Here is a 72,089-nt window from a genome sequence, read left to right as displayed (position 1 = left end):
GTACGCTATACCTTGACAACACATTCGCCAGCCAGTAGAAATCAAATCCTGCCATGTAAACTAACGATGATCAGGTGTTTGTAAATTATTCCTTTGATGTTTTTTATTAAATTCCTTGAAAGTTTGCATGCTCTCTGTGTGTTTTTGGTTCCATATGAAAATGAATAAATGTTAAAAGAAGGCTTGAATTTACAGCAAGATTATTTTTGTGACCATTTAGGCTGGCTTACTCGAGTTTTACTTGATTGGAGATCAAATCGACAGTGACCGAATATGTGAATATTGTGTTAAAATGCCCAAATTGTGTACAAAGCATAGATTCTCAACGTCTTTTAGATCTATGGAATTGACAGCGCGCTAAGATTTCACAACGACCGTGCATAACTTAACCCTTACGTTACCGTCAAACCAAATAAGATTACTTTTTTTGTTTGTTTGTTTACACTTTAGAATATTTGTAGCACTCAAGGCATCATTTAGTTAAAATGAATGTATCATGGGAGGGCGCTGTGGCGCAGCAGGCTACAGCGTCCGTACCATTTACGGGTCCGAGTGCCCGCGGGGACCCAGGTTTGAATCCAGCCTGTAGTCATATCCTGATCTCACCCCATCTTTCCCTCCCACTTGTTTCCTGTCTACCTCTTCACTGTCCTATACTAATAAAGGCAAAAAGGCCAAAAAATATACTTAAAAAAATAAATAAAATTAATGTATCAGACTCAATTCTCTTTAGTCCAACAGGTGTTTTGGATGTATGGCAGTTTAGCTTACAGGTGGGGAGCCAGTGGAGGGATGCGAGGACTGGAGTGATATGCTCATGCTTTTTTTTTTTTTTTTTTTAAGGAATATTTTTCTTTATTTGTATAAGACAGTGGAGAGAGGCAGGAAGCAAGTGGGAGAGAGAGATAGGGACCCAGATAGCAAAACTGCACTGGGACGGAACTGGGCCACATGTACCACAACATTCGGCACGGATCTTTATAATGGACCTGATCTGGCGTCCAAACGCACATCGGTCCAAAATTGTTTTGGATCTGTTTGACGGATTTGCGGCAGATATGAACTTGCACTCGTCCAGGTCCGTCCCAGATAGCAAAACACACCTACCACGACATCCGGCACGGATCTGAATAGTGGACCTGATCCGCCGTCCAAACGCACATCGGTCCAAAATTGTTTTGGATCCGTTTAACTGATCTGGTGGCAATAAGGGCTGAGACTGCTCCCAACAAACAAGATAACGTCCCGGCGATGATTCAGAGCTTTTTAAAAAACGTATTTTGTCACTGCGACGTAAAAAGAGGAAAAATCGAATTTCACCCAACTACCAGTTCACCGTTTAGCATTTGCGCCATGGAGATCACCCAAGTCAATCTGTCACGAGCGTGTGGCGTTAGGATAGCTTACTATTGATGTGAGTGAAACAGCTGTCAACGTTGGTAAGCAGTAATTGGCATACAGTAATGATTTGCAATTAAGCTTACGTCTAGAATTTCATTTCACACATTTATTTAGCTTACCTGTGGGTGCGGCTTGGAGATTGATGATCACGTCCAGATGATTAAAATCTAGAAGAGTTAGCTGGGTATTTATACCCGGTTAGGTCTAATACTTTCACGACTACGGTGTATTTCCCCCCTAATAAATTACTAAGTCAATGGTCATATCTGGTAATGTTGTTGTTCAAAACATCAGTGGAGTAGGTTAGCCTATAAGCTAAAATATCCCAACCACATTGTTTAAAAATTCAAAACTAATATTTGCAATGCATGCTGGGAAGCAAACAAAGCAAACAAACAAGCAAACAAAGTAGGCCTACACAAAATATAATTAAAGTTATCAGAGAATGTCTAGGTTATATTTTATATCTAAACCATGAGGTTTATAAAGTCATAAAATTGTGATAAGCATCCTTAATTCTTCTGCAAAGTTTTTTATAGTGGTGACCAGTTGGGGATGTGAATGTCTGCTTAAAGTCATATGTGACCCTGTAAAGCGGAACCAGTCGTTTCGGTAAAATTTATTAAATGAAGTTATTGTGCTCACGTGAACGGCCATAACTAAGCTTTCCAACGATATGTATATCGAGGGTATTACACAAACTATCGCTAAGATAACTGCATCCAAAGTTGACATGGTTCTCCTGTCATGAAATGCCAGAAGAGGAGAAATCACCTTTTTAAGCGGCGCGTGCACAATGGGAATGACAGCAAATGTGTTGAATCTTCGCCGGGTTTAACAGTCAAAACGTATGTTTTTCCGTGAAATGCGTTCACGATATGAAACTGTTGACTGTATACAGTCGAATTATGCGAAAACGTGAAATTCAACATTTTAACCCGGAAGTTTGTTATTGTTGATTTTCTCAAAATAACGTTGTGCGCAAAACGACTGATTTCGCTTTGAATGGTCACATATGTGATATGGGACCTGCATTGCAGATCCGTACCACACACAAGAAGCGGACCCGTACCACACATAAGAGGCGGAACCGCATTGCAGATCCGTACCACACACAATAGGGCTCGGGCACACGACTTGCATTCTAGGAATATTGCCGCCATGTTGGTAGCGCACTGAACGTGATGTCCATTCATTCAGATGCAGAAGACAAGAAACAGAAATATAGTATTAGCTGTGCTGTGCCCGCAAAGTTTTCACGTCATGATCCCGAGCCCTATAAGCGGACCCGTACCACACATAAGAGGCGGAACTGTATTGCAGATCCGTACCACACACAGTAAGCGAACCCGTACAGGTCCGCTTCTTGTGTGTCGTACGGATCTGCAATACGGGTCCGCTTATTGTGTGTGGTACGGGTCTGCTTCTTGTGTGTGGCAGAGCCATAGAGAGAGCAGAGAGAGTTGCGACACGCTTTGATGTCGCCGCCACGCGATCAAAAGTTCCAAAAAACCTGCGCTGAATGGCTGAATTCCAGGAGGGTGGGATGTAGCTACTTCTAGATGCTGGAAGGTGTAATAATTTAACTCATTAACTACTGACCAAGAGATTGGCTGTAAATAGTTCCAAAAGTCCCATAACGAGGAAATAGCCTGGAAAAAGCACTGCCATTTTTTCCTACGGAGGTCTATGGGAGTGTCGCCACTCTGTTTTATCTACCGCTCTGGTGTGTGGTATACGGATCTGCAATTCATGGGTTTCATCAGGTCCCTTTCCACAGGTGTATAAAATGAAGCACCTTGATTATCAATGCAGACTGCATGGTGATTGATACACCTGTGCTAAGGGACCTGATGAAACCCATGAATACGGGTCTGCCTCTTGTGTGTGGTACGGGTCTGCTTCTTGTGTGTGGTACGGATCTGCAATACGGGTCCTTTTATTGTGTGTGTGTGGCACGGGTCCTCTTATTCTGTGTTGTACGGATCTGCAATACGGGTCCGCCTCTTGTGTGTGGTACGGGTCCACTTCTTGTGTGTGGTACGGATCTGCAATATGGTTCCGTTTATTGTGTGTGACACGGGTCCGCTTATTCTGTGTTGTACGGATCTGCAATACGGGTCCGCTTATTGTGTGTGGGCCACATCTGGCCCACAGTCAGATACCGTAGGTCCGCTACATACGGATCTAAAGGCTTTCATGCGGATCCGGCCCAAAGGAAATTGCTATCTGGGGAGGGATTGGGAAATGACTGCAGGCCGGATTCGAACCTGGGTCCCCATGGGCACTCGGACCCATACATGGCACGAGCGCTGTAGCCTGTTGCGCCACAGCGCCCCCCATGATCATGCTTTTTTGTACAGCTGAGGAGTTGGGCAGCTGAGTTCTGAGCCAACTGCAGGTGGCGGAGCTGAGATACTGTAGATGGATAGATAGATAGATAGAAAGATAGATAGATAGATAGATAGATAGAAAGATACTTTATTGATCCCCAAGGGGAAATTCAAGTGAGTGAGTGAGTGAGCAATGCCCGTGTATAGAGCATTGCAGTAGTCCAGTTGAGATGTGGTGAAGGCGTGGATGACTCTCTCTGGAGCAGGGTATAGACTTTGGTTTCAGCTAGGGTTCTTAGGTGGAAAAAGCTTTTCCGAACCATTGCACTGACCTGCTGCTCGAACTTGAAGGCCCTGTCAAAAATCACGCCCAGATTTCTGACAGAGTGCCTGATGTCGGAGGTAAGAGGGCATCGGTGGAGAATGCATCTCTTTTTTCTCCCTCATTTACGCACTCTGTCTATCTATCTCTTTGCTAGTGGTGTACCAATTTGCCTCTTATAATAATTAAGAGGACAGACTGCCATGACGCACATTGCGATTACGCCGCTCCGTCCGACATTATCTTGTGCCAACTTTGCCTTAAATTGGGACTTAGGCTACAGAATGTTTTTTGTTAATCTATGTTATTTTATTACAGTTTTTTTCAATCGCTAACAAGCTTTTGTCCATTCAGTTGACACATTTTCAAAACTCTAAACACAGTTAGCACAGCATCGGTCTTTTGTGGCCATACCATTCACACATTTCATGTTGTTTTCACACAGTATGCAGTCAGTGAATACATTTTCACAATGCATACATTTTCTTAACAGACAAACTATACCTCCCAACAAAACAATGGATCGTTTTTGTATTATTTTCGAATGTTAACACACAACATCCCACAATAGTTAAAACAATATTCCAAACCTTAGATACAGTATAAAAACCTCTGCTTCTGCAATGTTATCAATTCAAAAGCAATATATCTCAGCTGATAATAAACAAACAATCGAATAATTGACACACAGATGATTTATGTTGGGTAAATTGGGCCAGCCACAGCTAATTCCAGTCTATCTTAGACTCAGTGGCAGGGGTTATTTCTCTCTATTACATTGAAACTTACACAGTAAAAAGAGGAGGTGATGTTTTTGGAAGCAGAACCAGAAAAAGACTAATACTGTAATGTCTGGACGGGGAAGAGTAAGAGTAAGGGGCCCAGGGAGAAGAGCAGGCCCAGGGAGAGATGCAGTGAGAGGTGCAGGAGCACTGAGAGGAGCAGGTGCAGAGATTAGACACAGTAATATTGTGCTTTTTTTTTCCACCCCCTTTTTATCTGGGCTTTTTGCTGTTGTTTCTTTGCTCAGAATGCTCTTGTGTTTCATGGATATTTTGTTCACTGCAATGCTGTAAAACTTTTTCTGTTCTATCATAGTCTACTGTAAACAGTATTTATACTGCACCTCCTGTAGGCCTAGTAAACAGTAAAACATACAGTTCCCAACCAAGAAATTTAGTGTAAAAATGCTGGATTGCATGCTTTGCGTGCAAATACCTGTAAAACTGAAACATAAAAGTCTATGCAGTTTTTGTAATGTGAACAGTAGCCAGTATTTTGAAACCTAGTGTACTCTGATTGACTGCATGTATCTTGTGAAGTGAAAATAAGTTTCATTCTTTGACAAAATAACTTCATTTTGAGTCAGGTTTCCAGTGTTTTGGTAAAGTTAGTGTGTGCAGAGAAATGACGAGGTAGTGTATATGTAACAAAATGTGGTGTAAGAACATGGGATGTGCTTTTGAGAGGAAAATTATCAATTTGGCCAATTGTGTTTTGTAGGTGAGAGTCTGTGTTTAGAGTTTTGAAAATGTGTCAAATGAATGGACAAACGCTTGTTAGCGATTGAAAAAAACTGTTTTGTTCATTTTTGTTTGATGTCTGTCTTGTATGTCTTGGTGTCACAGGTATGCCGACGATTACGCCGGTCCGTCCCGCATCTTTTGTCTTGTGTCATTGTTATTTTGTAAATTTGACCCTTAAATCCAAGTGATTTACATTTTTGTTGTATGGTAATTGAACAGTAATTGTCTGGAAAATACACATTAATTACTTGTAATATGTGGTTTGAAAATATTATTACCATTAAATTGCAGAAAGAGAGAGAGATTTATAAGATTATCAGAGTGGTAAAGTACAGCCCCTGTTTTTTCAGTATCAGGGTGTGAATGACACATTCAGTATCCCTCAGGAGACCAACTTTGATTTACATTGTTCAAAGTACAATGGAGAACACAACGAAAACATACCTTTATGCTTGTCACGATTAAGGTGAAGTTCAAGTTGATCCTAGTTAGCAAACAAAGAACAAAAGGCTGTTATTTATTTAGGAATTAGGAATTGAGAATTAGGAAATAAGGGCATGTATCTGGGAGCAAGGTGTCACTTAGCAACGAGGGTCAGGTTTGACTGTTGGCAAGACAACCTGCTAAACAGGTTTGTCTGTCAGGATGCCAGGATGAGGTCACCCTCCCTATCTATTCCCTCTCCTCTCCTGATGTGGTCTAAACAGATTCCTCAGTCCCATTGTAATTAGTTATTGTTAGCACAGAACTATGCGTTGCCTAACGTTAGCTAACATTGGCCTAACCTTGGTTACAGATGTTAAACACAGCGTTCAAATACGTTGTTGACTTGGACATCCTTATTTATTTGATTTAGTTGGTGTTGTGGTCTACTGCCTAACTTTATTCAGAGCAGACGCTTATCTCGGTTGAGATGTGACTTGAGAAAGGGTGACAAATACACACTGTTGCCCAGCCTCATGGGATACCTTGTGTCGGAGTCGAATGTGCCCCATGCACACCGTTTGACCATTTTAAACTTAAAATGTCAAGAAAAAAACATATAAAAACAAATGAAAACTGACTAACTGCAATGCATTTCAATGGACGTGGAAGCAGAGAAGGTCTAAGTGTATTGTTAGCTATGCGCACTGTGATTGGCTCGTCACATTTGGGGGCATGGTTTAGCCTTAGGTAAATTGTGAACACAGCATTGTAAATGTGCCTGGAATTTGACTGCTGGGTCATTTATCCTGTCTGGCTTGTCTGGTGAGATCTCTCCTGTGTGTGTGTGTGTGTGTGTGTGTGTGTGTGTGTGTGGGGGGGGGGGGGGGGGCTGCTGCTTTCTCCACTGAGCAGCAATTGTTTTCTAACCCTTTAATGCATAACATGGGTCAAGCAAAGATCATAGAGCACTAACTCTAACTCTGCTATAGCACTCCATGAACTCCTCAATTAACCTTTTTTTTGTTCATTACAAGACTTGATTTACCATAAAGCCGACGGTTATTATAAAGTGGCCTAGTGAAGCATGCCATCACAGGGTCATCAACATCAAATTGTTACACAGAGCCAACTTGGCTTAGTACAGAGCTTGTTTCCTGAAACCTTTCACAGAGATTACTCTTTCTCCAACATTTTACCACTACTTGATATCCACGTGTGAAACCATTGGCAGCTTCTAAGTGTTGTCTTTAAACCTAGTCATATTAGCTTGAACTGTCATGGGATTCTGGAGATTCTAGAGTGTTAAATAGGCTGTTCTCTAGCTCCCTCTGAAGCCTGTAATCGTGCTTGCAACAATCGAGCGCTCCCTATTTTTTTTAAGCAATCACGTTAGAGGGGAGGAATCGCTACCTGTCAGTCACAGCTTGTGCACGCGGCTATCCAACGGCTGCTACTCTGCTGCTCACGTACACAACCTCATCTCCAGAGGGGGAGGGTTTTGGGGGGCAGTTTGGAGCTTGGTAGAGGTTGGCGGAGGGACCTGAACGTTGTATCAGTTTGAATTTTCCGACCTTAGACTCGGAATTTTGAAGGCTTGCCGACGGCAGCTTTATAAGGCAGGGAGATTTTTATTTTTTAAGGCCAGTTATTTCATGGATCCAAGAGACTATGCACACTGATAAAGTCCCTTTGGCCTTTGGAATTAAAATAACCCCACATCCGTCACAACCCTTCATCATACCAAGAGGTTGGCATGGTTTTATTTCAGTTATTACTGTAATACAATGGAAGTCAGTGGAAGAGTAAGAGGGTCACTTGTTTGAGCTAGGGTAGACTAGGCCTGAAATGTTGGCCTGAAAAAGTGTCTAGCACATTTGTTGTCTGATTTGTTGCAACAAATGTATACATCTTATCATGCTTACTCTACTGGGCTAAAACATCTTCAAAAAAGCCTGATAATTCAGGCTCCGATATTGTCTTTGTTTTGAGGCCTGAGGGTATCCTGTTGTAAATAGACCTATGAAGTTTGCCTACAAAAAAAGCTGCCGTCTTTGCCCAAATATGAGATCTGGTATTTCTTCAATTTTCAATTGTTTTCAAATCTGTTAAGCTCTCGCGGGGACGATGACATTAGAAATGCAGACGTTTTTCGCTACACAGTTTTGTACACTGCCGTCTAGTGGATACTGTGATCTTCGGTAGGTGAAAACAGCATACGTTGATCTTTGCTACCCCAAAGCTTAACTTACAATGCAACTTGCCAGTTAACGTTAACGTCAATTAACTCCCGGATCTCCTTATATGGGCAAAGATGGCAGCTTTGGATCCTTTTTGTAGGCGAACTTCAGAGATCTATGGCAGACAGATGAAACATTCTAACATTTTTGTGTGATGTTCCGCAGCCATTCCTGCTGGATCTGCATACCCCATGGTGTCGCATCACAACAGAGAGGTGAGTGAATCTATGTAGAGAGTGAGAGAGTGAAAGAGAAACATTGAGACACAAGAGAGAGCTGGCATAGATTTGCATTTAAAATAGAATATAAAATGCTGGTGTGTTGAAAGTGTTTGTCCTATAATCCCTTGAAGCACTGTCCATTGGTATAGCCCCCAAAATCTGTTAATCGTGTTCATCTTGATCTCTCCTCCAGCAACCTAGTCAGTCTCAACGTGTCATTGTGACCTTTTTTTTATGAACATGAATGTTGTTTACATGCAACACCAACATGGTATAATGACCATTCATTAAGGAGTTTTGAGCTGATTCTTCTGACTTTTGAGCCTATTTAGCTTGTTGCCAGCCACTGCAACCAAAGATTTGTGTTTTGCCATCAACACATTTTCAAAGTGTTTCTCTTGGCGGAAACCTTTTGTTAACCCTGACCCCACTCCAGCCCTTTCCATGCTCCAACCAATGTTTGTTCACCAATGACAATGTATTGATGATTAGTCAACCTCCTCTGCTTAGATACTCTGAAAATGTTTTTCATATGATCAAAATATATTATTAACATCTCATACAAACAACTCATAAAAGATATATGTTTTTTTTTGTTTCAGAAATCTGATGTTGAGAATAATGATCTCTACCAAAACATGAGACCAAAAGACCAAGAGCCAGTCTACCAAAACCTGGACCTCAACAATATGGAACAAGAAAATAGAGCACATGCTGATCCTTCAATTGAGAAATCCTGACTGGAAACATTTTGAAACGTGCATACAATTCTCTACTGTAATTGCCTAACTATTAGCCGCGGCTTATACATTGATTTTGTTAAGTTTGTTAGACGGAGGCTGTTACAGTAATATGGTATAAATATGGTTTTGTTTCTTTGTACTTGCATAAAACTGTTCTGTGGTTTATAATGTGGCTAATACACAGAAGATTACTGTAATTGGCATAAAAATTCAATAAGCAAGAGAGGGCACATTTCATTTTCAAATGTTGGTATAATGTCATTCAGGCTTTCCTGATTATGAAAAAGCGTATACACATTAGCAATTATGAGAATTTGGACAAAGGATTCTTAGGTTTTGATAGCAGAGTTCTAGTACTGATAGTAGAGTTTCAATTTGACATAGATGTGAAAGGTATTTTTCCTAGTGTTGTGTTATGTTTACTTGTGTATAGAGTTTTGGCACAGTGAGCGAAGTTTTGCAAAATGTGTTCAAGCAAAGGGCAAAAGCTGTAAGTGATTATTTGTTAATGTCTAAATTGTGCTTAACTAATGCTTAATTGTGTATCCTTATTATTAAGTGTTGCTATTTTTATCACTTAATAAAATCAGTTTATTTACATGCAGTATATAGCCTGGTTAACGCCTACCACTTCTCAAATGAGACGTGGTCTGGCAATCAGACGTTCATTTTCTCGTATTTGAAAAAATGGCCAGATCCGTTCATTGGGCGCCACGGATGTCTATCAAATACGCATAGCTCACCCAACTCGTTCGTATGCAACGCTAAGGGCTGCCGTAAATCCTTTGTCGTCGAATGTAGACGCAAGAAGGCAACGGAAACTTCTCGGATGTTCTGTGATTGGTTCGCCAACATCAGGCGAACATTTGGGCGTTAGTTTCCAGACTGGCTTAGCAGCGGGATTGAAATCACCGCGCAAGGCAGTATGGGAAAACCCAGGCTATGCAGTATATGTACATTTCTTGCATTTTTTATTTCATGGTTTTCTTTCAAACAATGCACTGAACTATGTTTTGAGTTTACCAATGTTAAGAATTTTGATTAGATGAATGTTTCTGTTTCGTGTAACACAGTGGATAGAAATGCACATTTTATTTCCACATCGTCTTTTCTTTTGCACTTAATGAGGTGTATGCATGGAAACTCCAGCATCACACTACTCCAGATGCATACTTCTTGCACGAAGACAATTACATTATCAATGTGTAAATCACTGTTTTTTTCTTGCAAGGTTTGACTTTGCTGTCTCTGCTCTGTCTTACATTTTATTAGGAGGAAATAAATAATACATGTGTACAGTATGTACAATAACTTGGTTTTATTTATTTATGCTTTGGTTTTGTCCCCAACACCCATTGGGCCCTATTATGCACCCAGTGTTTGGTGGCACAAAGCGCGACATCAGGTTTATACCACTGCTTGGTCAAATTTCCTATTGTGATGCGCTATTTGGAACGTGCATTATTTTTCGATGTACCGCACGGCTATAAAGTAGCTCCCTTCTTTTGGGCTTATTACACAATACCGCACGTCAGGTTTATTCTTATCTTACACTCAATACAGTAAAGAATCGCCATCTGCTGCACTTTTATTAAACCTTGTGGCCAGGGATGTAACAATTAGCGACGTCTGGCACATGATATAAAAATGTATATCTGACACTCTCTAAAAAATCATTACGACACTGACAAAGAAAAACCTGGTCTAAAGCAAAAGGCGCATATAAAGCAGGAACTTCTCTGCAGGATGAATGTCTGTAGGATATTAATTTAGTAATTTGAACATTATTGGGTAAGTGTTGCTTTTTTCAGGCTATGTTTTTGATGTTACGCCGTTACCATTTTGTCAGGGTGATGGGGTCAGTGGGGCATGACATTTCCTCTAAAGTGGTGACTGACAAAAGGTTTGATAACCACTGCCTTAAAATGACATTTCCAAAATCATGTTGATGGCACAAGTTCTTTGTTTTAACCAGCAGAGGACACTCTGTCACTGAAATCATTTCAGCAGCTTTAGGAATGACGATAGAAACACAACACTTCAATGTTATGAAAATGTTTGACCAGCAGAGGGCAGTCTGTGTCACCATACAGCACGCAGGGGCTTTAGGAAAGACGTTACATATCAAACATTACCTTAATAAGAAGCAGTGGGTTGGACCAAAAACAAAATCTTCTTTAGTGTCAGTAGTGCTTAGTGCAGTATATAGATATATATATATATATTCACTTCCTGTCACTCTTCACTGTCTCATTAAAGGCATAAAAGGCCCCACTTTAAAAAGGGGACAAATAGGGACAAACCTTCACTGATAAGAATGATTTAGAGTCCAGTGTCCATTACTTTGTTTACTTTACATGTCCTTTATTTATAGCCTGCTTTTACCTTGTATTCGTTTACTCCCTCCCCCTCCCTCCCTACACTTGTCTCTTCGTTTCTCTAGAACTGCGATGATATCACACATAGAGAGGATGTGGCTGACCCACACATATTGTGTGTGTGTGTGTGTGTGTGTGTGTATTAATAGGATCCTGCAAGGACCAACAACCCTTCTTGTGTCACCTACACTACCTTTCAAATGTTTGGGCTCTCTTATCCTTATTTCTTAACAAATTGTTTTTGTCAATGAAGATGACATGAAATGAATCAGAAATACACTCTAGACATTGTTAAAGGCGTAGTTCAGAACTTTAGACATAGGACCTGATTTTCAAGTTAGCTACTAGGATATTTATCAGTGGAGACATTTCATTCTGTAAATGTGTGCAGTTGGACTGAACAGGGATGGTTTGAGGGCAGCTGTGTTTTTTCCCCCTCAGATGTTTGGTATGGTAACATGCAGAGCAAAGAGAGAAGCAAGTCAGAAACCAAGCCTCTGAATTTTGTTTATGAATACAAACATAAAACATAAAGGGTGTTCTTATTTAACTAACACTATTTTGTCATCATTATTTTCTATTCTAATACTAGCCACTCATCAACTTCAATGTCACACGCCCTAGTGTCAGTGAGTGGTATGTCACACATACAGTACACAAAGGAAATGACAAAATCACTAAGCCTGAGACAAATATACTAACATGTGTATAATCATTAGCTGCAGTCTAATGTGTTTGACAGTCATTGAGATATATCTGCCTGTTGGTTCTCACATAGTGGACAGCATAAGAAAACCTGTAAAAGGAAAACATAATGCATGTATGTTAGTAGAACAATTATGGTATATAACTACTCTAATACTACTCCTCCAGTCTCTACACCCTACTTTACATGGTATGACAACATGCAGAGCAAAGAGAGAACCATATGAAACTTGTTTATGAATATAAACATAAAGGGTGTCATTCAATTTCAAATACTTCTGCGTCATCATTATTTCCTATCCTAATACATGGCCCTTCATCACCTTCAGCCCATGTCGCATGTCTCACTTTCTGGAGTGGTGTGCCACACATATTCTCGATGTCAGGTTCCTACGTCACAGTCCTCCGCCATATTGGAATTGGGGAAAGAACATCGTCTCCGCCATAGGAACCCATGCAATTTAGCGTCAAAAGGTAGTAGTCAAACTTTTAATTAACGTGTCATTTTTATAATTTGAGTCATTAGCTGGAGAGACTAAGGCCTGATATATGCACAAATCGAATTAGGTAGGTTTGAATTAAACGAGATGCCCGTACGAGGTACGTGAAGACCGGTGGATCTTCACTAAAAAATGAATGGGTTCCTATGGCGCGGCGGAGATGTTTTGTTTCCCCCATTTCAATTTGGCTGCGGCCATGAACCTGACATCTATTTGTGTATATATCAGGCCTTAGTCTCTCCAGATAATGACTCAAAGTTAAAAAATGACACGTTAATTAAAAGTTTGACTACTACCTTTTGACGCTAAATTGCATGGGTTCCTATGGCGGAGACGATGTTCTTTCCCCAATTCCAATATGGCGGAGGACTGTGACGTAGGAACCTGACATCGAGAATACAGAGGAAATTACAAAACCTAAAAGCCAGAGACAGACTAGTCCTGTGTGTATTATAATCATTAGTCTAATGTGTTTGTCTCTAAGTTATCTCTGCCTGGTGGACCAGTTACTGTTTCTACGGAGTGTACGGCATAAGAAAACCTGTTAGGATGAAGATTGCATCTTCTCTCCTCATCTGCCTACTCTTAGGTATTGTTACTACATACAAACACAATCTTGTCCATCACCTGAACCAAATTGTTTTGTTTTAAAGCAGTCTATTTACAGCTAAGAGAAACGATAGAGAGAGAGAGAGAGAGAGAGAGAGAGAGATTAGTGTGTCAATTGCACACTGAATGATATATGCGCTGTGGTTGTGTTTTAGAGCATTGCAGATTATGAGAATGATACAACAAGAGATTATGTAGTTCCTCTCAGCATCATGACAAACCGAGACTGTCAGAGCCTGAACCCCAACACCATGCAACAGGACTCAGCCTATCAGAGCCTGAACCCCAACAACATGCAACAGGACTCCATCTATCAGAGCCTGAACCCCAACAACATGCAACAGGACACAGTCTATCAGAGCCTGAACCCCAACAACATGCAACAGGACACAGTCTATCAGAACCTGAACCCCAAAAACATGCAACAGGACTCAGCCTATCAGAGCCTGAACCCCAACACCATGCAACATGACTCCATCTATCAGAGCCTGAACCCCAACAACATGCAACAGGACACAGTCTATCAGAGCCTGAACCCCAACAACATGCAACAGTGTGTCGTCTATCAGAACCTGAACCCCAACAACATGCAACAGGACTCAGTCTATCAGAGCCTGAACCCCAACACCATGCAACAGGACACAGTCTACCAGAGCCTGAACCCCAACACCATGCAACAGGACTCAGCCTATCAGAGCCTGAACCCCAACAGGACTCATTCTATCAAAGCCTGAACCCCAACAGGACTCAGCCTATCATATCATGTCATCACAGTGAAGTCCACGGCTGTGTTTATATGCAGCTGTGGAAAAAAATTAAGAGATTACTGCACATTTTTTTTCATGCCATCCTATGGTTGCTGACATTTCTGTTATCCGAATGAGTTGACAGCCATATTCAAATGTGGTCTCTTAATTTTGAATATGATTATCGACTCATTTGAATGTTACTCAGCACACCATATGACATCAGAGACATCTGCAGTGATCTCTCTGGTAAAGTTCCATATTGTTTATTCCTCACTCTCACTCTTAATTAGAATATGATGACCAGGGAACACAGTCAATATGTACACCGTATTTAAATACGTATAAAATGTAGTCGTTGTTCTGAAACCAGCTGCCATTGGAATTGTTGTTTAAGATTTGTTATAATGTAATTGATCTCTTCATTAACAAAAGAGTTCAGGGTTTGTGGCCTTATATGTTGTGCAAGCACTATGTTTTGAACAAGTGCAAAATCTTAAAATGTCTAAGCTCATTTAACACCTATCTGCCAGCCGGAATTTCACTTCATACATACAGTATGTGGGCTATACATTAACTGTTAAGGTTTCATTCGCTATCTTCATTGTCCGTGACTGTGAAGTGAAGTGTTCGAACACTTGTTTATGTCCACAGATGGACAAAGTAAGCTGGCTTCACCAAGTGTCTCCACGGCACAACAAGGCTACTGTTCTGTTTAGATTCAAGTTTAATGTGTCATCTCCAACCTTCACTTTGATGCGGCCTTGTACGCCCTGCTGATAGTTGGTCCTGATAGGTTTAATTTGTGCATGTAATTATTTATTTATCTATTTTTCTCTGCGTTTTTTTTTTTATTAGTGTACTGCATGTTTATGACTGCCTGACCATGTTGTGCATATAACGCATGTTTACTTGTGAGCTTATTTGCATGTAGTAGCTTTTTGTTCCTTGTTTATTAGAGCTGCATGTGCTGCATGCACATTAGCATAATTATTGGGTTAACTCTCTTGTAGCTTGCCTACTGTATGTTACAGCCTCCTTCAATGTAGTTTTCGCATTGCAGGAGCAGCTGCTGTGTGTGTGTGTGTGTGTGTGTGTGTGTGTGTGTGTGTGTGTGTGTGTGTGTGTGTGTGTGTTTGTGTGCAGTGAAGCTATTCTCCCATTGATGTGACCACAGTTTGTTGCACTGCTCCAGGCTAATGGGGCCTTCAACAGCCTTCCATTCCCTGCCTCCAGTCCCACTGCTAACATGCCATTTGAAACCATACTGGCTAATGCTAAGTTATTCACCATGCTAAGAGTGTGCTAATATAACCACAGTTCTCATCACACACACTCTCTTTCTCTCTCTCTCCTCTCTTTCTCTACAAGTGCAGTGTACTCTAAGCAATCGGCAGGTGGTGGGGTCCCTTCACATTTCTCGTAGCACTCCCCGGGTGTCTGTCCTTATCTCTGGAGTACAGTGTGTGTGTGTGTGTGTGTGTGTGTGTGTGTGTGTCCTCTGGACCCCTTTCCCCTCCTGTGGTCCGGCTGGTTCTTGTACGCCCTGGCCCTTCTCCATTTCCCTTTTTCTTATGTGTCCATAGACATCGTGTGCTTTCTGACAGGCAGCCTAAACAGTAAACAGTATTGAGTGTGTGTGTGTGTGTGTGTGTGTGTGTGTGTGTGTGTGTGTGTGTGTGTTTGTATGGTTTGTATCTTTCAGAGGGATTGCTGTGACCTTCCCTCTGTGTTGTATTTTTTACCTCCGCCAAGGAGGTATATGTTTTCATCAGGGCTCAACCATGTCATACTGTATCTTGATGAAGGGGTGTGTGTGTGTTTATATGTGTGTGACTACAATTATGGACATAGCTAAGGAAGGATGTTATATCATAGCCGAAGGAGGAGGCATACTCCCTTTAATTGTGTTTTGAGTTTGAGGACTTTTGCCTTTTACTTTCTTTTTCACTCGCGCCTTCAGTTGTGCACACCCTGGAGACTATTACAGTTCACCCTTTGGCTGTTCTTTTTTCTTTTTCTTTTTTTGAGGAAGTCAGCCTGTACTGTACACTGTGTGATACTTTTCTTAACTTTTCTGAGAGGACATCACAGCTCCACTCCAGAAGAAAATGGCCGCATCCTTCCCTTGTACCCGCAGTTGCTCCTCAGACTGTATTTTGAACGTACTCGCTCTTGTTTTCTTTCTCTCAGACCTGGTGTCTGACGTCTTGGCAGTGGCGAGTTTTTATCAGGAGCAGGCGTACGTCAGCATGGGAGCGCTGGTCTTCCTGTTGGCGGGATCGTCTGTGCTGGTGCAGGCGTTCAGCTGGCTTTGGTACAGCTACCAAACTGGCTCGGAAGAGCAGAGGAGCTGCCTGTCTACCTACGCGTATATGGAAAAGTACTTCAACAACAGACGCTTTCTCGGGGCACTCCATGTGTGTCAGATGGGAGTCTTCCTCAGGTTGGTGATTGTTTTAGGTTTGTGTTAATCAGATAAGCACTAGGTCTCCGATTACAGAGGATGTTGTGCCCCGTCAGTTATCAGTGCAAACGGGGCGCAGGAGTAATCTCCTGCAGGACATTATATTACTTTATCAGTGCAAACGGGGTGCAGGAGTAATCTCCTGCAGGACATCATATTACTTTTCTTTTCACAAGTTTTCAGCTCAATTAATCTGACCAACCACTCAGAAGCAACACATATCTAATCCATGTTGGTTGGTATAATCTTAGTTTGTTTGCTTCCATGAATTATTTGAAGCGACACTGTGGATCTTTTGGAGAACAAATCTTGAGAATTCTTAAACTAAATATGCATGTCATGAATATTTAAGATTATGCCACTTAGACAGCTTCATAACTTCATTTTATATTCAGACATGGTCTACAAATTGACAAGCGTGCTTCATTTTGGCGGAGAGAATGTGCAGGACTCTGCGGTCATATTTTGTACCGCTTTGCGGTACATCTAGTTTAGCAAGCTTTGGTCAGACTTCCCTCTGTGGCTGACTGTGCGCAGGCTCGTCTGCATGATGGAGATCTCCTGGCGCAACTTGACCTCAAACGCGCCCCTGACGGAAGGCATCGCTGTCTACCTGACCCACGACCTCAACCTGCTCTACCTCATCGAGGCGTTCGTCGAGAGCGCACCCCAGCTCACGTTCATGACCGCCGTCATCGCGCACAGACAGGATGTGGAGTGGGTCACAGGTACGTCTCTCTTGATCACTATGCAGTGAGTACGTATATTTGGAGTTTGCCACAGGTATCCACTAACTAGTTTCACCTGGAGTGCTGCTTGGGTGTATAGAGAAATAAACTCCTCTGGTGCTCATCAGCTTAGAGATCCAGCACGATTTTAAATTCCGTAGTGAGTCTGAGGCAAAGAAGCTTTTAATAAGCTTGGCTATCAATTAAAATCATGGCAACATGGCACTTTATAATAAACATCCGTTATAAATGGTTAATTGATGCTTTATTTTGAAACTATAATTAAACATTTAATAACTTAATAATCATAAATTAATCATTTGTAGATAACAATCAATGATTACTAAACACATAACTTACAAATATATTATCAGCTTATGAAAAAACAATTTATTCATATATAACATACTAAAAAATATCTGTTTAGTGATAACTTGATTTCAATTTATTTTATATCAATAAGCTACATTATTATTGCAAATATCGTATTATTAATAATGACATATTGAGTTATTATTAATGATTACAATGCTGCTTGGGTGTATAGAGAAATAAGGGTACTCTGGTGCTCATCAGCCTAGAGATCCAGCACAATTTTAAATTTCATAGTGAGTCTGAGGCAAAATGCCTTTAATAAGCTTGGCTATCAATTAAAATCATGCCAACATGTTTCAGCCATAATGGCCGTGTGGCAGGTATACCTCACAGTCACATCCATGTTACCTCTATGCACAGACGCCAGAACCATTAACCAGTCAGTGCTTTGTTGTCACTGCTGAATTACACATTACAGGAGTTCTGCAATATTGTATGGACAGCATATAATCACCAGTGAAACCAGCATTGCATTTCAGGTTCAACTTAGGTTGTGTGAGATAAGTAAATAACTTTGAAAATGTAGTACTACTAAATGTAGTAGATGTTGTACTTTCTGCATTGTACCCAGTCAAGCTGTAACTAACTGGTAAACCCCCAACATCCAGTGTGGAGTCCTCTCAGTCTGTCTCACACTCCTGGGAAATAAATCTGCTCTCAAGACATTACATGCAACAAACAGGAAATTCTTATTCCTGCTTCCTCTTCCGACTGAAAGAGTTTAGGCCCTCTGTGTGTCTCTGGTCAGATATATCAGGGATTGGCAACCTGCCAATCTCTCTCTCTCTCTGTCTCTCTCTCACACACACACACACACACACACACACACACACACACACACACACACTCACACACACAGAGACACACAGACACAGACACTCACACACACACACACACACACACACACACACACACACACACACACTTTACATAAGCATGATTCTGCTGACTCTCTAAAGAGGCAGGGATGCCCAAGTCTTTGCCTATAAAGGTCCAAAGATGAATGGGTGTAGGGCTGCAGGGCCTAAAGATGTACTGTAGACTATTTTTGTCAGTACGGCACTGCCCCAGACAGCGCTCTATGGTGTCCCCAGGCAGCTAGTAACTCGTGTCATGGGCCTGTTGATCTCTACTGATAGAAGCTCCACAGTGCCCTGTCTCTTACCTGTGGTCAGACAATGAACTGCAGCCAACCAATACAAAGCCAATGGGACAAAAGCCATTACATTAAAAATGAGAAACCTGATTATACAAATACGCTGGAATAATAACAAATACATCAGGAATGAATAATAAAGAATAAATCAGAGATAAGCATGTTGACATCAACAACCAGGGATCAAATATAGGTTACTATGGGTAGTGTGTAGTACCTTTGGACCGTATAGGTCACTAAAGCATTAGTTAAATTAAATTGTTTTTTTTTGTTGCTGTTGTTGTTTTCTCTCGGAGATTGTTTCATATTGATGTGCAGCCTTATAAGTGTGCTGCACCAACACATGTACAGCATTTAAAGTGTGACATGCCAACATATGTGCAGCTTGTACTGCACCACCATGTGTGCATCCTTTTAAGTGTGCTTCACCAACCCATACCATGTGTCCTGCTTTCATCCCTGCAGGGTTCAAGACTTTGGTTTCAGTCGGTGCGATCGCCCTCAGCGTGGTCCTGTACCACCGTTCCATGTGCTCCCTGCACGAGTGCAAGACCCGAATATCGTGGACTTCGTCTCTCCTCTACTTCCTGTGGAACTTTCTCCTGATCGCCCCGCGCGTGGTCGCCGTGGCTCTCGCTGCCTCGGTCCTGCCCCCCGGGGCAGTCGCCGCCCACTTCCTCTCTCTGTGGCTCGCGCTCTTCCTCTGGGTCTGGCGCCAGAACACACACTTCATGGACAGCCATGCCGGGGAGTGGCTCTACCGGGCCACCGTAGCGCTCGTCTGGTACTTCAGCTGGTTCGACGTCTCCAAGGGCGGCTCCCGAGGAAGAAGCGCCGTCTATCACGCCGTCATGGCGGCCGACATCGCACTCCTGCTGACGCTGTGGTGGTGGCAGAGTCACGGCGATCCGTCCCTGTTTGGCATGACGGCGCGGGGAGCGGTCGCTCTAGAGGCCGCGTCCTACGCCATGGGAGTCCTGGCCAAAGTAGCGTACGACCGACTGTTCCGCCTTAAGGAGTCGGTCACCGTGGACCCGACGCCGCGCTCCGAGGAAGGAGGGTCGGAAGTGGACGTGGTGGACTTTCCTGTCTCGGTTCAGTCGCGCCCGCCCGCACCTCCGACTGCGCCGCAGAGGAGGATGGACATGCTGGCTGAGCATTTCTACTCGTAGCGCGGAATAACGTGTGGATGTACGGACTTTTGTACAGAACGATGTAGGCATGTAAATATGATGTACACATATACGAAAAAATGTACAGTTGCACAGAATGTACAGATCAGAATGATGCACACATATACGAAAAGATGTACAGAAGATGTACAGAATGTACAGATCAGAATGATGTGCACATATACGAAAAGATGTACATATGTACAGAATAATATACGGATATAAACACAAACAAAAATGTATCCTGACAGCATGAGAGATAGTTTTCCCGGAGCAAGCTTTGCTGGTTAATTACTTTCGGCGCATGCGAAAGGCAGGAGGAGCAGCAACGTTGCAGAGAGGTTTGTCTGGGGTTTTCCAAGGCTATGCTATCTTCCGTTCAGACCTTGATGGGAAATGGAAATAACTGCTCTCACTCACACGTCACAACATTTAAACACACCTGACAGAACTGTGAAATTAAAATAAAAATGGTGATGGTAAAGCTGCACTTGTTTGGTGTTAAAATAAATCAGTAGCCTATTTTACAGACTTTGGAAACATTGGAAATAATCCATTGAAATAAACTAATAATGCAAGCTTGTGTTGTATCATGATTCTGCAGTGCCGTCTATAGGCCTCTGTTTGTTTTTCGTTTCTGCATGTAAACACAGATATATGATATGGGTTACTCTGAAACGTATATTTGTAAACAGGCACTCAAAAATTGAAGTCTAAGTTACAGAGTTGAAGACTGTTGACATCAACAAAATTCAAACAAGCATAAATGAAAAAGACAAAACATGAAGATCAGCATCTGTCCACATCATCCATTACAGTCTTCTTTGTTAACCCAAACAGTCATCAGGTAAGCGAAGTCCCAGGGAGAAAACTTCACCAACAAAACTTTGACAAATATTTGAAGTGTGATAGCTTTAATATCTTCACATAAAGATTTGTTTTATTTCTTCTATATACTCTAGAGTATAAGTTCTGTGAGGCAACATGCAAGTGGCAGGTTAAAAGGTGAAGTTGCTTTCAATATACAGGATAATGTCTCCAATGCACATACAGTACATGCACATACACAATACGCACACATACACACACACACACACATTATTCACACTCAAGTATAACCCATATACGTTTTCATACCCCTCTCCCTTTAACCGTGACCAAAGTGAATCTAAGATCATTCCACTCAATAATTAAAATTCTGTCCTTGTGTTGTCAACTGTCTTGTCCCTCTGTTATGTGTTGCATTGTCTTATATGTATCTTATGCGCTGTGTATCTTACATGTATCACACTGTAAGTGGTGCTTTCATCTCCCCTCGCCTTATGCATCCAGAAGGGGAAAAGGGAGGGGGGCAGTTCACCTCTGAGTCATACAAGGTAGGAGGACTGTCACTGCCGCTGGACTGGTTACACATACGCTTGCTCTATTTTGTCTTCTCTCTGTCACCCTCATTCTCTCTTCATCTACTGTATCTATCTCATCTCTCATTTTGTTCAAGAGGTGACAGAGACAGAGAGAGGAAGTGGTGGGACTTGGCAACTCTGAAATACACCGGAAGTGCTCAGACCTCAAACGGAGAAATAGAGCATAAAAGGAAATGTCCAGTTTTAACGATGCTTGCCAGTGCTTCTTGCGACAGAGCACACAGCACAGTTCTTGTAAACACACTTCTTGGTCAGTTTGGATCTTCTTGACCTAAACCCACAATGAAGACCCTCATCACCCTCCTTATCTACCTGAACTCATGTAAGTCACCACATTTTAAGAATTATGGGTCAAGATGTGTTTCAACATTTGACACTCAAGGCCACACAGCACAGCAGCCAAGCTACGTCAGGTCTGTTTCTGGTTTTAGGGTTTTATGGACAGAAACCATTTTAAGAATGTATGTAGCCATACATCTGTAAGATTAACTTGATATTAACCTTACCTATTGTAGCTGGGTTAAATTTTTGCCTTTGGTTTCACATCATTAGGGCCCGAGCACCGAGGTGCGGCCACTGAAAGTGGCTGCACCGTAGGTGCAAGGCCCTATTGTTTTTGTGGCTGCACCGTAGGTGCAAGGCCCTATTGTTTTTGCTCAGATTATTCTTATTCTCTTTTCCTCTTATCCCGTGCGGCCGTTTCACCAACTTGGCATGCTCCAAAACTCTTTTAATTTGGCAGGCATATGTAGAATTGCATTTCATGCTCAGAGACAGAGCCCTGGCCTAGGGTGTGGCTCAGGGGGTCTACAGCGCCACCTACCGCGCTGTCTGTTGTGGTTGACACGTGCATGCACAAAAATGAACCAAATTTGGTATGCAGATGTGTTGTATGAATCTGAACAACTTTTACATTTACACTACATATTGAATCTTAAACAAATTTGAGTTATGATTATGATTATGATTTTTGCACATCATGTATTTTGAAACACTTCTCCTAGACGGTTTATCGAAATCATGTCATATGAGCAGTAAAAGGATCTTGAGGGGTTGCCCGAGAGGAATTGCGAACAGATTTCTGAATTTTCGAAGCATATCGAAATGGCGAAGGTTTGAATTATGGCGACTTATTACGAAACAGGAAGTTGGTGTTATAGGCAGAAAAAAGGTTATAAATAGGATGTAATTTGCCAGCTACATGTGGAATTGCTTCTGCTAGTTAGGGACAGAGTTCTGGCCTAAGGTGTGGCTTCGGGACTCTATAGCGCCACCTAGTAGCACATTTTCTGTTGTGGTTGACACATACATTCAAGAAAATGAACCAAATTTGGTGGACATATGTGTTATTGCTATCGCTAGTCAGAGACAGAGCTTTGGCCTAGGGTGTGCCTTAGGGACTCTATAGCGCCACCTAGTTTGTTACCTGTTTTGGGTTGACATTTACATTCACGAAAATCAATCAAATTTGGTGGGCTTGTGTGTTGTTGCTATTGCTAGTCAGAGACAGAGCTCTGGCCTAGGTTGTGGCTTAGGGACTCTATAGCGCCACCTAGATTATGTGTTGTGGTTGACACGTACATTTACGAAAATGAACCAAATTTGGTGGTTTTGTGTGTTATTGCTGCCGCTACTGAAAGATAGAGCTCTGGCCTAGGGTGCGGTTTAAGGACTCTACAGCGCCACCTAGTGTGTTGTCTGTTGTGGTTGACGTGTACATTCACGAAAATGAACCAAATTTAGTGGACTTCTTTCGTAATGCTATCGCTAGACAGAAAAGGAGCTCAGGCCTAGGGTGTGGCTTAGTGACTCTATAGCGCCCCCTAGCGTGTTGTCCGTTGTGGTTGACACATATATTCACGAAAATTAACCACATTTGGTGGGCATGTGTGTTATTGCTATTGCTAGTCAGGGACAGAGCTCTGGCCTAGGGTGTGGCTTAGGGGCCCTATAGCGCCACCTAGCGCATTGTGTACTGTGGCTGACTCATATATTCACGAAAATGAACCAAATTCAGTGGGCTTGTGTGTTATTGCTACCACTAGTCAGAGACAGAGCTATGGCCTAGAGTGTGGCTTAGGGACTCTAGTGCCACCTAGTGCATTGTCTGTTGTGGTTGACACGTAAATTGACCAAAATGAACCAAATTTGGTGGGCACGTGTGTTATTGCTTTAGTTATTCAAGGACAGAGCTCTGGCCTCGGGTGTGGTTTAGGGACTCCATAGCGCCACCTAGCGCATTGTCTGTTGTGGTTGACACATACATTCACGAAAATGAAACAAATTTGGTGGGCTTGTATGTTAATGCTACCGCTAGTCAGAGACAGAGCTATGGCCTAGAGTGTGGCTTAGGGACTCTAGCGCCACCTAGTGCATTGTCTGTTGTGGTTGACACATACATTCACCAAAATGAACCAAATTTGGTGGGCATGTGTGTTATTGCTATAGTTATTCAAGGACAGAGCTCTGGCCTCGGGTGTGGCTTAGGGACTCTATAGCGCCACCTAGCGTGTTGTCTGTTGTGGTTGACACATAAATTCAAGAAAATTGACCAAATTTGGTGGGCATGTGTGTTGCTCATGCACATGCCCACCAACACGCACATGTTGCTTTGTTAGATTCCGAAATGTCACAGGTCTCCGCACCGCAGGTGCTCGGGCCCGCCATCGCCGCTTGCGGCTATATTTTTCACATTAATTCTTTAAACAAGAACGGAAGCGTAGCGCATGCAGTCTAAGCATAGTGTCTGTTTGCACCCCTGATACAAATAGCCTTGGTCACACAGCTGAGCTATTCACACCCACACCCTCCCTGTGAGGTAATAACTACACTTTGCTTGCATGCAAACATGGACATTCATTTTTTTTTGCTAGCAGAAAGCGAAGAATTCTGAAAAGTTTTGGCACAAATATCCATTCAAATGATGCTACATAAGATGATACCCTTAGCTTGTGTGAGTTACACCGTTTAGCTTATAACTCCAGTTTAACTATCGGCTTAACATTGTAATCCACTCCTTCTCTTCTGTGAGTTACACCATGTAGCCTGTAAGGTAATCTCCCAAAAGAATTGGCATATTCCTTTAAGTTGCCTTTCATCGGGACTTACCATTGCAGAGGTTTCCCTTTCCAGCTTCCTGATAAGTACCATCATTGGTCCAGTCTCTCTACGACTTTTGACTGAACAGTGTACTATATGTACATGGAATCAAAATATTCCATACAAGTAGAGAGAAGATCTGAATCCAGCCATACATTTGTGACTTTATTCCTATGATGAATCATATTAACACAATGAATGGAATTTGTGTTTTGGGGTTTTATAGGTTATTGTGGGGATATCATAAAGGAATATGGACCTCCTGCTGGATTAATAACCATCGGATGCCAATATGGTGCACATTATGCACACAGACACAAGTACTTCTGCAAGGGTACAGGATGTGACATCATTGTATCTGATGAAGAGAATGGACAGCCAATCTCTCAGAGACTGAACCTGACTGACAATAAACAGGAAAGGAACTTCCTGGTGACCATGACTAACCTGACTGGGGAAGACACAGGAGTGTACTGGTGTGCAGCTGGAGGAGCATCACCATCAGACACACCAGACCAGCTCAGGGAAGTCCACATCCTTGGTTGGTTCCTTTGGAGTGAAAACCTGAAAAACTATATACTAATATACTAAAGTGTACTTTTTACTTATGTTTAAGAGTTGGATCATAACCTCAGGCCTTTCTTTCTTGTGTATCTATCTATCTTTCTATCTTAAAAGTGAATCCAGTCATTGGAGATGTAGGAGATTCAGCAACATTCAGATGTCCATATGAAGAGGGCTATCAAAATAACAGCAAGTGCCTATGTAAGGCGAAGTGTGACTTCTGGCCAAACAACTGTGCGATTAAATCTGAACAAGGGCAGACTCAGGTTGAAGATGGACAATTCTCTCTGTATGATGACACCGCTGCCAGAATGTTCAGTGTGACGATCAGAGGACTGAGAGCCGAGAATTCTGGGAAGTACGTTTGTGCAGTTATCACTGGAGTAAATGTTGTACCCACTGAGCAGCAGTTACTTGTCAGAGAGGGTAAGTGACAAACAAACAAACAACAAATAGAAACAAAAATAGATACAAACAAAAACGGCAAACTTTCTCCTAAGTAAAGGACCATTCACACCAAAAACAATAAGCATAAGGATAATGGCAATAATGTATCATTCTATAATATGGATGACAACATCCACATATAAACTATAACAATAACACCATTAAGATTGTTGGGCTCATTTTCAGAGTGATTTTGAGACCAATTCAGTTGGTAGGTCCGACGTTACGGGCCAAACAGCTTTTTTTGCGGAAAGACATTTACTTGCACAGGCAGATGGTTTTTGCAACTTGTAAACATAGTCATCATCACCTCCATTTTAGCGATTGTAAAACAAAATTACTAAACCTTAACAGAGTCATTATTGTAGCTGCATGTGCAGCCAGAAGATATATTTAAGGGAAACGTCCAGGCTTCCGCGAAAAATAGGAATTGATTAGGTTGAGGCAACAAGTCGTAGTAAGATGACAATTTTCTTAAAGGTTACTCGGAATAGCGGAAAAAAATATTTTATTTTGTAACAAAACAAGTGAGTCTGAGAGCCACTGGACCCGGAGAGAGATTTATTATCCCATTATTACATCATCACTTAATAACCGAATAGAACGATGACAGCCAATCAGAATCCATCAAATTTTAGCTGTCACACTCATCATCACAAGGAGAAACTTTCCTTATCATTGATCAGAGTGGACAATTTCATCATTATAGTTATCTTTTAGTTATTGTTCCTGGTGTGAACAGTCCGTTACTTGAAAATCCAGGTCCTGTGTGTCCACAGGTTTCTATAATTCTACTAAGGCTAGCCTACTCCAGCTCCAGAGGTAGCGATGGAGACTTTTACTCTTTATTCAGGATTTGACCCTATATAGTGAAACAGCATGTACTCTGTCTCTCAAATATTGAAAAAAAAATAATGGTGAGTTTTAAAGGAATAGTTCGGTATTTTACACTTTAAGCCCATTTTCTGTATTGCCATGAAAACGAGTGTTTGACACCGAAATCTCGACGATTGAGCCTGTTTGTGGAATTTGTTAGAATGGAGCTCTGTATGGCTTTAACACTTTAACATTGCTTGCTTTATGCATGGACTATTCTGTCCTTAAAACACCCCTAAATGTTTGTTTTAAAAAATGTGCAGTTCACCGAGTGGTTACTGGTCTTCAACGATCTTCTATAGCAAGTTTAGCAGCGAAATACAGCTTCTGCCATCTTTTATCATGGATTTTCGAAATCCCGGAAGTACTTTTTCAGATACCTCACAACCGTGTGTGCCTAATATAACACAACAGAATTTGAATTTCACTGTGAAACTGTTTTAAGGACAGAATAGTCCATGCATAAAGCAAGCAATGTTAAAGTGTTAAAGCCATACAGAGCTCCATTCTAACAAATTCCACAAACGGGCTCAATCGTCGAGATTTCGGTGTCAGACACTCGTTTTCATGCTAGGCAATACAGAAATGGGCTTAAAGTGTAAAATACCGAACTATTCCTTTAATTATTTGCCATTTCCTTTCCATTTAACAGTGGTGGCAGGAGATGAAGGAAAGTCTGTCATCATCACTTGCAAATATCAAAAGGCCAGCAAAACTGTACCCACATATTTTTGCCGAGCAAAAGACGCTGGGTGTGAGTTCAAAGATTTCCTGGTGTCATCACTGGCTCCGAATCAGGGCAAATATATCTTAAATAAAGATAATAATCTTCAGCCTGAGTCTTCTGCCAAAATTTTCATTGTGACCATCACTGACTTAAGAGAAGAGGATTCTGGGATATATTGGTGTGGAGAAGTCGGAGAAGAAACAAAGACTGTGGTCAGACTGGAGGTCAACAAAGGTGAGTTCTTACAGTCTTATATTTCTTGAAGACGCTGTATGGGTCATTCCATGTGAAATCAACAGATGCGTCCCACCTATGAAGTATTTCACAACACTACTAACCTCAAAACAACTCGCTTAGGGCACCAAAATGGCCAGCCGTGGCACTGTGTACAAATATATAAACATTACATGTTTTGGCAGATGAAGTGTGAGAAAAAAGTGACTAGTTATACTTATATTGATGTTGGGGATGTTGTCAAGTAGACTGTCAGCTGTTTTTAATAGAATAATCTGTTGTATTTAATACAATAATTCTTTATATTCACAACATGATATGGGGATGACAGCCACCGTGAAGCCCACTCTGGTTCCAAGTCATGAGTTGGAAGGTACGATTGCAAATAGAATGAGCATATTCATATGGAATTATGATTCCACCTGCACTTGAAAAGGAGGCCCTATAGTTATGTATTTTCTTTTAATTTATTTATGTAGTTGAATGGACACTGAGCACAAGGAATTTCATTACTTATACTGTACATTCTTTTCATGAGTATATGACAATAAACTTGAACTTGATGATCTCAGAGTAAGTTGATTTTATAAATGCTACACCCTGTTTCTGCATCATGGGATTCTATTTGCAGACATTGCATGTAAATGTGTAAATGCCTCTTGTGTTTCCTCAGTATCCCCCATAATCCTCTCTGTGACTGTGGCGATGGTGGTGGTTATAGTGGTGGTGGTGGGAGCTGTAGTCTTCAAGCTCTACAGGAACAGAAGAAACACTCCAGGTTGGTTTAGAAATTCTGTTAGATTGTTTTGACATCTTACAGTGGTGCAAACATGCAAAACCAAATTGATACTCTACAGACTATTAACATTAACAGAATTTGGTATTCTCCATTGGATTTTATTATTGATACACAGCCATTAGCCTATATTACTGATATATCGAAACGATTTACCACAATGAAAAGAGAAAATGTGTGTGATTATCTTCAACAGACCCTCCTGCATCTGTGTACCCTATGAACAGACCTCAAAACACACAGGTGAGCAGACATTAAGAGAAAAATTATAAGAGACTGTATAATGTTATTAGAAACACTAATTTAATATGCCATTTATCAGTGTTTTTCAAATTGACGGGCCCACATTTGAGAATGAAACTATGTCACTACATCAAGGCAGTAACTCTAATATGGGCGAGAACTCTTTGGCAAAGTCAATTTGATAGCAAAAATAATGTGCAACCAGCATTAAATTCTGATCTAACTATCAGCCAAAAATTTCAACATCTCTTTTTGTTAAGAATGGGACATTTTGCTGTACTATGTGAAAAATTAGCAGGACAGTAGCCAAAATACGTTTAGGTGATATTGGTAGCAATTACCTTTTACACATCATGGCGTCCTTTACATTGGAGTGTCCAAAACAGTATGCTAATATGGGTCATTGTATGATTAAAGTAATTTGTTAAACTGATATTTTGATGTAGAGGTGATCTCTAAACTTAACTTAACTAAACTTAATAATAGTTAATTAACCATTAATTAAGTAAATGTTCCTGATAACACCACCTAGACTGGTCTTATGCCCAATGCTGCTTCTGCTTTATTAGTACTAACAGCTACAAACAAATTGGGAACACCCTGTTCCTCAACCAAAAACAAGGGGATACTGACGGGTGGGGTGAGTATTTTGGATGGTTCTTGATTGAAATATAAGGTCACACTATACTTTATCTAGCACAGGGTGTACAAGATGTCTCACGTTTGCAGCAGGTCTACTAAAGAAGCCTACAACGCACCAGGTATTCACTATCCATCATGTCACGGGCAGAAAAAAAAAGTTTGGGTCTCAGTTAAAACGATTTCCCCCCCTCTTAATCCCCCATAAATACCAGTAGGTCCAGTGAGGGAAATTAGCTTATTTGTCATTAAAATATGATGAGGACCCCAACGAATTTTCTTCCTTATTTCCTTCTCAAACTACGTTGAAACTGCATCTTTAACAGCCCAATTTTCAGAATTTCCCTGGGGAGAACCCCCCGGACCCCCGTAGGGTAAAAAAAAAAAAAAAAAGTGTTTTAAAAATGCACACCTAGTGACACCTCTGATTCTGTAAAATGACTAAGTAGGAGGAGTATTACCATGAAAATATAGTAATATTTGTGAGTGTATGGATGGAATTTACACATGTGAATGGTCACTGCCTACCCTGCCACAGACCTCACCGCACGCCACTGATGTAGTCAGTCGCCCCTTGAGGGTATTTTTTATGCGATAAACGACACGGGTTAAAACAGACGGGAGGTACGGTGACAAATCTCATTTGTAGCCTAGACTCCACCTGCTAGACATCAAGTATTTCGATTCAAGCAACGTTTTCACGAACTAGCCCCCTCTTTACAAACTACACGCAGGAGACGTGCAGTTTGTAATGACGCGGAAGCGATGCATGCAGGCCATAGTTTTGCACAAACTGAAGCAGAAATACATCAAATGTTGAAACAAAAAAATCACGTTTGATGAGGTCTTGGGTCTGTTATTCACATATCTGATTCTGAAGTATGTCTACCTTTTGGAGATTATGATCGATTAATTGACAGTGATCTGGGTGCGTCTGTGAAGGTGCGTCTTTTGAGTGAACGACAGTGTTTTCTAAGCGGCTACCATGCTTCAACCCTCTGCCCAACATAAATGGAGGTGCCAGTGGTAATTGAGATGATAGTTTTCCTGGACCCCGTACAGACAGCTGAAAAACTACAAAGTCACTTATGACAGGCACTGATTTGACCAGGCTACTTCATTGTATACAAAAGCTTTGTGTTAGTAGCCTAGTAGGCGTAGCCATAGTTCACTGTTGTTGGTTTACATTTTACTGTTTTGCTGTTAATTTCTTATGTAGGGGAAAGGACAACAAAAGTAAAGTAAAACTGCTCAAATATGTTCAACATTCAGTATTTACTGAGAGGTGCATAATTCGAGGTAGTTGTCATCCAGACATCATATGCTGATTAGATAGGTAGGCTATACAGTATTTACTCCTTCGTAAACCACAGACTTGGGGGGGGGCAACCTATGCGGCCCCCCAACCAGTTGATGTTGGTTACAGTGGCCCCCAGCTCATTTGAGTTTGAGACCCCTGATCTAGCATTATGGTTTGTGTGATTGTGTTTTAGAGCATTCAAGATTATGAGAATGATACAGCAAGAGATGATGTAGCTCCTCCCAACATTGTGTCAAGCCCAGTCTATCAGAGCCTGAACCCCAACACCATGCAACAGGACCCAGACTATCAGAGCCTGAACCCCAACACTGTGCAACAGGATGCAGTCTATCAGAGCCTGAACCCCAACACCATGCAACCAGACTCAGTCTATCAGAGCCTGAACCCCAACACCATGCAACAGGACTCAGCCTATCAGAGCCTGAACCCCAACACCATGCAACAGGACCCAGCCTATCAGAGCCTGAACCCCAACACCATGCAACCAGACTCAGCCTATCAGAGCCTGAACCCCAACACCATGTAACAGAACTCAGCCTATCAGCGCCTGAACCCCAACACCATGCAACCAGACTCAGCCTATCAGAACCTGAACCCCAACACCATGCAACAGAACTCAGCCTATCAGAACCTGAACCCCAACACCATGCAACAAGACCCAACCTATCAGAGCCTGAACCCCAAAACCATGTCACCTATCAGAGCCTGAACCTCAACACCATGCAACAGGACTTGTATCTATCAGAGCCTGAATCCCAACACATAACAATGAAGTCTATCAACAATGTATATTCAATTAACAAGACCTGCTAATACCTATTAACAATTAAAGCTTAGAATCATAAGCTATACCACAGGCCTAACTACATTAGTGTGAATCTCAGCCCCAGAACTGTGCCTTACCCAATCTAAATGCCACTGTACACCACAGATTTAATAATCCAGTTGCTTTAACACAGTGGAAGTAGATCTAAGCCTACAATGTAATGCTGTAATGCCGGTATTGTTTTGAAATAAACCAATAAGATAATAATGTGTGTGTGTGTGTGTGCGTGCGTGCGTGCGTGCGTGCGTGCGTGCGTGCGTGCGTGCGTGAGTGAGTGTACATTACAGTAGGTGACAGCTAAAATTGGGTGTGCCATTTGAATGTGCTAGCTATGCGACACCAGCATGTGGTTTGAGTGTCCATGTTAGTCTTCACCTCCCATTCATTTGACTGCACTCAGACAATGTCACCACAGATATGATATCCATCAGGACCATCACAGTATGTCTACATTGTGTGCATGTGTGTGTGTGTGTGTGTGTGTGTGTGTGTGTGTGTGTGTGCAGTTTTGCCTGCACCCTTTCTGGCGTTTGAAGTTGTCTGTGTTCAGTTTTTCACCTGTCTGTGTTTTGTCTTTTGAACTGTTTTTCCAGAGGTTCTTCCGAAAGTTGTTTTTTGTTCCATTCCTGAAGACCGCCTGTGATGAAGTTTGGCCTAGTGTGTTTTTTCCCCTAAATACTATAAGTTCTGTCTTTTGACTCTGTTAATAAAACTTTATCTTCTGAGCCAAATCCAGGTGTTTGTCATATTTGAACCTGAGTCCTTTTACTGTTCTGTCAGTTGTGCACGTGGAAATACCAGCAATTATGTGCAATGTTAAAGTAGATGCATTTCTATCAGAAAGACTCAGGGAGGCATGATGAAAGTTATCACATGTTTTAATCCATCAAAGGATTTACAAAAGACATAAAGACACCAGAAAGCAGAAGGCAGGTGCAAAGACGTCATTTTTAAGACTGATGCAGACTGATGATTGGTCGAAAGTAATGAATGAGAATTGAGACTTCCAGACAGAGCTTAACGCTTACACTTTCATTTCCACTGATGGGCAAGTTGAAAATGACAGAGAATATCCGATCTGCATGTTTAGATGGCAGACACAGTAGTACATATATGCAAATCATATCTGATTTGTTACCACATACTGTATGAATGAGTCCTAAAATTAATCTGAAAATATATCTGCTTTTTCCTGTTTACACGTTCATGCTGCACATTGGAACCATAAACATATAAAACAAACAGAATGGTGTCGCATTTAACTGACCTAAATTACAGAGTTAAAGATTTTGTTGACATTGATGAATTCAAAAAGGCATATGAATTAAACAGACTGACACATGAGACAGACAAATGCCATCAGCCATCGGCCCTCATCATCCATTACCATTTTCTTTGATAAACCCCACAATCATGTAAGCCAAATCCCTCTAGGATTCATAGAGACTAATCAAACACGTATGTAGTTATTTGTAAAACACAACACCACATTCAAACAAAACAAAACAAAACACACAAGACACACACAGACACACACATACACACACACACACACACACACACCTGGCAGCCGTCCCGGAGTGGCTGGATGAACAGTGAGTTCTCGTGGGTGAGCTCCTCGCCCCCACTCCCCCTGAAGCGCAGTGCGTGCCCGTACCCCCGGGAGGCGCTGTCGTACCAGCCGGCCGAGTTCTGGCAGGTGTAGGTGAAGGTCTGGTGGGCCATGGTGCCAGAGACGGTTTATAAAGCGAGACGACTCATATGAGGGTCAATTCCGGTTTCCCTGTGACGTAGTGCCACTCCCATTTAGGAGGCAAACGGGAGAAATAAACCTTATCTCGGATTATGACCATTCCCTTAGCCCTACATTCAGCAATGCAAGTAACGAACCCATGTTCTACAAGGCACACATCTTTCTAACATTCCCACATTGAAATCGTATTTTCCAGCGTGATAAATACATAGAAAAATAACTTTGTTCCCGACCTGTCCCTCCTGACCTGACCTGTCTCCGCTAATTGCGCAGGCCACCTGTTATCAACGGCACACTGCTTCTGCTGCTTCTACACTGGTCTAAACCGATTACTCGTCACTGATCACGCCCAGATAGGAGGCGGAAGTGGACACCATTTCATTCCATTGAAAACCCCCTTTATGATTCATCTTAGTCACTATACGATCTTTGGTGGCGCTCAGCAGCTTCAGGAAGTTCAGCTGCACCACGTGCACCGGCTGCCCACTCACGTCTGTGTACACAAACTAGGAGGGCAGGATGTGCATTAAGAAACTTAATACAGTACTATACAAAACCATACATTATATTATATTATAGTATATTATATTGTTTATTTATTTAACTAGGAGGGCAGTCATCATGTAAGCCAAATCCCAGGCAAAGAACTTCACCAACAAAACACTCATTGGATTTGAAGTGTGATAGCTTGATATCTTCTCATAAGGATTGGCTTGATATCGTCTCATTCAGATTTGTTTTATTTCCTCTAGAGTATGAATTCTGTGAGAGTTCTATGCTTGAAAAGGAGGAGAAGGAGGAGAAGTCTCTAACACACTCTTTCACTCGTTTTCTCTCTGATATGTCTGAATCTCTCTGTCCCTCTCTTTCTTTATGTTTACTCTCTCTCTCTGTTTTTTTCTGTCGCCCTCGTTCTCTCTTCCTCTTTTTCTATCTCTCATTTTTGTGCAAGAGGTGACAGAGGCAGACAGGGGAAGTTCTGGGACTTGGCAACTCTGAAATACACAGGAAGTGCCCAGATCTCAAGCAGAAACGGAGCATAAAGAGATGTTGAGCTTCATGTTGATGGCCAGTGCCTCTTGCAACCGAGCACATAGCACACAGTCCATGCAAACAGCCGCTAAATCACATGTCAGTTTGGATCTTCTTGACCTAAATCCACAATGAAGACCCTTGTCCTCCTCCTTATCTACCTGAACTCATGTAAGTCACCACATTTTAAGAATTATGGGTCAAGATGTGTTTCAACATTTCACTCTCTAGGCCACACAGCAGCCAAGCTACATCAGTTATGTTTCTAGTTTTGGGGTTTTGTGGACAGAGACTAGTTGACTTTGAGTGAACACACAGGGGAGTAAAGTAAACCAAATAATAACAGTCGTGTCACCTCAATGACATTATATTTGGTTATATTTTTATTATGCTAAGGCCAAAATATGTATGTTAAATACAATAACTATAACCACATGTTATCTAACAGGGCATAAATTCAGCCTACAGTATGTGTAATATGGAATGTAGTCCAATGCTGACTGAATATGAGTTGAGAAACACGGGAACTTTTTGGGGAAATTAGCTCATTTTCTGTCTACCCCAGACATATACATCAGAAGATACATGTCCCTCTCTTCTGTGAGTTATACCAGTTACAGTAGCTTATTGCTCCTATTTAGTTATAGGTTAAATAGTGTAACCCACTTCCAGTGAATTACACTAAATTAGCCCAATTATGTCAGACTGGGTTAGTGCACACACAGATAAGAGACACCTACTGTATTACAAAAAGGTGTACTACTGTTTTTCTGGTTTCATGCATTTTTGGGTAACCATGGTATAGCCTATCACCAAAGATCCTTAAGGCGGAGTAAGATACGTCATAGTTCATGTCTGTGGGCGCAAAACGGGGATCACTTCCTCTGCATAAAGAGGGTGTGTCATGCGTATCATGTCCATAGACTTCAATGGAACAGCTCTGCATAAAGAGGGATTTTGCCCCCCTCCCTCTTGCGATTCGGGTTCCAGGAAGTGGCTTCTTACTTTGATCTTTGCCATCACTACAGATTGACTATGGTTTTCTGGGTAACCATGATAGCCATGGTTTATCACAGTTGATAAAAAAAGCCCCATGCCCTATTACACTACAGACTACCTGTAACCCAGGTCCAGTGAATTATGCTAAGCTAGTCCAATGGTGTCAGGCTAGGTTATTGCATACAGAGAAGAGAAACGTATGCATCCTTTTATCTTTATGGGCAGACAGCAAATAATAATACTACATAATGATATTTCTATTAATAATAATAACAACAACAACAACAACAATAAAAACAAATCTAAAAATATTTGCCATTTAAGTTGCCTTTTGACCCGTATGAGTCCTTCAATCTCGAGCTGTCATCAGGACTTGCCATAGCGGGGATTTCCCTTTCCAGCTTCCTGATAAGTGCCATCATTGGTCCAGTCTCTCTACAACTCTTGACTGAACAGTGTATGTGCATGGAATCAAAATATTCCATACAAGCAGAGAGTAGATTTGAATTCCTTTCCAGATTCCTGCCCATTGGCCTAGTAGTCTCTCTATGACTCTATGTTCTTGACTGAACACAATATGGAATCATAATATTCCATACAAGCAGAGAGTTGCGAGCGTTTTGCATCCTGCTACTTGAAAAAAAAAAGATGATTAGTTTAGTCTTGCGTGGAGAGGGAATTTGAAAGACAACCGTTTATCCCACCCCTCCGATTCAGCCATGCTATGGTGAGTTCGTAAACCCTACATCTTGATATGGGTCTAGGTTGTTAAGCTAGTGATGAATCATGTTAACACAGTGAATGGAATTTGTGTTTTGAGGTTTTATAGGTTATTGTGAGGATATCAAAACGGAAACTGGACCTCCTGCTGGAGTAGTTATCATCAAATGCCCATATGATGCACAGTATGCACACAGACACAAGTACTTCTGCAAGGGTACAGGATGTGACATCATTGTATCTGATGAAGAGAATGGACAGCCAACCTCTCAGAGACTGAACCTGACTGACAATAAACAGGAAAGGAACTTCCTGGTGACCATGACTAACCTGACTGGGGAGGACACAGGAGTGTACTGGTGTGCAGCTGGAGGACCATCACCATCAAACACACCAGACCTGCTCAAGGAAGTCCACATACAGGGTAGGTTCTTGTGGAGAGAAAACCTGCAAAACTATACACTACTATACTTAAGTGTATTTTTAACTTATGTTCAAGTGTTGGATCATAATCTATCATTGGATCATCTCTCTAAGTGAATCCAGTCATTGGAGACATTGGAGATTCAGCAACATTCAGATGTCCATATGCAGAGGGCTATCAGAATAACAGCAAGTGTCTCTGTAAGGCGAAGTGTGACTTCTGGGCAATCAACTGTGTGATTAAATCTGAACAAGGGCAGACTCAGGTTGAAGATGGACGATTCTCTCTGTATGATGACACCGCTGCCAGAGTGTTCATTGTGACGATCAGAGGACTGAAAGCCGAGTATTCTGGGAAGTACGTTTGTGCAGTCATTACTGGAGTAAATTTGGTAACCACTGAGCAGGAGTTACTTGTCAGAGAAGGTAAGTGACAAAAAACAGACAAACAAACAAACAGACACAAAAATATACAAACAAATACTGCAAATACACACATCCAAGGCTTTGTCCTAAATAAAGGGCCATTCACACCAAAAACAACGGTAATAATGTATCATTCTAACTAATAAAACTGTAACAATAACACCACGAAGAGCAATATTGTTGGGCTCATTTTGTTGAGTGATTTTGAGATCAATTCGGTTCGTTAGTCCGACGTCACGGGCCCAACAGCTTTTTTTGCGAAAAGACGTTTACTAGTGCAGCCAGACAATTTTTGCAACTTGTAAACATTATTGTAGCTGTGCAGCTAGATTATATATTTAAGGGAAATGTCCAGGCTTCTGCGCAAAATAGGACTTGATTAGGTTGAGGCAACAAGTCGTAGGATGATAATTTTCTTAAAGGTTACTGAGAATAGCGGAAAAAAATATTTTATTTGACTGTCTATGGACAAAAACAAGTGAGTCTGAAAGCCACTGGACCCGGAAAGAGATCTATTATCCCATTATTACATCATCACTTAATAACCGAATATAAAGATGACAGCCAATCAGAGTCCATCACATTTTAGCTGTCACACTCATGGAGGTATTATAAGAACTGGAGAAAGTGAACAAGTCCCGCCCCCATTCATTTCAATGGGAATGCTAGGCTAGTGAAAAGTGCCAAAATTGAACGATTTTTTCAGGCTTCAACATGGCGTTTCAAGGGGCTTGTTTCCGGTGCCGTTTTACTTAGCCAATTAAGTGCCAGGTTACCGATTGACGTAAGGTACAGAAGGAGAGCTCGTGCCCACACTAAGCTCGTGCATGAGCTGAGAGTGGAACAGCCACCAATCAGCATGAGTAAAACGCAGGTAAAACGGCACCGGACATGATGTATTTCTGGAAAATGGCGACGAGGAAGTGCTTTGCTAATCGGCGAAGCTAATCAGTCAAATCCTGACCCCCTGGTCACACTCATCCCCACTAGGAGAAACCTCCCTTATCATTGATCAGAGTGGACACTTTTATCGTATTATAGTTATCTTTTAGTTATTGTTCCTGGTGTGAATTAGCCTGGGTTTCCCATACTGCCTTGCGCGGTGATTTCTTTCACGCTGCTAAGGCAGTCTGGAAACTAACGCCCCCATTTTCGCCTGATGTTGGTGGCCAATCACAGAACAGGGGAGAAAGCAAGACCATGATGAGCTATGCAGAGACGCATTTGATTGACATCCGTGGCGCCCAATGAACGGATCTGGGCATTTTTTCAAATACGAGAAAATGAACGTCTGGTTGCCAGACCACGTCTCATTTGAGAAGTGGGAGGCGTTAGCCAGGCTAGGTGTGAACAGTCCTTTACTTGAAAATCCAGGTTCTGTGTGTCCACAGGTTTCTATAATTCTACTAAGGCTACTCCAGTTCCAGAGGTGGCGATGGAGACTTTTACTCTTTACTCAGGATTGTACCCTATATGGAACAACATATGTTCAACACATGCTATCATGTGCTCTGTCTCTCAAATATATATATATATATATATATATATATATATATAAATAGTGGAGGGTTTTAATTATTGTTTTAATTATTTGCCATTTCCTTTACATTTAACAGTGGTGGCAGGAGATGAAGGAAAGTCTGTCATCATCACTTGCAAATATCAAGCGGTACGGACCAGCAAAACTGTACCCTCATATTTTTGCAGAGCAAAAGATGCTGGGTGTGACTTGAAAGATTTCCTGGTGTCATCACTGGCTCCGAATCAGGGCAAATATATCTTAAATGAAGATAATAATCTGCAGCCTGAATCTTCTGCCAGAATCTTCAATGTGACCATCACTGACTTAAGAGCAGAGGATTCTGGGATATATTGGTGTGGAGAAGTCGGACAAGAAACAAAGACTGTGGTCAGACTGGAGGTCAACAAAGGTGAGCTCTTACAGTCTTATATTTATTGAAGATGCTGTATGAGTCATTCCATGTGAAGTCAAGAGATCCGTCTCACCTAAGGAGTATTTCACAAAGGCAGACACCAATCCAGGATGTACAGTATAGGAGTGACAAACCATGTATGTAATTCAGGATATGTTCACATTCTCATTTTTTTGTTTCTCCAAAAAATCCACGGTTGGCATAAAAAGCCTCATTCAAGTGAACAAACACTTTTGATATACAGTAGACTAACAATGAAGTATTTTTTTTTTTTTTTTAACGGGGAAATATGGCTATTCCTGTATACTAGGGAAGGTAGGTGTGGTGGACCAACTGAATGCAAATGTCTGTATGCACCCATGAGTAAGTGTTTTCCTTATCTTGACACATCATTTAAGAAAGTGCTTGCCACAGCAAAGATGCACATGACTGAATTGCATACATGGCTCAGTCTGTACAATATGTTGAATCTTTTCATGGTACCATTGTGATATCTGTTGATGTGGCATGGAATGGCCCCTCTATATCTGTCCTATCATACTCAGTCAGTGATCACAAACACATTAGCAGCAGTCAACACAAACACTAGATGGTAGTAGTGAAGAACAGAAACTCAAACAGTTTTCTCAAGCGCATGGATGATGAGGGAGGTTAAATTGCTGTTCATTCTTTTATTGGTATATTGGACACTATGGACTAGTTTACCCTGACATGGAGTAAGGCCTAATCCAAGGCTTGAGTGTTATCTCCAAAGATAAACGTTTTATTTCAATGTATATTCCCACCCTAGACTGAATGGAATAATGCATTCTGACTTGAGCTTGTTTGTCGCATTGTGGACCTTTGAAAATGTGAAATGACCCTTGAACTATAGCGTCTACTGATGTGACTCTTATTCCTGACCTATCAACCACATGGCCATCACCTCCGACATTCATGTTCCCAGTGCATCCAGTCGACAACTCAACATCACCTGGTAAAGACTGCTCATTTTTGGTCAGCTGGCATAGCATGAGGACAGTGGTCTGTCTCTACTCAAATACACAGAATACACTATGTCTGCACAATGTAGTAGGCTATATCTAGGATCTGTGCTGTAAAGTATTTTATTCTAAGAACATTTTTTACCATAACAATGTATGTTGAGTATAAGTGTCATGTCTTATCATAAACAGGAAATGCATAGATGACAGACTGCCCACAAAGTTCAGCTTTATGGACAGTCTGTTCAGTCTTTGTCTGTTGTACTGTCTGTGTTTTGTTAGGTTCAACTCCCATGATCCTCTCTGTGTCTCTGATTGGTGTGGTGGTCGTAGTGGCAACTGCAGTGTTCCTGCTTTACAGGCACAAGAGAAAGAAGACACACGGTGAGGTACACCGCATGGCAGGATTCTAATTTATTTTATATATATATATATATATATATATATATATATTCAGATCAATATATGATTCTCTCTTTCTCTCTCTGTCATACACACACACACACAAACAAAGGGGATTATTGATTTTTTTCCCATAAGACATGTCTTCGCAACATATCACATGTTGACATTATCACACCTAACAATAATGATGGTGGTGTATCTTTTAATGAATAATCTTTGTTTTGCTGAACTCTTTTGCTGACATATCTTTTGTTTCACCAACAGAACTTCAATCCAATCATACAAGCACCAGAAGCAACAGCCAGGTAAGTGTTTCAAATAGGAAACATTTATTTTGTGTGACTATTCAATTCCATTTCCATTGTTATTGAATAATAAGTAGGGCTGTCAAAATAACTGATTAATTTAGATTAATTAATTTGAGATAAAATAACTGATTGAAAAAAATAAACGCAGATTAATCGATGACCTTTGACCCGGAGCCATTCTAGTCAGTAACCATTAGACCGTAAAATGGGGAGACGAGAATGTGCTGCCTGGATCATTGATTGGAACATTTACTTAAAAAAAAAAAAAAAACGGCCTGACGGTGTTAAAAAGAAAGTGTTGATTAAAACAAAGTCCTCTGCAATGTTTGCAGCACAGAATTTGCATATCACCGGAGTTCGTCAACTCTTAAGTACAACATTACTGCAAAGAAATAGTGTTGACATTGCGATTACATTTTATATGCGATTCATTTAGATTAATTAATCACAGAGTATGTAATTAATTTGATTAAAAATGTTAATCGATTGACAGCCCTAATAATAAGTTGAATATGCTTCCATATAAAATTATGCAGTAACAGACATCCAACTGGAGCATGGATCCAATCTGATTTTGGAACCAATAGGATCGACGATCCTATTATACAGTAGGATTCCAATCAGATTTTGGACATTTTTTTTGTTTACAATCCTATAGGATTGTCCTAAATCCTATAGGATTGTTTCTATTGGAGTCCTATAAAATGTTGGTTCCAAAATCTGATGTTTTGATGAAGGTAGAATCTCCTGTGACTCTGTTTCATGGGAGGAGACAGTAACAGAGAGGAAGTGACAAGAGAGAATAACAGGCAAAGAATAGAGGCCTCTCTTTTCACGCTATTTTGATTGGTTAAATGACAGACTTACGGAGGTGAACGGAGGTGTTCAATTGCAAGTTCACTCAGCTGCTGTTTTGCGAAAAGGAAAACTCTTCACTGAGTGCGATTGGGATTTCATCTTGGCTTAATCGTTGATGTTGTCTTGGAAAGTTGTTACTTGTTCACCAGTTATTTCATTTAGCATTATATTTTCCATGTGTCACTGATGGTTAGTCTCCTTAACTAACTAACTAATCTCTGGGTTATACTCATTATTAGTCAGTCAGTCAGTCAGTCCAATAGTGGTGTTCTCTTCAGTTGGACATCTGAGGTTGGATTGAAATATGACCCTATATAATCTACATCACGTCACTTTTGATGTTCTTTGCTTTGTTTCTTCCCATCAGGTTCCTCCTCCGGACAGCATGTATGAAGAGATTAAGGATACCCATGGCCCACCTCTCTCAGAAACCAGCACTGTGTATGCCACAGCTCAATTACCCACAATGCCCTCTGACGACCCTACATACTGCACTGCTGAGTTACCCACAAACCCTGGCGCTGACATTGCCTACTCCACAGTGAGTTTTGGTGAAGGCCAAGACGGTGCAGCCATTGCTTTCAGACAAGAAAACTATGAGTACTCAATGCTTAGCTCAGACCAGTAAAGCACAGCGAAACACATCAAACACACGAAAACACACAATATTTTATTATTGTTCTCCTATTGTTTACGATTCTCTCTCTCTGCGATTCTCTAGCTTTCCATCATGTCCACTAATGATGCTTGTTCTGGGTGGTGGGTGGTGGGTGGTGGAGTGAGTTCTTCAGGGTTAGCTCATGTTATGTATTGAGGTCGTTCTGATCTGCTGGCCACCGTAGTAATTAGGAATTGCACTATTCTAGTTTTGATATATGCCGACCACCGTAGTTAGGAAGTTATAGTGCTTATAGAGTTGTAGCCTATATATGCACGCCTGGACAAGCTAGGTTGATGTGTTGTTCCTGATTGTAATGATGCACGTAACTTCAGTAAACGTTCCTAAACATTAAGCCTGGTGTCGGCTTGTTCCTCTGCCACAACCGACTTAACAGTTCATATCAGTAAAGCACACACACACCAACAACAACATGAACGCACCACACACTGCACACCGCACACATCACACACTGGCCCTGACATGAGCACACTGCACTCCACACAGCACACCAACAACAACATTAGCGCTCTGCAATCTGGAAAAAAAATGGACATTGCCAGTTAAATGCATAGTTATAATTTCCATATTCTGCATTTTCTCTATACCAGCTTGTGTGACCACCTTATGATGGTTGACCACCTGAGGGTATGTTTTCGCAAGAGTTTTGCTGATCTGGGTGGTACGGTATGGTACACCCGGCTTTCAATATTAATTCAGCTGATTTTGATTGTCGTATTACCTCAAGCTGGTTATTTTAGCTGCTGGTCTTACATTGCTGGTTTAACTGACCATGGCAGCTAGCAAACCAGCATGACCTTACAGCAACAATCCCAAGCAGACTGTTCACCAGCATGACCATCTTACGCCAGCATGATCATCTTACACCAGCATGTCCACCTGGTGGCCCAAATAGTTACACTAGCAAAGACCAGCAAGAGCTTACCTTTAATTTTATTTTTCTTTCCTGCTAGTTGAATGTCACCATTTCCATGTTATATTTTCATTCATGTTATACTTGTATAATATATAGTACAGTATGTACTGTTACTAGGGGTTGGGTGGGGTGGTGTGTGTGTGTGTGTGTTGGGGGGGGGGGGGGGGGGTATACAATCAGTTGAATGTTATAATTTTACAATGAAAGGTCACCAGTTGATGCGGGTGGCAGTGACTGGCCTGAATGAGAAAATGTAAGGCTCTACCAGGGCTCTGTATTTAGACTGTGGCCATGCATCATCTTTGCTTCTTTGTTATTTCTATCTCTGGATAAAATAAATATTTCCCCTATTTCAGAGTACGGTGAGGCATGTTGTCTGGTGTCTGCTCTGTTTCCTGTCCCCCCTGAGACATGTGTACACACTTGCAAGATACACTGCCACTTTGTGGTGGGAAGGCAGTATTGCAGTGCCAAGTCAAGTCTTGCTGCATAGCTCTTTTTTAAACATAGCACTGAGCTGTACCAAAGTGCCTTACAATTAAGGATACTTACATTTACATAATAGGCAATAATTAATTTACATAATGAGATTGAATAGAATACTACTACTAATATTAATATAAATGTGAGAGATGTGAGTCACAGTATTGGCATAGAAACCACTAACAATGTCACATTTGTTGCTTCTACAAGGGACTCTAAACAGTCACTAATCCAAGGCTGACTGTAATCAGACTAGCAGTTTGCACAGCAGAGATTGGTACCATTATCATCAAGATTATATTGAAGATGAGGTTGAGACGTTTGAGCAATCTCACACTGTATTTACTTCTTTTATCAACATATCCCTTTTCTGAATTACCAACAAATTAGCCAATACATTCATATACAAATACAAAAAACTATGTTTATGGACTTTAATTATTGCTGCTAGTTTTAAGAAATCCACTTCCCCTTTGAGGTTGCTCAAGGCTTAATAGTAGGACTGAGCCGGAAAGGAGCTAGATTAGATCTCTACACTGCTACTGCAGCACAGAGGAAGTCACTAAACCACAGCATGCACACATAAAGAAAATTGGCATAAATAAATGTGTCAGGCATTTTAAGAACACTTATTCCACTGCTTGGTTAAATCTATCCATCTAGAACGTGCATTGACTTTGTATAATCAAACGGCGTGGCAGACATAATCTACAGACATTGGATACATCAAACCATGAAATTGTCAGCTACAAACTCTACAGTGATTGAGTCGGGGAACAACTATGGATTTTGTCTCAGAACGATGGCCCTTGTTTTCCTGTCACTTGTACTGACCGCAGGTAAGATTTCTGACTAAATAATATAAATACACTGTACATTCGAATGATGACAGACAGACAATGTTGTTTTAGAATGCACTGCGAAGCCTACTGGCAGTCACCCATGCATGAGATAATCATATCAGTTTATTCTTCCAGATCTCTGATAACATTTTCAACTCGTTGATTCAAATTCATACTTTATTGTCCCCATTTGGACATTTGTTGTCACAGTCTGTATACTCACATTTAACAAATGCATTAACAAGAAGACACATTTACACATTGATATGGGCAAAAAAAACTTCCACAAACAAACAGATAGACACTGCTACCTTCTAGCCAGGTTGTAAAGAGTGGTTAGGGCAGGGGCGTAGCCAGAGGGGTGGCTCCGGGTGGCACAGGCCACCCTTGAGATTCAATTGGCCACCCCAGGTGCCACCCCAAAATCCTAGTCTACGATTCACCATTAACAGTCAAAGGCGAGACCTTTCTTGATGCACTTGCAGCGCACTAGTTTGAAATATCAGGGTTCAGAAATATAAGCAATCTAGCAAACATGCTAGCAGTTATAGGCTACATGGCTTATTGTTTTTAGCATGTGAGCTTACAATAGGCCTGCTTGCACTAACACGCAAACATATACAGTATATACCTATCGAATCTGCCAGTGCCCTTTTGGCATTTACAGTATCTTATCACACACACACAAAACCCAGTATTGCGACTGTGGAATCACGTCATGTAGGCACATTTTTATATCTACCAATTCTACCTACTCAGCCAACACTGAGTATATGTTGTATCATGAATAGTCTATTGCCCTAATGTAATATTGACATTGTGGAAAGTTTACATAGCTTAGGCCAGTGTTTCTTAACTGGTGGGTCGGAACCCAAAAGTGGGTTGTGGTACTGATCTGAGTGATGGGTCACAGAGCTTGTGGCTAAAAATAAATTAAAAATCGCCAATTTAAAATGTCAGGGTTAGGGTTAGGGTTGTCAGTCATTGCCATGGCATTGACATGACAATGTTTATGTGACAGGTCATGTTAGATATAATTTTAGGGAGCTAATTTTATAAAAGTATGCATCATTTTAAGATATCATGATAAACAAGTTGGCTGCAACCCTTAATACTTGAAGTAGACAATGGATTCACTTAAATTGAGGACAAAATAAGACAGAAACCCCTGTGTGCTGGGTGGAGTTTTTTCTCACTTCCACTTTGTAGCGTGAGAGATGTCAAGTATGGTGTGTGGTGTGAGAATGGGTCAAATAGTGTGACTGTCAAGCTCAAAGCGTGAGAGTATGGTCTTTGTCCTTCAATTTATGAGTGTGGTGTTTGGTGCATGGTTTTACTCATGCATGTGTGCTAATTTAACAACTTGAGCCTGTTTCTGTTCATCTAGATGCCACCCTTGAATTAACCAATGCCCCACTAGGGCCACCCTAGTTACAAATCTCTAGAATCGCCACTGGGTTAGGGCAGATGGGGTAAAATTCTTGTGGGATATTTGGCTGATATCTGATACCAGAGGGGAGAGGTGTGATTGTGAAGCATGGGTAATTGGGTATAGGAAGTGGAAGGGATCATACAGTACACAGTCTGTGCTTTGCGAGTGATGACAGTGTAGGACTGATATGTGGGGACGCAAAAATGTTTTGAGCATGTTACAGCATGGTACGATAGTTCCTCTATTGACACCCCAAATTTGCAGATCACAGAAGTATTACAAATAACAAAACAACTTTGATGATGCAAAGGAGCTCTTATTTATTGTAAATCACCAACACACCTTTTGTCATATTTCTACCTAACGGTTTGATTGTTATGCTTTGTTATATGATATATAGATACTGTTGCTGGGACCATTGTGACAGGGTATAGTGGAGCAGCCATCAGCATTAAATGTGACTACAAACATGGATTTGAGAGCAACAGGAAATATTTCTGTTCGCGGACAAATGTAGTAGCCCTAAACTGCGATGATAAGATAAAGACTGACCTTAAGAACCAGTGGGCAAGTGATGGTCGCTTCTCCCTCTATGACAATACCACTGGGAGATTTGTGTGGGTGTTCATCAAAGACCTGGTGGCACAGGATAAGGGGGATTACTGGTGTGGTGTGGACAAACAAGTTGCCATTGACGATTACACAAAAATCCATTTGGACATCAAGGATGGTGAGAAAAGTTATACAATGACATGGTTCAAATACAAAAATACACTGTGATTACTGTCATGTTGTTAATGCTGCCGTCGGCAAGTCTTCAAAATTCCGAGTCTAAAGTCGGAAAATTCAAACTGATACAACTGGTCCCTCCCCCAATCTCTACCAAGCTCCAAACCGCCCCCCAAACTTCTCCCCCTCTGAAGACGAGGTTCTGCACACGAGCAGAGCAGCAGCGGCTCGATAGCAGGGTGTGCACAAGCTGTGATTGACAGGTAGCGATTCCTCCCCCCTGATGTGATAGCAAAACGGGCAGCGCTCGATTTTTGAAAGCACGATTACAAGCTTTAGAGGGAGCTAGAGAATTCGGGATTTTTCCCGAACAGCCTATTTAATATTCTACCTCCAGAATCCCATGACAGTTCAAGTTCAATGACTCCAAAAATGTTGCCGACGGCAGCTTTGACTTTGACAAAGCTAGTTGAGCTTGGTTGATAATAGTTGTGATAAAACACACTGGGGCGGATATTTTCATTACTCTCTATCTATTGTGTAATGGCAGGCAGTTCTTTTGTGGAGAGAGTGCACAGATCAGCTATCGCAGGACAAGCCGTCAGCATTAGCTGCAGATACCCAGAGGAGCTCAGAGGGAGGCCCGTGGACATCTGCAAGGAATCTGGGGGTCCAGTCTGCAACGGTGGCTCCGCAACCCCCGGAAACTCCACCGGGGCGGCGATATCACATGATAGGTCCGCGGGGGACAGCAGTGCTGGCACAGTGATGATGACGCTGTCCTTGGAGATTGATACGGTGGTCGGTGGCGCCGGAACGTACTGGTGTGGGGTGGATATGGATGGATACGTCATCTTCACCACACAAGTCATGCTCACCTTACACAGTGAGTAATGCTTTGCTTCATATTATAACACATTTGGTTTTTTTGTGTTGGTTTTTTTTGTCAATTTGAAGGACATTTTGCCATCACTATAATGCACATTTATGCCAGTAGAGAACATTTGCAAAAAATACAGTGATTTCCATTCATTTAAGAGACTTCTAATTCCAATCTTTGTGTGTCTGGTTCTTTCCTTAACATCAGATTACTCCTTCAAGTATGGCTTGACTTAACTCACTGTGTACGGCTGTTGAAATCACTGTCATTTTGTACATTTCCTCTCTGTTGTTGATATTGATGATAATGATGATGATGATGATGATGATGATGATGATGATGATGATGATGATGATGAGAGTGATGGCATATTGCAGTTTCCATGGTAATCCCCATATGTGTGATGGCAGTGCTCCTGATCGGGGTAGCAATCTCCATTGAGAGCGGATGGAAGAGGAGAAATGCACAAGGCGGGTATTACACACACACACACACACACACACACACACACACACACACACACACACACACACACACACACACACACACACACACACACACACACACACACACTAACCTACAGTATTCATTTACCTTGAAACTTTATTTGATTATTTTGTCTGTCTCTATTTATTTCCATTAGTTTATTTGATTATGTTGTCTGTCTCTATGTTTGCAGCAGGATTTGAAGCAGCCTCTAACATGAGAGTTGACAATATGGAGGTGAGCAAACTGAACACAGATGGGTTACTCCACTACTTCACAATAGTTTTACATAACAAAGTTGCAGTCATTTCACTTTGTTTAATTTCTCTCTCTCTCACTCTCTCTCCCCACACATACACATCTATTTGCCTATCTAACAGTCTTGCAGCACCCACATGTACGAAGTGGCCGGAGACATTGATTGGCATCCAGGTGTTACACCCAACCCTGTTTATACTACCCAGCAATTACCCACAATCCCCTCTGATGCCACGCTCACCTCTGTGTATACTACTGCACAAGTACCCACGAGCCACTCTGAAACTGCATGTTCTACTGTTGAAAGGCCCTTTGATGATTCTGCTCTACCTCCGTTACCCACAATCCTCCCAGAGGAGTCATAGGACTTTAAACCCATTATGATAATCTGCAGATCGTGTAAATTCTTCTTAAACGGATAGTTCCGGTCCTTGTTTATGATTGGCTAAATTGCGTTCGATGCCGTTGTATATAGCACGATAAACACACACCTTGACTGAATTTTGTTCTATGTTAATGTGCTAGCACAAAAGTTAGAGTGGCTGCGTCTCGTTGTTGCATGGCAACCATTCATATGGAGGGAATAGATTTCTTGGCGGAAGAATGATTATCTATGAATATATTGTTACTTTTTCGTTTCTGTGCCTTTGTTTCATGATATCTTGCTAGATCCACGTGGTAACCATTTTAGAAAAGCAATAAGCCACTCGAGTCTGTGCTTTATACTGTATAATCGAACAGCTAAGCATATTTACCTGAAAATAGGACATAGGCAACATATCAAATGTTGAAAAACAACAGTGCTGTCCTTGAAAAAGCAAAATGAACAAGAAAAGCACTCAGAGAGCATAGACCTCCGTCTGTATTGTTCTTCCTTGGTTGTCATACTTTTGAACCTAAACTATTCAGATCGCCACCACGTGGCCATACAATGCCATCACACTCCCAAGCGAAAAACATAACCGCCTCCTGAAACCTGACAGTGATACAGATCATTCCCAAAATGTATTAATTTCTTCCTTGGGTCATTTCAGACCTTCCCTGAAAATGTCATCGAAATCCATCCATAACTTTTCGAGTTATCTTGCTAACAAACAGACAAACAAACAAACAAACCCCAATGAAAACATAACCTCCTTGGCAGAGGTAATAAATATTATTGTTTTCAAATTTGAAAATATACAGTTTAAAGAGTAACTCAACTATTTGCTGACAGAGTACCTAGATTCCCATCTCTATTCGCTCTCACGTGTAAATATCACACAGTTTTGGGTCTATTGCCCAACTGTGTAGTCCATCTTTGTTGCTGATGATGTTAGTTCAATGACCCATGCTATGTTTAGGCTAAGGCTAGTAGGCTAAGTCGACATTGTTACCCTGCTAGAGGCATTTAAGCTAATGCTACGTTCATGTTAAAAAGTAGTACAATATCAGAAGATGTCAATTCATTTGTGAATGCGGTTAGCACTCAACTGAAATAAGCTTCATTGTACCTTTTGTGACAAATAACTTGTCATCCTTGTAGATTAAAATGTTCTTTATATTAATGTAATTTATGTGTCTGTGATGGGCCAGCTCGGAGTTGAATTAGTCTGCCTAATTATTGTGTGGGTATTTTTTATTTTTAATCTTCGAATGACTTTGCATTTCAATTAAATAAAATGTTCACATCAGTGCTTTATATTTTATATTGTTTTATTTCACAAGCCAGTATTTGTAGTTTGTAACAAAATGGTTTCTACTGTATTTTTGCCCACCTCTGTCTCTATCCTGGGTGAGGACGTAGAAGTACAACAATGAGGTTATGAAGGGTCAGAGCAGACTATTTATTGACAAAGGTTAGGTCATTTACATTTAATATGTGCAGCAAAATGTGATGTTTACCATCTTGCAAGTGCACATTTCTTTTCTGCCATCTGTTGGGATGCGTTTACAGTACATTGTTCTTACTTTGTACATTGTTTACATTGAGTGTCCATTATTGATCATTACAGCCCCAAAAAGGATGGCACGGACGGAACCATTGATTTTTGTTTACTATGAATATCTCGTATATACCGTAGGGCAGGGCTCTTCAATTAGCGGCCCGCGGGCCGGATCCGGCCCCCGAGATACTTTGTACTGGCCCTTGAAGTGTTGGCTGATGATGTTATATGAGCAAATCCTTATATTCGGTAGAGGCGTAAATAACTGGTGGAAAACACGATAATGGAGGTACAGCGATAGGCTACACTGCGAGTAGCGCCTAAAAATAATGTTCGGTGTGGTGCGTTGCCGTTGTAGGCTACTGTTACTGTGTATCATGCAAAGACGTTACTTGTGCCTTGCTTCGCTTTTACGCAGCGTCACCAACATGTTGACGTGAACCAAATCCAAGTTGTTTCCCTCAAAGCATGAAGCATTTTTGGTGCATGAAATTTCACCGGTAGTGCGCCTCTCCAAGCAGATCCTTGCGAAAACATTCGCCACTCGTAATGTAGCCTAGCTATTGGAGCAAATAGGAGTAACTTTGGTGGCATCATTTCTGTTGCATGCTCTCACTCGCTCTGAAGTCTTGCAGCCATTGCACCTCAGCCAATTGCACGTAACGTTTAGAACGAGTGAAACATATTAGCTTAATTTCAACGTAAATTGCCACTATGTTGGAGTATATGAGCTAGTAACATTTTAACGGGTTGCACCACGCAAATAGTTTCAGTGTGAAACTAATAGGCCTACACATCCATCGCCTTGATGTCAAGTCTACTGTAAGTAACATTGATTTGTGAACACGTTCGTCCAATTTAAATGTGGGGACGTTAAATGTACAAGTAGGCCTATGTTGATAAGAGTTAAATATGCGACCGATAACGCACATTAAATTAATTTGAACACTGTTTTGAAACCTGTTTGTACCCATTGGAAATTGTATGGACCTATCAGTTACTTCGCAAAGCTCTGCTTCCATTGCTGTTAATGTTATCACAGATTTCATATTAGCCATATTAGCCATGTAGACTCAGTGTCACCTTCCCAATGCCTACCACTGTGGTAGTCTGGGCCTGTGGTAGAAATATTCCCAAAACACAAATACAGCAAAATACACCAAAAAACGATGTTATGTTTTTACAAAATGTAACATATTAGCAATATAGATCCAGCGTCACCTTCCCAATGTTGGCCTACCACTGTGGTAGTCTGGGCCTGTGGCAGAAATATTCCCAAAACACAAATACAACAAAATAACCACCAAAAAACAATATTATGCTTTTACAAAATGCAACATATTAGCAATATAGATCCAGTGTCACCTTCCCAATGCTGGCCTACCACTGTGGTAGTCTGGGCCCGTGGCAGAAATATTCCCAAAACACAAATACAACAAAATAACCACACAAAAAAAAAGATATTATGCATTTACAAAATGCAACATTTGAACACACATATTGGTGCTGTTGTAGTTTATTATCTACATTTGTACGTGATTACTCATATTTCAAACGATATTTCTCCGGCCCCTCAGTTGTGATACTTTTCATGAACTGGCCCCTATTACAAACTAATTGAATAGCCCTGCCGTAGGGCCTAGGAGGACCTTTCTGTATGTAGGGCTCAGGGAGCCATCTCAATCCATCCCATAACCACTCATAGCGCCACATAGTTAAAAGTGAAAAAGCAAAACTAAGACTCAGAACTGCTCAAAATGTACAGCTTTAGGGTGTATATTTTTTACAAAACTCCTCAATCGGTCAGTCTGCATTTTCATGAGCATAATTGCGAGGCTGGAGACTTTCTGTTACGAAGCGCAGGAAGTGCCACCGACCCGGTGTCACAAAACGTACATGCGTGTTTTTCCGCTCAGAGGCGCTAGGGGGAACCGTGACAGCCGTCATTAAACCCGAAATAAGTCAAATAACCATTCCAATGACTGAAGCTGATTAAAGCTTATGAAATTAAGCAATACAATCTTGCATAGTTCTGGTTTAAGTATAAGTGCCAAGTATAGGCTAAACATTCATAAACATTTATACTTCAGTTTAAGCCAAGTATAATTCAATATTTTCTGCCGAACTGTATTTAAATGTTGATTCAACTGAAATTTGCTATCTACAATAATGTCACATACAGTAGCCTACTGTATAGGAGATGTCTAGTTCTATCACACTCTTTCAGTTTGCGACAGACACTCACTGTTTTATCTTACTGTATGCGTTGTTTGCTTGCTTGTTTACTTCTTTGAGTATGCATTCTAACTGACCATATGGAGAAGTTCTGTAGAACTCTGCATGTGCTGATGTATGTGTTAAACCACAAACCCAAAATAGTTTATATTTATGAACTGATGACCTCTCTCTCTCTGAGAGAGAAAGAGGAACATACAATACATTAGTTACATTGCCTATAATATAATTTCTACCACATTCTTTCAATCTGTCGCAGCCTCTCACTATCTGTCAATGTTTTGACTTCACAATTCTTTTGCTTGTTTGTTTGTTTGTTTGTTTGTTTGTTCACTTGTTCTGGTATATGTACTTTAACTTGCCAGATGGAGATGCTGACGTACGTGTTAAACAACAACCCCTGGTGAACCCGACAGATAAAAACAGATCTGTATCTGTCTATGGAATGTGCTACATCAATAAACTCGCTGTCCCTTTCTTGGCCTCTTCAGTCTCTAGCTGCTCACAGGTAGCCATCTTGTTTGTATTTCTTAAAGCAACACCATAGGGTCTGACAGAGGACCTCAGTTGTGTATTCATCAATAAACATTTTTCTGTGACCATTCTCAATGACCTGGAGAAGTTGATTCAGTGTATAAAGTAATATACAGTTGCAGAGTATATCCATAGTAATATCTAAAATTTCCTTCGGGATGAATAAAATATCTATCTATATGCGAATGTCTGACTTAACATCACATTACATCCTTATTTAACCCTATAATGCCTGAGCCAATAAATAATGGTCAGAAAATTCTAATTTTTAAAATCTGGAGTCTTTATTAGGCATTTAATCAAAATGTAAAAAAAAAATACAAATACGTTTTTTTTGTTTGTATCATATTTGATACATTGCGCATTACACACACGTTGGTCAATAACAAAAACTTGGACATCTGTAAGATTTTTGGTCATCCATTACATCCAAATCTTTCTTTTTTCAAACAGCTGCCTTTTTTCATCCATTTCTTTCATTTTGCAATGAGATAACCAGGCAGAAGCATTACTTCTACTAGAGCTTTCCTCATCATGCTCTGTATTTGGAGTCCAAATTCTATTTTACACTACATCATCTGTCTCTACATGGCCCTGTATGTCACTCAAATTGCCATCAAGGAATTTCAGAACATTTTCAGTAGAGAATTTTCTTTTATCCCTCTGTAAATTAGCCATAGCATGGATTTTTAGGAATTTTGAATAAGGATTATGAATTATTATGAATTATCACATTTTAATCTTTAAACTGTGTCATTGATTCATTAAACACTGTATTGTAGACTATGGAAGACATAATACTCCTATAACATCCAAAAAAAAAACATGACCACTGAGGGACTTACCTGCTGTATCAAATTTGATACAGACATTTTCTGCTCGATTTTACACCAAACAACATTTTAAAATTTTAATTAATTTTAAGTTTTTTGAACAAAGTAATATTTCATTTTAAAATATTGATACATATGTAAAGGTAAATCTCACCATAAAATCATCAAATTACCAATATCCTTGACCTTTGCATAACCATCAGGGTGCTAATGAGATTCCGCCATTTTGAAACCACTTGTCAGAATTGTTATAATGCAAAAGGTATCCAACAGGGGGCAAAAGACAAGTAACAGATTGTATACAACTGGGTTTTATGCAAAGTTTATATCTCATGGTGATGCAATGGGTCTCAGAAATGCATGTATCAAATATGATACGCACGGCATTATAACAGTCACAACTCTCTTCTCAGCATTCTGTCTGTCCACAGCATAAGCAGGATGGACTCAACGGGGTTATGTTTTTAGAATAATGCTCTGCTGCAATACCACCTTCAATGTGCATTATTGCTCTGTAATTGATCGTTGTGTCATCCAATATCCCTTACTTATACTGTAGATCACTTATTGTCATAATACAGTATTGCAACAATACTGCAATTTTGGTGGTGTGTTGACAATAATGGTAATAAAGTGACAATAATAATATTGACCATAATAATGATAAGCCTGCTTCACTACTGTAAAAGTCTGGAGGATCAAATTAAAGTCCAACATCCCTCCTGTCATTCTGAAGTTGCATGTTTATTTGTGTTTTTCTGTGTACTGTCAATAAAGAAGGGATCAAGAGATGCTTTTAAAAAAGGTTTGATGACAGACATATACAGTATGAAAGTGGAAACAAAAATTGTGGAAAAAATACAGAGGACATGACCTCGGTGTCCTCAATGATAGCTTCGGCCATGTATGTTAAGCCAAAATTAGGCCTACAAATAGAGGAAGGAAAACTAAGGAGGGTCATCACAGAGAAGCCAGCAGAGACACACAGACGACACTTCACCTCAAACAGAGACACACAGAAGTTAACGTGGGCCAGAACGGTCCGCAATGCAGTTCAGGTGTTGTGTGCCTTCTATTTTCCCCACTTACTGGTTTCCTTGTGCGTGCTCATATTGCTCACCACAGCTCGAGCTGTCAAACATTCACAAACAAGTTGTTTTAGACGGAGTTTAAGGCATATTTCATATCTACGCCATGATCACTACAATACAACCACTCGGACGAAGGACATGCAAAATATAGGCTATATTTTTGCAAACGTTGTAGTATTAGGCCTACACTGGATTTGATCCCCCAATAAATAAACACACCTATAAACCAGGCCTACCTATTCAGTGCATTAGCACATCTACTTCAGCGAATTAGCATATCTCTAGCATTAGCAATTCAACAATTATTTCAACTGACTCATTAAATCACCTATCAATTAACCACTCTGGCTGGAAATTACATTTGCTGCCGCTAGGCTGCAACATGATTTCTAGGGTAGCATTACAGCTCAGGGACACACACAAAAAACGGAATAAGCTTATCAGAAAGGGTAGAATACCTATGTAATTTTCTTTGGTACATCCAACAGTCTGAACTTGCATGCTTACTGTACGTATTTATGTTTTTATACGTACTCAATCGACACCAAGAGGATGCCACACAGTAAGACTTTTATTGTCAGTATGCATTTGGGTAACCAAAAGTCCTATGGGGAGTTTCCATAGGGCATTTTACAAATTGCATGAGCGTACCTTGGCAAATAATTTTCTGAAGTAATTGTTTTTCATTCCATATTGATCTACTTTTGCACAAAGCTTCAGAAGACCTGGTGCTAGGGCTGAGTTTCGTTTCTAATTGTCATCAAGTGACCCAGAGGGCTGAAATGAGGTCAGTTCAGAGATGCTTGTTATCGCGTTAAAAACAATATTCTAGCCTCTGTAGCTCTGTGCAAGTACTTCACACAGCTATCCTGATTGTTACCTGAGAAACTACAGCGGTCAAGCATTTGATGGTAGACCAAACTAGCTGGAAGCAGTGGCCTCTGCAGTAGGCACTGTGCAATTTCGGGGGGGAAAGCCTACAAATGCACATCACATAAAACAAGGCTTGACATGATTGACAAATATGAAAATGGAGAGAGATAATACACATGGGGGAAGGAAGAACACTTATGCCATTTTCTTTGGAACACCCAACAGTCATATTACGACTACGTTTATGTCAGATGTGTTAGGCCAAAATTACAAATAGAGGAAGGAAAACTAAGAAGGGTCATCACAGTGAAGCCAGTAGACACACACAGATGACACTTCACCCCAGAGACGAGGACTTGGACAGACAATTCTGTGAAAATTACCTGAGCAGAAGTCCTTTATCTGAAGATGAAGATCCTTCTCCTCCGCCTGCTCACCCTCTACCTATTCACAGGTAACAGTCTTGTCTGTGCTTCTCACAGGAAATATCAGGACAGCAGAGACCACTCATTACTAATCAAGAATTTGTAACAAAGTTTATCATATTTCACTTGAGTTTTAAGATCATGGAACAAAGGGGCGTTGCTAGGAGTGCAAAATATCTGGGGTTTGAGCTCAGAGGCTGCTTTTAAAAGGAGTCCAGAGTTTCTCCCCAATGAAATTTTGAAAATCAGGCCGTTAAAGATGCAATTTCAATGATCATCATCATATTTTGAGAACAAATAAAGCTAATTTCCCTGCACTAGACCTAGGCCTACTGAGTATATATATATATATATATATATATATATTACAGCTGTATGCATAGGCTATTATAGCATGTAGAACGTTATAATTTGTACTAGCAGACTTAATTGAACAAGTTCATGGAAAACAAATGCTTATGAAGAACGTGGTTAGATCCTAAAGACTTAGCAAGAAAGTAAGTAAGTTTATCTCTTTAGTTATCCAAATGAAGTGTCCAAACTAAGTTTTTTCTCTTTAATTATCCAAATTAAGCTAGTGAGGCACAGAGGCTACCTACTAGCTAGTAACAAGCCATTAATTCAAAGCTAGCTGTTTTTTTCACAAACCTGAGCTGACAAGTATTATCAGGGGATGGGGGAGATGATGTTTCACTCTCAACTGTTCCTTCCATACACATGGAGGACCATACACAAATGATTTAACTGTGCTGCTTAGGCTGTAATGTCAAACAGTTAAAGCAAGATTTCTATTTTCTATTTCCAGCTGACCGTTGGGCAGCTCTGTGTATTGGAGTGACTGGAGCTCTGGGAGGATCTGTGGACATGAGCTGCCATTACTTTGAAGACTATCTCAACTACATTAAGTACTTCTGTAAGTTTAAAGGAGCCAAATGTATCAACGTTCCTGAAACCCCTGGAAGATATACCATCATGACTGACAACAGAGAGGAAACGTTGAGAATTGACAAATTGACTGAGAATGATACAGCAGTGTACCAGTGTAGAGCCTACTCACCCATCTATGGGATTGATGAATGGGAGGTGTTGGAACGTTATGGTAGGTCAGGCTCTGTTTGTGTTCTGTGTTATTTGTCATCTGTACAGAAATAAGGTAAAAGCCTTTGGTATGTAGCCTCTGTCATGTTGTCACTCTTCTGTGTTGTTTGTTGTGAGGCGATCAATGGTAGGCTACTGTATAGCATCATGGTTAACAATCTGGGATACCATGTTCAGAAGTAGCTTGAAAAAGTAAAATTCCTTGAATTTGTGTCCTTGATGCAAGGCACTTAACCCCAAGTTGCTCAAGGGCCAATTGTCTTTGTAATGTAACTTTGCATAGAATAAATGAATGGATGTAAATTAAAATGTTGTTTGCCTCAGTGTCTGTTGTGTCTGTGCGTCATCATCTCTCTTCATATCCACTCTCTTTTTCTTCACCAGTGCTGCATGTGACTCCTCTGATTGGATATGAAGGAGGAAATCTGAGGGTCCAATGCCCTTATGAGAAAAAATATGAGAGGAATGGGAAGATTTTTTCCAGAAAAGGATCACCTCACCATAGTGAATCAAAGACTCTCATTCAGACCCTCTGGCCCCAGACACAAGCTGCAGAAGGGAGATTGTCTCTGTATGATGACGCGACAGCAGGAGTCTTCACTGTGACCATCACTGGACTCAACGCTGAGGATTCTGGGAAGTATGAGTGTAACACTGAGGGACACACAAACAGTGATATCCGTAATGAGCTGCAAGTGCTGGTTAAAGAAAGTGAGCATTAACATATTATATGTGATTGCAATGATTTACTGCCATGCTATTCAGTAAACAGTGAAGTAACATGTTATGGTTATGTCTGATATATTATTTACTGACATTTACATCATCATCTCATCAATAACAACAACAGCAACAACAACAACATGATATCATCCAACAAATGTGAACTTTTCCAATGAAAGTTTCATTCATATTTTATAAAGTGTTTAATGGTATGTGTACTCTCTTCCAGTTGACAAAGAATCTGGATACTCTGGTAAGAACTGAATTATTCTTTTTTTCAGACATGGTGTGGGGAGTTGTAGGATGGGTAGCCTACCTCTTCACCAGGACACATTTTTAAACTCAGGGCAATTAATGCAACACTGAAGCACATTTCCTTTGTCGCACAAATGCTATTAGTTTATCCAGCAAATAATGATGTCTACAGACTAGGTAGAGTATGCTGCATGAGATTATGAAATTATGATGTATTGAGACATCAAAGCAAGTCAAATTTGGAGTTTCTTATGTCTCATTCCATCGAACTACAGGTATGCTACCCGATCTGGTAAACTTACATAGTGCGAGTATAGCCAATAGAGGGCCGCAAAGTAAATGCAGAAGTGCCGTTCACCCTTTTATGTGTTGATGAACGGCTGAAATGATTTTGGAAACATTATGATAAGATACATAAAACTGTTTAGTGTTGCTTTAACAGTGAATAGCCCTGGCAGGCACATTTTGTAATTATATTTAAGCATGTTAGAGTGCTGGAATGAAAAGCAGTTCTGCTATCGGGTAGCAATCTAATGATCAAAATTAAACAATGATTTAACAAAATGTATAGCCAACCTATCAATAATAACAAATTATATATATATATATATATATATATATATATATATATATATATATATATATATATATATATGTTACAGCTTTATGCATAGGCTATTATAGCATGTAGAATGTTATAATTGATACTAGCAGACTTAATTGAACAAGTTCATGGAAAACAAATCATATTTGTTCTAATAATACTATAGTATATTTCAACCCTGAGTATAGTACAACTTCAATGACTAGCTACTTAGAGCTAACATGAGGGTGTGACAAAAGGGAGAGGAGCTACGGTGGCAGCAGGGGGACAAACATGATACAGCAGTGAGTCTGCCTGTTGTACATGCAAGAAATAATCTGAATTTCTTCATGTTAACTATGACCTGGGCATAATAGCCACTGTGAAGCCCACCCCGGTTCCTAATTATGACGTGGAAGGTACCACAGCAAATATAAAATTCACAGATGTGACAACGATTCAACCTGCACTTGAAAAGGAGACCCCAGGTTTTCATGGTAAACAATCTATATTTCATACCATAAAGGCAACACTATGTTTCTGTATTGTGCAGCTCTGTATGCATACACTGCTATTCCATATGCAAATGCCCCTTGTGTTTTCTTAGTACTCTCAATAATCCTTTCTGTGACCGTGGTGATGGTGGCTGTGGTGGGAGCTGTAGTCTTCAAGCTCTACAGGAACAGAAGAAACACTCCAGGTTGGTTCAAAATGCTTTTACATATTTTCACATTTTCCACGAGTGCAACCATGGGAAATTTTACTCAGAAACACTACACAGATACATTACATTAATGGGTAATGCTTTGGGCCTGAATATTGCTACACGGCCATTATATTACTGATTTGTCAAAATGAAAAGACAAACAAAACAAAGTGAAAAATGTGTGTGATTATCTTCAACAGGACCTGCTGTGTCAGTGTACCCTATGAGCAGATGTGACAATGCACAGGTGAGCAGATATGGAGAGAGAACTGAAAAGAGACTACACCTAAAATTGGATTAGATTCACTTAAATGATTCAATATGTATTTCAATGTATCTAATTAGCTATCAAGTGTTTACCAGCTTGACATTTGTTCTTTTCACACACACAAAATTGTCCATCTATTCATTGTGTGCAGAACCAAATCAATACTAGAGAGAGAGAGAGAGAGAGATGCAAGTCAATAGCATACTGAGTGAACTGTATGGTCTGTGTGATTGTGTTTTAGAGAATTGCAGATTATTTAAATGATAGAGCCAGAGATAATGTCACTCCTTCCAACATTGGGGCAAGTCCAATCTATCAGAGTCTGAACCCCAACACCATGCAACAGGACTCATTTGATCAGAGTCTGCACCCCAACACCATGCAACAGGACTCAGCCTATCAGAGCCTCAGTCCCAACATCATGCAACAGGACCCAGCCTATCAGCGCCTAAACCCCAACATCATGCAACAGGACTCAGCCTATCAGCGCCTGAACCCCAACATCATGCAACAGGACCCAGCCTATCAGAGCCTGAACCCCAACACCATGCAACAGGACCCAGCCTATCAACGCCTAAACCCCAACACCATGCAACAGGACTCAGCCTATCAGAGCCTCAGCCCTAACATCATGCAACAGGACCCAGCCTATCAGCGCCTGAACCCCAACATCATGCAACAGGACCCAGCCTATCAGCACCTAAACCCTAACACCATGCAACAGGACTCAGGCTATCAGAGCCTGAACCCCAACACCATGCAACAGGACCCAGCCTATCAACGCCTAAACCCCAACACCATGCAACAGGACTCAGCCTATCAGAGCCTCAGCCCTAACATCATGCAACAGGACCCAGCCTATCAGAGCCTCAGCCCTAACATCATGCAACAGGACCCAGCCTATCAGCGCCTGAACCCCAACACCATGCAACAGGACCCAGCCTATCAGCACCTAAACCCTAACACCTTGCAACAGGACTCAGGCTATCAGAGCCTGAACCCCAACCCACAATAATGAGGAAGTTCATGTGGTTCCACTCACATTAAGATTTAGACTTGTTTAGACTGATTTGCTGGTGCCACCCAATTTAAGTCCAGAAAGTGCTTGGAAAGTTTTTTTTCCATCATTAAGTTGTCAAACATATGGTTCTCAGAATATAACATTACAACAATACATATAAAAGTGTGTCTATACTTGTTTCCTATAATATGACCAACGTTTTAGTGACTGTGACATGTTTTACAGTGGGTACGGGTTGAGAATGCACCTTCTCCCGCGGGACTCCCGAAGAGATCCCGCAGGCCGTCAAGCCGATTTTTTTCGAGGCTAAGGCAATGTACCCAAACAACCACCAGGTGGCAGAAAGTTTCATCCCGCATTTCAAAATGATGAAGACCGCATATCCGTCAATAGTCGACTCCTTAATCTCATTTAATCATAACAATGAAGGTGATGACTGGCGAAATTATTCAAACGACGTTTCAATGAATGAAATGAATGATGTTGAAATGAATGAAAATGGTTATAGAAAATCGCCTACAGCCTAACGCCGACACAGCTGATTCTTTGATTGATTCTAAGCTGTTTTGATGTAGGGGATGGGTAAACTGGCGCGCTACAAACATGCTACCAATCAAATGTAATATTAGTAGGACTAGCCTACTTAGACACTTTAGTCATAGGCAACGTTGCCATGTTAATTTGGGCTAGAAGTGCTTGCTTGTGGTGGCGCTTCTGTCCGCTGCTTCTCCCGAATTGTGTGGCAAATTTGTCAGCAATCAGCTTAAATGTCAAATCATATTTATTTCTCTTTGTCGCCATGGTATTGGGGGAAACGCGGAGAAACGAGATGGTCAGTCGTATTTTTTCTTCGCGTTTCGTTATAAGAAATAGGCTATATAAGTAATGTAATGGTCAATTTGCTGCGCAATTGACCAAGCAACCGCGGGCCGACAGAAAAAGAAAGCAAACGTTGCTGCGGAAATGCTTGCTAATTTGATGTGTTTAAACATAGAGCCATACAATAAGGTGTGTCTGTTATTATGATAATTTTCGAGCATAACTGGTTGTCAATAGCTCAGTGACAGGTGTTAATAGCCTTGCCATAAGCACTGCTGCAGGTGCTTCTTTTATTATGCGGTTAGAGCATAAGCGCTTACTCATATAGACTATAACTCAGGGACAGGTGCAAAACCACCAACTGGGATGGATCGAAGGGCAAGCAAGCACTGCCACACAACGTGAAGGCCTTTGTGTTGTAAACACTAAGCAGAAAGTTTCCTACGATGGGGAGAAGTGGCCGCAAGGACTGCATCGATAAGATCAACGAATAGCCTACAGTAATGTTTTACAACCCAGCTGGTATCCGCTGTTCATTCCGACATATCCCCACTCGGCGGTAGGCCTAGGCCTATTTAACTTTATTTATTTTTTTCAAACAACGTGCCATTCCGACATGAGGTCATTAATAGGCTATTAATGTCATAACTATTAGGCTATCATTAGGCTTACTATGCATGGCTGTAGGCAGCTATATGAGGACACTGAGATCTGGACCTCATCGGTTTTGAGAGCTGGAAATACATGTGTTTGCTAAATATCGGTTGTTGTGCATGTTACATTCGCGACTCGGGGAAGTGAAAGCAGTTCTGTAAAGACATTGCAAGTTTTCATGGCGATCATCTGCGCCGCGCCGCGCAGCTGTAGCTGATTGTGAAAGCCGATTGGAAATACATAAGTTTAGAGCGAACGTTTCAACTATGTTTGCCATGGTAGACAAAAACACTCAAATAAAACAATAGCCTAACAAATAACTGCATGCGTAATGGACACGGCTCTATATCCTAAATAATTTTCGAGGTTCGCCATTTGGTAATATGACCTATCCTTACTGACAATATTTGGATTGGACAATTTAGATTGAGCACAACTAAAGTTGCACGAAGGCAAAATACAGTCCTAAAAGCCTATTCTATATAGCCTGGCCAATATTGTAGATGTGCAAAAGCAGCATTTGCGTGCGTGCTTGCCGGTGAGGTGTAGCCTACAAAAATGAGCATAACATCTGATTATTAAAGTATGGCTATAGGATATAGGCTAGAGAAGAGTTGGTTTAAAATTCAAGTGTAGTAAAAAAGTTTGTGCACATCCCCGGTCAAGGTGCAGAACAAGAGTAGGCTAAATCATAAAAAATGGAAAAAGGTTCGCACACTTGAAATCCTTCTTTTTTGATTTGATTTGATTTTCTTTATCACAAAGGAATGACGTTTCGACCGTGTGGTCTTCTTCAGATTAAAATTCAAGTACGTGCGCTATTTAACCCCTCGAGACCGACTGCAGTCTGCTGACACAGCCAGACGACTCTCCCAACCCATTCATTCGATTTGGCCGAAATAACCCATTCATTCGTTTTGTGCTTATATAGATTCCTGCATGCTGCATTACCGTGACCCTTAGCCTACCTTGTGGATGATTTTTTCTCATTGGAATACAGCAGGACAGAATGCCTTTTATCTAGCAAACGCAAAAGCTGAGATTGTTGGAAGGACTAGGCTACTCAACAAACTTGTTTTTCGTTTCTGGGAGATCTCGTTATCGTTTTGGATTGTCGGATTTTTATACTTATTGTTTGGACTTATGGACAATGAACTTTGAGGGGTGGTTGTTAGTGCTTTACAAAGCTTTGTGTTAATAAGTGTCGGTCCTCCTATCCTTCAGCTCACTGCGCGATGCAGTTGCGCATAGTGGCCAGCCACGAAGTCATTAACTGTTTACGACACAATACATGATATTTGTGTTTTTCGTTTCTTAGATTTAATGCATGTTTGACATGTAAACAGGCCTTCAGTCCGTTAACTTAAGGCCTTCTTTTGCATGGGGTAATAGGCTATTATGTGCGTAGTGGCTGCATACTCTTGATTATAATAAGAGGCAAATTGTTACAGGACAACTTAAACTGACTTCCCCAATGCTTCCCCGCAGCACATTACATTTTAATATAGGCTAATATAGGATGAACAAAGTCTATGGACTTGCTATATTAAATCCAGTAGCCTAATAATTCTATGTGCCACGTCTTTTCACGATTTCGCAAGTGATTTAGTAGGCTACGTTTAAACATCGACAAACGTCTGTGAGACTACCCATTTCATGAAGAGCAATTGTCTTGTGCGATCATTCCCCCTCCCCCACACTTGTCTAACCAGTTCACTAGACATTATAGCCTACCTATATGCGGCATTGAGGACGATTGCCTCCCTTCCCCCTCTCTCTCGACAGACACTTCCTGACACTAGGGCTCGGGATCAAGACATCAAAACTTCGCGGGCACAGCCACATTGGCAGCTTCACTCCTTAGTTTACTATGGATTACTATGGATTTACTCCCGCCTTTTAGTGTGTTCCTGTTACTTAGTTTTTGCCTTCTTGGTAGTATGTTGCTGTGTAGTGGGGTGTAACAGTGCAACCCACGATCGCAAGAGGAAAAGAATAAATCGCTACTATAGCCTATTTCTGCTTCTTGTCTTGTGCATCTGAACGAATGGATATTACGTTCAGTGCTATACCAATGGCGGCGATATTCCTAGAATGCAAGGCGTGTGCCCGAGCCCTATTATGTAAATGTAAAAAATGTGTGTGTGTGTGTGTGTGTGTGTGTGCGCGCGCTGAGCCACGAATTCACATATTAACGTTTCTTTTCAGCAGACATCGCAATCATAAAAAAATCGCAAAACTTTTTAATAAAATAATGCCTCTTGTCTTAATGGGTTCCGGAGGTTCGTAGAGTAAGTTTTGAACCCCGGTCGCTGACGTATGATTAAGATGCCTCAACCAGTTACGCCACAGTTCGAGTGTCAATCTCTTCGCACTTAGCCAAGAAATATAAAGGATTCAGTCAGTCGAGTTCATTTATTCGCGGCATGCACTTGAAACGCCGATCAAAAGTTCTGACATGTTAAACTGACGTTAGTCATTAATTCACCACATGATAAAATGCTGTTATATTGACGCACAGTAGCCCACGGTAGTCTATGTCTATCTCTGAATCAACATGAACATGCATAACGAGATCCATATATTCTAAGTTGCTAGAAACTTCTTTTGCGGAGCTAGGCCTACTAGTCGATGGTTACAATGAATCACCCTCACTTCCCTATCGCATATCTGACCATTCATTGTTACAATGTTACAAAATGTGCGATCTTCTCCATGCATGTAGCCTACGGTTATAAGTAAAGTGACATGATAGGCATGTAGGCCTATTAAAGATATTTCTGTTAAATACATTTTATTTTCAGTTGTCAAAAGTGGTGGGGACAAAATCTGTGATAAAGTGCTGGGTAAGCTACCCAGCGTCGCCGGTTAAAATGAACATGCCTCCGTTTTAAAATAGCCTATAGGCCTACACATTTCTAAGTATTCCTAGCATAAATGTAGCCTTAATGTCCATCTTGTCCATCTCTTTCGTCTTCGCCTTGACAATAATAGCCTATTCACGGAAATGCGGTCTTGTAACCGTAATGAATTAATGAATTAATCTAAGGTTGCCTATCGAGTCTTTCAGGTTGAATTGAAGGCTTCTAAAACCATTTTCATTAATTTCAACAATGGTTTATTGAAACGTCGTTTGATTATAATTTCGCCAGTCATCACCTTCATTTTAATGATTAAATGAGACGGATTAAATGAGACGGATATGCGGAGCATTTCTCTCCCCCTCCATTGACCAAAACGTTGCTCTGGCATCTCTGCTGGACTGACTGAGTTATAGGCTACGTCGAGTGAGAGAGCCAGCTGTGAGGTACGCTGTAAAACATTCGAAAACTCTGAAACTGCAATCTGACATGCCGAGCGTGATGTCTCTTTTCTCTGCTTGTCACCAGCGCGGTGTCTTCGGGTTTTTCCGTGTTTTCCGGTATGAGCCGAACCTTCATTTTATTAGGGCGGTCTTATGTTGCCCCCTTGCGGTTGCACTTTTAATTAAAGTCCCGATGCTTCGGGAGTCCCGATGTGCGGGAAAGAAAGGAGCATTCTCAACCCGTACCATCTGTACCTACTTCTAAGACTTGTGAAACATATCTCATGGCAATGGAGTTACAAATGTTCCTGTTGTTAGTACAAGATATAATTGTGTAAATTGTTCCCAAAATACATCAAATTGTCATGTATTCATTAATAATAGTACATTTTATGACAATGAAAGAAAAGAAAAGAAAGTAGATGTACCACATAGTGTCAATTTATCTCTATCCTCTACTCTTGCAACCCATGCTATGTATGCAAGTGTGCGTGTGTGTATGTGTGTGGGGGTGGGGGTAATGGAAGGGGTGATTATGTACAATATGTGTGTGTGGGGGGGGGGGGGGGGGGTGTCCTTACTGACAACTTTACACTCAACACCACCATCTTCAAGCCGATAACTGTACAATGTTTAGATATAACTTAATTTACAGTATTTGATGGCCTACCATGGACAGACCCTGGCAATTTCTCCTATATTTGCATGACATTTTTCAAATGAATTATGCTAGAAAAGCACTCAGAGAGCGCAGACCTCCACCTGTATCGTTCTTCCTAGGTTGTCATACATTTGAACCTAAACTATTCTGATCAGCACCTCGTGGCCATACCATGCCATTACACCACTAAGCGAAACACGTTAACGGCTCCGGAATCCCGGCGGTGTTACGTATCACTCCCAAAATGTAATCGTTTCTTCCTTGGGTCATGTCTGACCTTCCCTGAATTTCACCGAAATTCAACCACAACTTTTTGAGTTATCTTGCTAACAGACAGACAAACAAACAAACAAACAAACAAACAAACAAACAAACAGACAGACAAACAGACGGTCCCCAATGAAAACATAACCTCCTTGGCGGAGGTAATCAAGTATCCTACCAATAAGCTTTTTTGGGGGGAAATTGTTGGGCTTTGGGCTTAATGTCAGGAGGAGGGGGGAAGTACTGCATTTCATGGTACTGGAGTAACAGAACAACATATTTTATAAGTAGGTGATTATACTAGATGTGTTACAAAGAGACCTGGCGTCTGTGGGTGCGGTTTGGTGGCATAGACAACAGCATGTGCCTGTGTGCCATCTCTGCCAGCCCTGCCAACTTGCTGCAGCATGGCTTCCACATCATCCGGAACCCCATACATGACGACATGAGACACTTTTGAAAAGTGGTTCCGCACAACGCAGGATACATTGGTGCTGTGACCTGGATCGGGAGTGAGATTTAGGGGGGGTGAGTGTAACGGATGCCAGCTAGTTAGCTGTGCGGTAGAACGTTAGTAAATCTCACTCCCCGACGCCTCAAGAGCGCTGCTGGCATGAAAGCTAGTAGCCTGGGCTTTTAGCTGGATTGTTAGCGTGCTCGACTCCCGATCTGAGGTGCTGCTGGTTTGAGGGTTCGAGTGTGCAGGGCTGGACCGCGGTGGTTCCACACAACGCAGGTTACACCAAGAGCAGCTGTGGCTACAACTACTCTGCATCTGCCCTCTCCAGAGAAGAAAGAGAGCACTCTGCTTTTGTTGGCAGGGAGTGTCTGGCTGTGAAACATTCCTATTATTAAGTTGCCACTTGTATGTTGTTCTCCAGACAGTTACCCAGGCATCCTCTTCATGTTCAGCCTTAGGTGGCAGAACACTCGCCCAACTAACTTTGTACCTAAAACACATAAATTAATGACAGGGTGTAAATATTATGTTGAAAAAAATGTGACATGTCATTGTTTTTTTTTTTTTGCCTATTCAAAAGATAAACTTGATAGAGACATGGCAGCAATATGAAATTATATTCAAGAAAATAGTCTGTTAAAATGTTATGTTGGAATGTGTTAAAGCAGATTGGTATGTAATGGCTACTGGGCTGAATTTGACAAAGGGCACAGGGGGTTGGGGTTGATGAAAGGTTATAGTATAAGGGTGGGGAAGGTTATCAAGGGAAAAGAGGTAAGCACCCCAAAAACGTACACCAGATTTGAATTGTTAGATTACAGAAATGTTCTTACTGAGACAATACCTGTTTAGTGATGTGGTACACGCAGGATAACTAGTATTGTTTCAACTACCTGGTTTGACGATAGACCTGAGTTCCCACAGCGTGGCGAAGGTCTTTTTGTCCTTTTGCAGCCCTTCCCCTAGTTGAGAAATATCGGACCACAATATAATTTTACACAGCAGCATAACACAACTTTATTATAAAATCAGGGACATGAGTACTCACTTAACTGACGCCAGATCACATGTTATTCTCCTTTGCAATGGAATCATTATGGCTACATTTTAGCGAATTTACTTTATATCACTTATCATTTACAGGTGATATGCACCTCGTCGACCACGATGCCGATTAGGTTGGTCCGGTACACCTCAGTGGCAAGCATGTCACGCCATTTTCAACTTAGCCAGGACTCCGGACTGCCAAACAAAACCTGGTACTCGCCTCCTCTGATCAAATCCTCTGCACCCAAACTCAGCTGTGCCGCAGATATTCCGAGGTTGGTTGCCTCCATGAGAGCAACCAACGGCAACACGACCACAATGATGGGCTTTGCGCTGAGCCCCATTATTTTTGCCACGAGCGGGGCTAGTTGGTAAATGAAACTTTTACCAAAGCCGGTCAGTAGAATCGCAAACACGTCCTTTTTCTGTATGAACTGTTCCAGGGCAAGTTTTTGTTCTGTTTTCAAAGAAAACTTACCTTTAAAATCTTCCAAAACAGAAGTCACAGCGGCATCGATAGGTTGCTTCTTCTCGGTGGCTGCCATGTTGAGTGTGTACACAACTGCTGCTTCGCGTCGCTTATGTTTCGTCATCGTCACATCACCAGCCAATAGCATGCCAGGAGAGTATGGGGGTTTCAGAGGAGATAGATCTGCTGGTTGCCGGGCAAAATTCAAATTCCCCGGGAGTTCAGGCAGGGTTCACCCAGTCTAGATGATGTAGTCAGGCTAGAGCGTAAACCATGCTTCAAATATGAGAAAAATGAATGCCTGGTTCCCAGACCTCATCTCAATCAAGATGAGGTCTAGCATTAGCCATTCAAGCCCATAACATTTTTTTTGCGACATTCTATAATCATCTCCTCATGATCTATAGCTGCCCATCCTGTGAGAACACTGTGGCAATCCCTGGATTCAGTGATCTGCGTCTGGCTGGAGCTGCCCCCAAAAATGTCCCTGGTTTTGACTGACAGATCCTTAGCCCGTTTCTCTCGCTCTGTCTATCTTGTGCGCGCTCAATGGACACCTGCCCCTCGACATGCACATTTAATCCAAGTAAAACATTCACAATCGTGAAAGCATTGACCCATAAAAAACGACTAGCTAAATTATTGTTAAATCCGGTTAACATCATTAGCATGTTGTACACATTTGTGACCCTGTAAAGCGGAACCAGTCGTTTCTGTAAAATTTAGTAAATTAAGTTATTGTGCTCACGTGAACGGCCATAAACTAAGCTTTCCAACGATATGTATATCGAGGGTATTACACAAACTATCGCTGAGATAACCGCATCCAAAGTTGACATGGTTCTCCTGTCACGATATGCCAGAAGAGGAGAAATCACCTGTTTAAGCGGCGCGTGCACAACGGGAATGACAGCAAATGTGTTTAATCTTCGCCGGGTTTAACAGTCAAAACGTAGGTTTTTCAGTGAAATGCGTTCACGATATGAAACTGTAGACTGTATACAGCCGAATTATGCGAAAACGTGAAATTCAACATTTTAACCCGGAAGTTTGTTATTGTTGATTTTCTCAAAATAACGATGTGCGCAAAACGACTGATTTCGCTGTGAATGGTCACATTTGGTCTTGCATTCAAGTTGACTGCATTCAATATCATCTCAATTATTATTATTATTGCAAACCAAAAGACAAGTTATTCAAACAGTTAAAAACAGATTTATTTTGCAACTACACAAATAATTTGTTCGCAAGTTTTGATTTTTTTTTTTCTTTGACTTTATTTTTTTATTGTTTCGTTTTTGTATTTGATATTTTGATTAATTGATTTTTGTTTGAATTTGAAAAAGTATGATTTGAATATTTTGGCACAAATTAAACTCCATATGTAACTGACCCTGTGCCCTACAGATTAGTCATGGCTCACACTGGACACGAAAAGACTATATGTACAGTTTTACCCTAAAAAAAGTGTTTGACAAGGTCATATGTGCACATAAACATGAAAGCAGAGACAATTTTCTGTTCAGATCAGAAAGAGCAAGATAGTACATTTGTCACTCACTTATGTTTACTCTTATTGTAATTGTCACCCAAACATAACCATTAAACCTTACTCCAATAGACCTCTGAAGTTCGCCTACAAAAAGGATCCAAAGCTGCATGCCTTTGGCAAGTCGCATTGTAAGTTAGCTCTGGGGTAGCAAAGATCAAAGTGTGCCGTCTACACCTACCGAAGATCACAGTATCCACTTGAAGGCAGATGACAAAACTTTGTAGCGCAAAACGTCTGCATTTCCAATTTCTTCGTCCCTGTGAGAGTTTAACAGGTGCAATAATAATTCAAAATCCCCATGTTATTTTCCCATAGAAAAAAGCTCCAGATACCGGATCTCCTTATTTGGGCAAAAATTTTAGCTTTTTTTGTAGGCGAACTTCAGAGGTCTATAACAAACCCTGAACTTCCATCAGATTAGAGTGTATTATCTAATGGATTAAGGATTCACAGATGCATAATCACAAGAGTTGTCGTCTTTATCTTTATCTATGGCAGAGAAACCGCTCTCATTGAACGTGCAGCTAGCATAAGTCAAAGTGTCTGCAGACTGATCTGAATGCTGAATAGAGGCATATGTAGCTCCATCAGGTGTGGGGGCAGTTCCAGCCAATTGGGTTGTGAGTTGAGTGTTGGAGTAGATGGCATTGTCAGGGAGGGCTGTGGGTAGTTGGGCTGTGGCGTAAACCGTGCTAAGTGTAGACTCAGTGGTTCCAGAGTTAGCATACAGGCTAACTTCTTCAATTTGATCATAGGAGGCTTCTGTGTTGACAACCTCGAGAAAGAATAAAGGTGGGGGATGGGGTCAAATTAATATGCAAAATATAACTTCTGTATTTTCTTTTAAGTTGCAGCTTCAACGTTTAGCAGCCGTTAAGAGTGTCAGATTAAAGTAGCTTGGAGACAAAATAAGTGTTTCAAAAGTACATACAGACACAAACCAACATTTAATTCACCAGTCAGATGATTACGTTTCAGATACTCTTGATTTGTTGGGTAAAGACATGTGTTATTCCATAATACCAATATAAAAAAATAACAAATTTGATGCCTACCTGTTTGTTGCTCTCTGTGTTTGTCATTGTGATGTTAGATGGCATCTTGGGCTCTGACAAATAGACAAAAACAAACAAACATTTAATCTAAAAGCTCAAACGTTGGGCTGCACTGTCAAAGTGGCTGAACCTATATTTGACTAAGAGTGTTTTCAAACTAGATGTACCGCAAAGCGATACACAATATGACCGCCGCTCAGTCCTGCACATTCTCTCCGCAAATATCAATCACGCTTGTGTTTCCATCGCCTACTCCATCCCTACTGCAACTTTTATGTATGTAAATGAGTGTGTGCATGTGTGCGCTTGCTTTTGTGTATGAGTGCTTCTCTGTCTAGTGTGAGTGTGTGTCTGCTTGTGTGTGTGTTTAATGTGTCTCTGAGTATATGTTCACTGTGTTCTCTGCCGTCACTGTCACTCCAATATCAGATAACACACACACACACACACTCACATGCGCGCGTGTGCACACACACACACACACACACATACACAGGCACACACTCACACACACACACTCGCACACACACACACACACACACACACACACACACACACACACACACACACACAAACACACACACACAGGCACACCCAGAGAGAGAGAGAGAGAAAGAGAGAACACACACAGAATACACACAGATAACACAGACACAGAGAGAGAGAGAGAGAGAGAGAGAGAGAGAGAAAGAAAGAGAACACACACAGAACATGCACATACACACATATACACACATGCAAACACACAGATGGGCACACAGAAACACACCCACACACTATAGTACATCACACACACGCTCACTTCTCAGCTCCGGTGGTCTCACAAAATGTACTCAAAGATGTGTGTGTGCATGTGTGTGTGTGTGTGTGTGTGTGTAGGTGTGTGTGTGTGTGTGTGTAAGGGTGTATGTGTGCATGCGTGTGGGCGTGTTTGTGCATGTGTTTGTATAATGTTTTATGTACATGTGTGTATGTAGTGGTGCGTGTGTGTGTAGGTATGCGTGTGTGTGTGTGTGTATTTATGTGTGTGTGTGTGTGTGTGTGTGTGTGTGTGTGTGTGTGTGTGTGTGTGTGTGTGTGTTCCTGCATGTTTGTTGCACCCAGAGCAACCATTCTCTTTTAAAACATATTTGGAAACTAGTTGATTAAAGGTTTCTAATGGTGTCACTTATATGTTTCTAGGAGAAAAACTAGCAGAGATTGAGATGTTTGGAACAGTTTTTGAAATCCCCAGGGGGGGATTTAGACTCCAGATAATACCACCATCTACTGGCCGATGGGTATACAGTCCTGAATGTACACATAAATCCATTTATTTTATAGCCCCCCATGGATGAAATTCCACAAAACTTGGCATACTCCCAGAGGGTGTCAGGTTAATCATACACATGAAATTTGGTGCAGTTCATAACATCTCATCTGAAGATAGGGGCAATTAAAGCAATAT

General features: G+C 41.1%; 3 protein-coding genes across 4 annotated transcripts in view; all 3 read left to right on the top strand.

Moving 5' to 3' along the window:
• The window catches only part of LOC134085084 (beta-1,4-galactosyltransferase 1-like), an 8,119-nt gene extending 7,995 nt beyond the window's left edge, over positions 1-124 (top strand). For both annotated transcript variants that reach the window (XM_062539923.1, XM_062539922.1), the window contains exon 6: positions 1-124. This exon is cut by the window's left edge. The gene's annotated coding sequence lies outside the window, so the exon portion shown is untranslated.
• A 16,118-nt stretch (positions 125-16,242) lies between these two features.
• LOC134085036 (XK-related protein 8-like) lies at positions 16,243-20,615 on the top strand. The gene is made up of 3 exons (XM_062539918.1): positions 16,243-16,593; positions 17,152-17,342; positions 19,339-20,615. The coding sequence occupies exons 1-3, from the start codon at positions 16,259-16,261 to the stop codon at positions 20,043-20,045; spliced, it is 1,233 nt and encodes a 410-aa protein (XP_062395902.1). The 5' UTR covers positions 16,243-16,258; the 3' UTR covers positions 20,046-20,615.
• A 13,542-nt stretch (positions 20,616-34,157) lies between these two features.
• On the top strand, positions 34,158-42,725 carry LOC134077344 (polymeric immunoglobulin receptor-like). Its single transcript, XM_062532901.1, has 8 exons — positions 34,158-34,197; positions 35,855-36,169; positions 36,283-36,594; positions 38,211-38,525; positions 39,403-39,504; positions 39,794-39,895; positions 40,181-40,221; positions 41,450-42,725. Exons 1-8 carry the CDS (start codon positions 34,158-34,160, stop codon positions 41,708-41,710), a joined length of 1,488 nt encoding a protein of 495 aa, XP_062388885.1. The 3' UTR covers positions 41,711-42,725.
• Positions 42,726-72,089: the final 29,364 nt, after the last annotated feature.

The sequence above is a fragment of the Sardina pilchardus genome, chromosome 1 (genome assembly GCF_963854185.1).
Source record: "Sardina pilchardus chromosome 1, fSarPil1.1, whole genome shotgun sequence".
NCBI lineage: Eukaryota > Metazoa > Chordata > Actinopteri > Clupeiformes > Clupeidae > Sardina > Sardina pilchardus.
Note: the sequence above shows the minus strand (reverse complement) of the source record. Positions and strands in the feature narration are given on the sequence as shown.

What these genes read in the sequence shown, in the direction of transcription:
- LOC134085036 (XM_062539918.1), top strand. Translation starts at nt 16,259, where the DNA reads ATGGCCGCATCCTTCCCTTGTACCCGCAGTTGCTCCTCAGACTGTATT. An exon ending in CAGATGGGAGTCTTCCTCAG is followed by an intron (nt 16,594 to 17,151) that starts GTTGGTGATTGT and finishes GACTGTGCGCAG; the next exon opens with GCTCGTCTGCATGATGGAGA. An exon ending in GGATGTGGAGTGGGTCACAG is followed by an intron (nt 17,343 to 19,338) that starts GTACGTCTCTCT and finishes TCATCCCTGCAG; the next exon opens with GGTTCAAGACTTTGGTTTCA.
- LOC134077344 (XM_062532901.1), top strand. Translation starts at nt 34,158, where the DNA reads ATGAAGACCCTTGTCCTCCTCCTTATCTACCTGAACTCAT. An exon ending in CAGACTGGAGGTCAACAAAG is followed by an intron (nt 38,526 to 39,402) that starts GTGAGCTCTTAC and finishes CTTGAACTATAG; the next exon opens with CGTCTACTGATGTGACTCTT. An exon ending in CGACAACTCAACATCACCTG is followed by an intron (nt 39,505 to 39,793) that starts GTAAAGACTGCT and finishes GTGTTTTGTTAG; the next exon opens with GTTCAACTCCCATGATCCTC.